We start from the raw sequence: 72089 nt of genomic DNA, 5'->3' as shown, positions 1-72089 counted from the left end.
GTTTTTGTGGGGAAAATCAGGTAAAGATTGAAGCAAAAAACAAATGATAGTAAACTCTTGGCTATCTGGTTCAACCTCTGGCCCAGGCCAGTTGGGATACTGAGGCAAGAAATGCCTCTCATGGCCGAATTTGGAGATTTTCAGTTCAGGTGCACTCTCCTCTGTTTGTCCTTGGTGGCTTTCGTTGTGGGCAGGGAATGTGTCTGCTCCCAAGTGCTTAGTACAGTGCTTTGTACACAGTAAGCGCTCAATAAATATTATTGGAATGAATCCATGAATGGCTTCCCTGAGCTGAAAATCCTCCCTGCTTTGCTGCGAGAGCTACATGGGAACTTCTTGACCCAAACAAGTCTCCTGAGCAGTGGAAACAGTGAAACCACCAAAATGAAAGCCCCCAACCTTCACCTTGAGGCTCATTGGAGTCCTTCCTCCTGAATGATTTCTTTCCTTTTAGACTGTGAGCCCACTGTTGGGTAGGGACTGTCTCTATATGTTGCCAACTTGTACTTCCCAAGCGCTTAGTCCAGTGTTCTGCACACAGTAAGCGCTCAATAAATACGATTGATTGATTGATTTTCTTGAACATGGCAGTCAAGCAGTCCAATGGAAGCAAGTACTCCCGCCTTTCCCCCTATGAGCGTGTGGGTCGGAGGAACCTCCAACCTCAGATAAAAGACTCCCAAGCCTTGTTTAGCACTGCAGTTTGCTCATTGAAGACTAGACGTATTTTGGCTTCAGAGCTTCGTCACCTTCTCTTTTTCCCTCTCTTTTGCAGTGAGTTGGGCATGGGTAGTTGCCAGCACATGTAAATCATGTCTGGGTAATCCAGCGTCATCTCTTCTAGGGGAGATGCCATTTTGTTTTCTTTTCGTTCTTCACTTCTCACCTATGTGGTAGTACAATATTCAGAACAGTGCTCAGCGCTTAGAACAGTGATTGGCACATTGTAAGCGCTTAAAAAATACCATAAAAAAGGTAACGTATGAAACCTTCAAAATGAACCAAGTTGAGCAGTCAAAATCATTCACTTGACCATTTAAAGGAAAGGTATACCAGAAAGTACTTGCGATGGTCTGTGGTATTTGTGGCCTCTGTCCCCATCTTGTTTTTTTATTGGTTTCAATAAATCAGCCAGTCAGTGGTATTTATTCATTCATTCAGTCGTATTCAGTGAATGCTTACTGTGTGCAGAGCACTGTATTAAGCGCTTGGAAAGTAGAATTTGACAGCAGAGAGAGACAATCCCTAACCAACAATGGGCTCCCTGTGTGCAAGCTCACAACACTTATGTACATAGCTTTGAATTCTATATTATAAATTATTTATTCATATCAATGTCTGTTTCCCCCTCTAGACTGTAAGCTCATTATGGGCAGGGAACATGTCTGTTAATTTTGTTGTATTCTCCCAAGTGCCCTGCACATAGTAAGTGCTCAAAAAATGCAATTGATTGGTCGATGGCAGAGTACTTTTTTATGGTATTTGGTAAGTGCTTACGATGTGCCAGGAATTGTACTAGATGCTGAGGTTGACTCAAGATAATCAGGTTGGACCCAGTCCATGTCCCACATGGAGTTCACAGTCCTAGTCCCCGTTTTACGATGAGGTAACTGAGGCACAGAGGAGTTAAACAACTTGCTCAGGGTCACAGAGCAGACAAGTGGAGGAACTGGAATTAGAACCCAGTCCTCTGACTCAGAGGCCCGTGCTGTTTCCACTAGACCATGCTGCTTCTCTGTCCCAAGAGTCTGGGAGAGTACTGTAGAGCAAATAGACATGATCTCTGCCCTCAAGGATCTTACAGTCCAACAGGGAAGACACATATTAACATAACTTACAGGTAGGGGAAGCAACTGACAATAAGGATGTATGCAAATGTTTCAGAGTTGAATGACCTCAGAGGGCCTTTTTTCCAGAAGCTTGTGGAGGACCTGCACCCTTGGGATTGTTCCAGAAAGGAGAAACATGAAGGGAACCAGGTAACAGCAGTGTATCCTTAGTGCCACATCCTAGTGATACTAGCCAGTGTGACCAATTCAATTCCCAGGAGTGGGACCCCTGAGAGTTCAGTAGCAAGGCCTACATTCTCTCATCCTGGGAACCTCCTCTGTTTGTTGACTAGAGATAGTCCAACTGGGATGTTTTGGGTTCTGGAATAGGTTCAGAAGTCTCTGTCGAGAGACAACAGAAGAGTAGAAGACCAAGAGGTCCTTCTCACTTAATCTGTAATCTCGCTTAGTTTTTCAGGACGATGTGACTAGGGATCCAGAGGGTGTGCTTTGGCGCTTTCATTTTCTAAAGCTCCCAGTATAACCGCTGACCATCGGCATTCTCCCCTCTCTCTTAAACTCAGTGACTCCCAAGTGATGATGATCTTTTTTCGGCACTGCCTGTTCTGTTTCAGAAACTTTCAGAAGTTTATAGTCTGTAAAGGAGAAAGGTTAGAGGTGCCTAGCCAGCAGTCGGATATATGGGTAACAAGAGTCAGAGATTTTCTCTGACCCACCCCACCCACTCTTTCTTGTTCTAAGCAAACTCTGTGAAAGCTAGTGTTTCCCTGAAATGAGCTCTACCAGGATGTGTACAGCCCTTAGCTGTGTATAAATAGGCTGGCTATACATCCCAGTTTCTCCAGAGCTGCATCAGATTTTTATAAACCGTTCCAAGCCAATTGAGGAAAATATACCAGGGCCAGGAATTGTAACTACCACAGGTAAACTGATCACCCGACCTGGCCCTGGTCCCCAGCCATTCTTTCTTACTTATAATGTTAGGCTACCACTTCTGCTCTGGAGCATGCTCCGTTTAGGTCCTCCAGTGTTGTTCTGGCACTGGAACTCAAGACTCCCACTGCGCTAGAGAATTGGAACAGCACTTTTTCACCCCACTTTGGCATCTCCCACGTCCATCACCAAAAGGGAAGAGAGTATGGTGTGTAAGTTTGCACTGAGATCTAGATGTTTCTGTTTTCAGCAAAAATAAGGTGGCCAACCTATGGATTAGAGCATTGGTTATTCTAGCTGCTCTTGCGGGAACATCAGTCCTGCTATGGAGAGCCTTGATGTGCTTTGATTGTCAGTTCCATCCTTGATTCTCCTAACCTAGATGTGATGAAGTCACTTTTGGTATAAGGGTTTCATGGGTACTGCCTTTTAACTTGGTGGAGCTCGTTGTGGGCAGGGAATGTGTCTGTTTATTGTTATATTGTACTCTCCCAAGTCCTTAATACAGTGCTTTGCACAGCATAAGTGCTCAATAGATATGATTAATTATTCAAACCAGTGGCCTAGGATTTTTTTTTAACACGGACATTGTTACTCTTCAGTGTTCTCATGACCTAGTGCAAAGAGCACGGACCGGAGGGTCCAAAGACCTGGGTTGTATCCTGGCTATGCCACTTGCCTGCTGTGTGACCTTAGGCAAGCCACTTAACTTTTCTGTGCCTCAGTTTCCTATCTGTAAAATGAGGATTAAGTATGTGTTCTCCCTCCTACGTCGATTTTGAGCCTGATGAGAAAATGGACTGTGTCCATCATGATTAACTTGTTTCTACTCCAGCGCTTAGTACAGTGCTTAGCATGTGGTAAGTGATTAATGAATATCACCATTATTATTGCTGTTATTGGTTTGGTTTGGTTGGTTTCTCTTTTCTTCCAAGCTCACCAGGACTTTGTAGTTTTGAGGAGGAAGCATAGAAGCCTTTTTCAGGAGTTGCCAATGTGTAGTAGGCTTTCTGATTCGGCCCTGATCTTTCCCTGGGGCTGAATAGGGAGGTGCAGAGTAAGGAGTTTGAAGTTGGTAGCCTTTGTGTAATTCCAGAAGCAGCAGCCCATGGAAGCCATTTAAATTCAGTGGGAAATGAGACAAGCCAGTTTCAGAAAGCGGCGAAGGGCCCACAGCCACTTCAGGTCTGGTAGTGTAGCTCCTTTCTGATTGATGTGGTAAGAAGAAAACCATTTTCCTGCAGTCATGGGTTCCTGACTTTGGGCATTCATTGGGCAGAATTGCCAGAATTTTATTCATGCGTTGACCAAAATGAGTTCAGTGACATGGAATCTTTCAAGAGTGACTGCAATGACAATTTCGGTCACCAAACTTTCCCAGGAATTTTCTCTGGGCCTTCTAAGGGTCTTTTCCTTTGCATATGACTTTAATAATTGTGGTATTTGTTAAGTGCTTACTATGTGCTAAGCACTGAGGTCGATACAGGATAATCAGATTGGACACAGACCCCATCCCACATGTTTTTGATTAAATGGGACTTGGAAACATAACTCTCCCAAAAGAGAAGAATGACCCCTGGTAAATAGGCTCGTAGGCACTTCCTCCTGATTTGGTTCATCATGTTCTACGTTTGTTTGGTTTTATTAAAGTTTTCAAAGTGGTCCTTCTGCTTATTCTTAATGATGTGGGTTTTTGGGCGTACGATAAGATGTCACCAGCATTGCTGTGCATTCCTGTGAGTAAATTCCAACCCTCCCTCTCCCCCAATCCCAAGTAATTGCTGGATTTAATAGTGGCTTCTTTTGTACCCATCCTGTTCTATAATGAAGAGTTTGGATTTGATTCTTCGTTCTGAACCACCCTGCCCAGCAGACTGTCGAGCTGCAGTGAGACAATAAAGAAAGCAAGGACTCTCTCCCCCTGGTCAGGTTCTCAGCTCTCAAAGGTCCAGGGCGCTCACCCGGCCTTGGAGGCTTTTTTCTCTGTTACCTTTTTATGATGCCAAATGGTTTTATGGCATCTATAATTTGCAACTTCATTCCATAGGCTCCTTTGTGGAGGGAGATGGTCAGCAGGATGCCTCCCAATTAGATGCAGTTTAGTGACCAAGGAAATGCCTGAGCAGAGCTGACCAGATGTCACAGACTCTTGTCTTTTCTAATAGCAGGATACTGCAGTTGGGTACTGCAGAAGAAGGTGTAAAACCTCAATAAAAGCTCCAGGCTCTCTATATGGCACTATGGGTGAAGGAAACTTTCATCTTGATCCCAGCTGGAACTCTGTTCTCATCCTGGAAACAACGACTGAATTCATTTTTGTCCTTGGTAGGCAGACAGGATTTTATTTCATTTTCTGGAAAGCTGTGACCCTGCCTACCCGGAAAAAAAAATGAGGCGTGTATTATCCAGTTAATTTAACCAGTGTAGAAAGCTCAACGAGAAGATGCAGCCCGTAAGGTAGAACTTTTGGCCTTAAATCATTCATGGGAACTTTTTTCAAGTGAATCCTGGGGTAAGAAACTCATTTTATATAAAATATAAAAATACATGGCCTAACTGAAAGACAGAGAACGGGAAGAGAGGGAGTGGCAAAGAGAGAAAAAGAATGAGAGAGAATTTATCAACTCTCAGTAGGCTTATTGGTTCAGTTCATCCTTCCCCATGTGTGAATTGATCAAACAGTGTTTGTCAAGTGCTTACAGTGTGTGTCACGCTGAATTTGTGTCCTATTGGACTGAGGCCAAAACCAGTGGAAGATTTGGTTTGCAAAAAATGTGAAGCCACTAGGCTTGATCCAGGGATGAAAATGCCGTATATCTTGTGATCCTCGGCCAGAGATGGCAGCTGAACTTTAGAGCCAACAATTCCAGGAAGGAAAACTGCTGACCGACTCTGAAACTGGCTACAGAGCTGATTTAAATACAGAATCGTGTTTTCTAAACTCTACACGGTAATCTTCCGTTAGACAGACAGACTTTTTTGGTAATGGCTTTTATTTTGGTAGCTGAGGAGAGTCCCATGTATGCTCTTGTTTTATTTGTCAGGAGCGGTTTGGAATGTGTCCATAAAATGAGAAACACTCTTAGAAGGGGAATCTCTATCCCTCTCTTTCTGACTATCATCTTTAGAGTTAGAAATGGCTGATTGCATTTGTGTTTGGGGTACAATAAATGCTCCAACTATTTTCCAAACACTGTAGATTTGGAAAAACTATAGCAACAATTTCATTTTCATCTTCCGTATTTGCCCCTGAGTTTCAAAAAAATATATACATTTGCTGGAGTGTGAACTCCTTAAAGGCAGGGATCACGTATTTTAATTCTGCTCTACTTTCTTAAGTGCCTAGTATAGTGCTCTGCACAGAAAAAGCACTCCATGAATGCTTTTGATTGGTTTATTTATGTTTAAGATTTGCAGTTATATAGGGGTTTTAGCCAAGTGATGTCAATTGTCCAAGAAGCTTTTTTCTTCATTCCTTTTCCTTCAAGTGAAGCCTGTTAGAGGTCATATTTTCCCAAAACTCAATTTAGAATAAGAATAATAATAATAATTGGCATTTGTTAAGCGCTTACTATGTGCAAAGCACTGTTCTAAGCGCTGGGGAGGATACAGGGTGATCAGGTTGTCCCATGTGGGGCTCACAGTCTTAATCCCCCTTTTACAGATGAGGGAACTGAGGCCCAGAGAAGTGAAGTGACTTGCCCAAGATCACACAGCAGACATGTGGTGGAGTCGGGATTCGAACCCATGACCTCGGACTCCAAAGCCCGTGCTCCTTCCACTGAGCCACGCTGAAATGCAGACTCATGTGGTCTGATTGAGTCCTGAACCTGCTATTTAAAACCTTTCCAGTAAGTTGAATGAAAAGTCATGGTTTGGGATTGTATGGGTAGACTACAAACCGCTTCAGCTCAGAAGAGAGCAATTATTTTAGAGTAACTATATTTGTAATAGAGCAATTAACTAAATCTACAGTAAAACAACAGGAGTTAGCCCGAAAATATCGTTCCAGGACTCCCAATAGAGACTCCCATCTTAATAAAGTATAGGACCTTGGAATCCATAACCTATTTCAAGAGGAAATATGCCCTGACCTAGTAAAACATTATGTTCAGCACATTTCCTGCCCCTGTGAAGGACTCAGCTAATCTTCTTAGCCTATCAGTTGTACGTCCAGGAAGTCTAGATGTAGCTTCGCCTACTGAGCCTACTCTCCGACTTACTTTAGAGCTCACGGCTCTTTGTCTAGCTCCCGGTGAGCGGTATATTCAAATATCTGTGGTCTTTTCAAGTAACCAGACATTTTTCTACTTTGAGCACCGTAGCTCTGCAAAGCCCCTTTCTCACTGGGCCTTATTTAGGGCAAAAAGCGCACTGTTTTATCCAAAGTCATTGTTTTTCTTTAAACAAATTAAATCAAATTCTTTAGATGAAATCATACTCCCAATATTTAGCTCAGAGGTAGATTCATTCAGAAAACCCAAGCAGGTTGCATTTGGGGTGAAGAACTCAGAAATTCAGAAGTTGCTAGGATGTGTGCACTCTGAACAACAACTCTGATCGGCTTCTGGACCTTTGCTTAAGCTTTGCTTAACCTTTATCCAGACATGCTGACTACTACAGGTCACAGGTTCAGGAAGAATCAGAGTTATTAGAAGGAATTTTTAATGGTAAAAATTTTAGACTGTGAGCCCACTGTTGGGTAGGGACTGTATATGTTGCCAATTTGTACTTCCCAAGCGCTTAGTACAGTGCTCTGCACATAGTAAGCGCTCAATAAATACGATTGATGATGATGATAATGATGAATGCCGGCTGTAAGCAAGAAATGATTTTTGTGAATATGGAACAGATGCTGCACTTGTTCAGGCTTTTGATGACTTCTGCCTTTGGCTGAATCGTGGCCATGTTGATCGTGGAAAGACAAAGCAGGTAGTTTTTTTGGCAGATGTGTGCTTTTATCACAACATTCAACCACATTTTAGAAAGAATGGTGTGGTACGAAGTAATACATGCTCAAACCCAAAATACCTCTTACATGAAAAAGTATTTTGTCTTGCAGAGATTATTGATTACTCAAAAGATTTGGAGAAGTTGCTGATATTGGGAAGTTTTCCCGTAAGTCTTCAGAAGATGTAATTTATAATATAGGTGATCAATATTCAATTATTGTGAGGTAATGATTGATAGCAGAGTACCGTGGATTTGATAGCACATTTAATTTTCTGACACATTTCCTTATCAGTCCTCACTTTAGCTGTACAACACTGCTGATTTAGGAAGAGGTAGCTTCATGGCCTAGTGAAAAGAGCAGAGCCCCGGGAATTAGAGGACCTGGGTTCTAATTCCGGCTTCACTACTTGTCTGCTGTGTGACCTTGGTTAAATCATTTAACTTCTCTGCAGTTACCACATCTGTCAAATGGGGATTAACACTATATGCCCCATGTAGGACATGGAATGTGTCCAACCTGATTAGCTTGCATCTCTCCCAGCACCTAGTCCAGTGCCTGGCACATAGTAAGTGCTTAACAAATACCATTAAAAAATAGAGGCATCACAGATTTACTGATAAAGGAACTGAGGCACAGAGTGGCTCAGTGATTTTTCTGAGATCACAGAGCAGGCCAGAGGTCCAGCTGGTCCAGACCCCAGGTCTCCGGGCTCCCGGCCTTGTCTCTATACCACACTGCAAATGTGAAGTCCAGTAGCTAGCACAAGCCACTGACATTTCTCTCCTCAGAATTAGGACTCTGTCTCTTGGATGCGGTTTGCACAGCACGTAGACGGATACTGTTGCACTGTACCAGGGTGAACACTGGAACAAATGCGATTAGCAGCAAGCCAGCCAGTGACAGCTACACTGATGCCTCCCTTACTTCTTTTTTAATACATTATAAAAATATAGACACCTAGGGAAGCAAACGTAGCTTTGCGTATGGGTCTGGCAGTCGAAGAACCTGGATTTTAATCTTGGCTCCACCACTTGTCTGCTGGGTGACCTTGGGAAAGTCAGTTTAACTTCTCTGTGCCTCAGTTATTTCATCTGTAAAATGGGGATTTATGGCTGTGAGCCCTATGTGGTATATGGACTGTGTCCATAATCTCAGTAGCTTGTGTCTATTCCAGTGCTTAGTACAGTTCCTGGCACATAGTAAGCACTTAACAATTGCCATAAAAAATGCTTGAAATATATACATGCAACTATAGTCAATAAATAAAATCTGTAGACCATTACAATTTCCTTTGAATTATTTAAAAAAGCAACTTTCATCTACATATATATTTAGTTAATTCACATTACCACTTAACTGCCTGGCCCTTTCAGAGCTTTTTCAATCATTCTGTGGTATTTATTGAGCACTATACTAAGTGCTTGGGAAAGTACAGTATAACAGAGTTGGTAGGCATGTGACCTGCCCACAAGGAGCTTCTGTTGTGAAGCTGGAATCCTGTAACTGATTTGAAAGCACCTCGGAAAAAATATAAAGGCTCTACAACTTTAGATATTTTTGTTATTATTATTATCCTCTCCTTAAATATAAATCTGATTAGGGAATTTTAACCAATCAGTGAATTTTGCAATCATTTAATATCTTTGTGATGTGGCTACATCATTATGATAATATTTTCAGAAAAACAATAGTCATGGCAAGTTCACAGGAAGGTAATGAAGGCTTTTTTTCTCTCTTTTTCTATTTGAACTTCAGTTAAAATTCGGAATGTTAATCTTAAATCCAAATAGTTTATGAAGTTTAACTACCCCTGCTGTTTTCTTTGGCTGCCCAGTGTTTATTTTGAAGAAACGTAAGGTCAGTAGTTGCAAGAAACAAGACATAAATATCATGCCTGTCTTGAGGTTTCTTAGATCTCAACTGAGCAGCATCTCTTAAATGAACTCGTAAATCACTAGGCAACCAGCAGTCGTTGCATGCATTCATGTGAAAGAGGATTTTTAAAATCATGAGAACAATGTTGGCATTAGCGTGGCTTGATTAAAGAGCCCATGTTCCATTTTCAAAGGGTTTAAAATGTCACCGGTGAATAGTATTTAAATAAATAGATCTCTGGAAATATTTCAGTTGGACTAAAAATTTCCCAAGATTAACAACCTTACCTCCTAAGGTATTTCTAGGCCTGTTCTTTTGGTAGAACTGGGCTCCAGTCCCTGCTGTCTGATGCCCTAAACCTTCAGTTCTAAATGAAAATCCACCTTGGTGGAGGGGATAGTTCACTGTGAAAAGAACTCCATCTGGTGAATATTAGAAAATCTTCAATTTGTGCCTCCGCTGAAAGGACATTTGGATTCTGAAGGAAGTTTAATGACTGTTCCAAACAGTAGATGTGGCCATAATTCATTGGCCTGAACTTTGCCCAAATAGATTATCTGGATTATTGGATTGGATTGGTGCTTTTCTGCTCTAAGAGATAAGGAAACTACCGCAATCAGTAGAATTCATTAAGCTCCTATGGAGAAAATATATCCATGGAGTTGCTATGAATCGGAAGTTTCTCGATGGCATTTGATAATAATAGTAATTGTGAACAGAGAATTGAACTAAATCCTTGGAGAATACAATAAGGGAAGAAATTATGATCTCTATCCACAAAGGAGCTCTCAATCAGTGGTATTGAGAGTTAACGGTATGCAGAATATTGTGCTAAGCACTGGGGAGAGTACAACGATGTCGATAGGCGTGTTCTCTGCCCACAAGAAGCTTACAGTCTAGGGCTTTCAACCTAAAGGAGGTGAAGGGCTCGCTCTCATTAGGTACTTTTACAGTGGATATTTCCCTGTTCAGAGCAGGGAAATGGGATGGGCGCACGATTGAGACAAAGCAGTGCTTTTAGAAAGTTATCCGGGACACTGGGGAGACCCTCCAAAATTTTCATTATAAAACATTTCAGGAATTCTTCCCGGGAGTGGGGAGTGGAAAGGCAGGTTGTACTGTGTGGCCCCTATATTACCTGTTTTCCTCACCACCTTCCCCATTTGAATGCAGTTCATTAATAGGAGCAAAATAAATTCTAAAACTGTACACAAAGGCTGTAGCCCCCCCTGAATCTAAAGGATTACAGTGTTCTGCTTGTTTCTGCAGTCACAGGGATCATGAGCCTGCTGGTTTTAGAAACGATAACAACTGGAAGCTGAGCTGGGGGTGTAGGGGAAGGGGTCTTCCTAGCCCAACTCTGCCTGGGCCCGTTCTGAGAGCTGCCAGCCACCTGCCCCAGCTTTCTTCACATTCCAGCCTGCTCTCTTCAAAGCCAAGTTAGGATCAGTCTAGTTGTTGCAATTGCATCTTTGTGGTCGTAAGATGCTTTGCTGGGCCTACGCAAACCTGAAACAGCACAGTGGCAGAAGACAGCTATCCTCTGCTAGTCTGGGACCAGGATTCTGGGTCCTGGAGACACTTCCTGAAAAGCTCTGGGGCTCCAAGAAACTTTGCAGTTTCTCCCAATGCCTGTCCGAGGCAACTGTTAGCTGTTTGTAAATAAATGGTTAGAGCAGGGAACTTTTCATGACTTCTGATATAAACCTGTAAGAGTCTCTCTCTAACACAGCTGGGAAAAGAAATCAATCTCAGCAGTTTTCTGGGGAATCGGAATTCAAGAGCCGAATCTTGAATGTGCTATCCTGACATAGTGTGCGCGCCCAGAGAGAGAGAGAGAGAAGAGCCTTAGCACCAAGCTGAGCAGCAGGAAGTGAGAAGTGTGAAAAAAGATGTGTGAAATAACTTTCATTGTAAAGATTCATCACGGCCCCATTAAGTAGTCAACACTGAGTGATAAAGTCCAGAACCTCTTCACTGATGCCTATTTCTCATCCTGAGCAAACAGCAGATTATTTCCAGGACTCTTGACTAGAGTAGCATGCCAAAGGAAACCATTCAGAGCTAATGGAAGTATTCCCTGGGCATCTTCGAAGTAATCTGGAATTTATTTCTTGGGTGTGGTAGATTTTTTTATTTCTTCAGAAAACCTGCTTAGGTGATCAAATCAAAAGAGAATCTTTGGAACTATATCAGTGACCTTGCAACTACACCATAAAACAAGTACTACTCTGCTTGTATAAGGCCTCAGTGCAATCAGGATTAGGGTAGGTGTAATTAAAGTCAGTCCCTGTGTAGGTTGTGTAGCGAATGTTGTACACTGGGTATTTTTCCTCTTCTTTAGATTTGGTTTTCTAGAAATCTGTGTTGGTGGAAGAATTTTGAATGTGTTGGCTGCAGAGTGATGCTGGTGAGATGGGGAGCAGTGCTAGGAGGCCAGGCTGGTATCATTAAATTAGGTAGTGCCAATGCAAATTATGTGAACAACCCAAATTTTGGGAAATTATTTACAAAGCTGAAATAATACAGTGCTCCAACTCTGCAGTTTGGGTTTTGCCTTCTCCCCCTCCACCTAGTGTCTCTTTCCCTTCCCCTTGACCTCTTCGCTGTCTCCAACCCTGAGGAGTCTCCAGACTCTCCAGTCTGGACTGGCCCCAATTTAGGGCAGGCTTCCTTGGCAGGAATGATGAGCCCTCACTACAGACTGGCCAAAGCAAACCAGACTAGTTGGTGAAGCCTGAGCAGCCCAGGCAGAGAGCTCCAAAGCTGGGGCCTTGAGAAAAGCGTGGAACGGGGCCTTGAGAAAAGTGTGGATCTCTTACTAATTCATTCATTCATTCATTCAATTGTACTTACTGAGTGCTTATTGTATTCTTGGGACAGTGTATTAGAACAATAAACAGACACATTCCCTGCCCACAAGTAGCTGACAGTCTAGAGTCCTCTGTCTCCCCCTTTTAGACTGTGAGCCCACTGTTGGGTAGGGACTGTCTCTATATGTTGCCAATTTGTACTTCCCAAGCGCTTAGTACAGTGCTCTGCACATAGTAAGCGCTCCATAAATACGATTGATGATGATGATAGAGGGGGAGACATGCATTAATATAAATAAATAAATGACTAGGTGCCGAGCACTGTATTTAGCACACAGTCTAGTGCCCAATCATATCCCCACTCATACAGAAGACAAATGGGAATTATACCTCCCACATCCACCCATTCCTCTCCACCCAGGCTACTCCCATGTTGGTTCAAGCTCAGTTCACCTCAGGGCGAGACTATTGTATCAGTCTCCTCACTGGTCTCCTTGTCTTCAGCCTCTCCCCACTCCAAGTATTACTTCATGCTGCTGCAAGAATCATCATAGAGAAACTTCTCTCATGTCAGACTATGTCTGTTGAACATGCAGCACTTTGGGGCCTTGCCATAGGAGAGAAAATCCCCTATCTCCTGAATTAAACACGGTGCAGCTGTTCTTGACATTCTAAACCTCCTGTACATTCATAACGTCAGAAATGCTTTTCCTGGAACTGTTAGTTGGAGGAAAAGTGAGAATGGATTCTAGAGAATGCATGTGCCTAGCAGAGGAGTTGGTTCTGAAATCTTCTGCAACCTCCAAACTCACTTGAGGGGTTTCACTGTCACCCGGGGTGATGTCTCACCAAATTGGCCTCCATAAAGGCATATTTAAAATCGGGGCATTTAGAGCCAAACTGCATAGCCTGGAGGCCTCTCAGGAGCTTTGATAGTTTTAGTTTTAAAACTAAAACTAAAACATAGTTTTAAAACATTAGATAGTTTTCTTCGCTGGAGTTGAACACTACTAACCTCAGTCTCCAACCCACATATCTATCTTGTACCAAAAAAATTACAAGTTATCATTGTTAGGCCCAGCTTAAGCCATATAATTTCCAAGCAGTTTGTCATCATTAATCACCTCTCACAAATGAGAGCTGGAATGACTTTTCTGCACTCCTACAAGAATTTTCTGTCAAACACAGCCCCGCTGTAGAGTCAACAAAAGTTTCTTCACATTTAAGGTCTGATTCATCACAATTAACTACATCCTCTGCCTGAACTATGTAGCACTAAACATCAGTTTGATTTTATAAGCTGTGCTGGTGAGTAGTTTAGGATACAAGGATATCCTTTTTGAAGTCAGTCGACTATATCTTTATTTTAAAATGCTGCGTTAAACCCAGTATAGGCCATTTCCGTACACAGTCTTCGGGTTGTGTGTCTCAGCATAAATACTTAAACCCACCTCTCTTGCTACATTTCTGGTGGAGCATTTCTTTGCTTTTCATGCCTCCTCTTCAAAATGTGTTTATTCAGCCCAAAGGAAGGCGAGCATGACTCAAATTGTGATCAAAATATGAAGTGGGCTGAGCTCACCAGGAGTGTGTTTGGCATATTTGCAAGTCCCATAAGTAAACATTTCATTTGATTAAGCTCTTTCAGGAAAAGCTTACCTCTATTTTCTTTTCTTTAACTAATGACCCCTAATTTAGGAATAGGTGTTGGATTTATGCAGTATCCTTGTTTGCTAATCACCGTGCATTGTTTGCAAATTTAGGAATGAATTGAATTCTAAATTTCAGAGAGACAGCTGCCAGATTGTTGGAGTGGACAATGCCTTCTGAATGTATACATACTGCCGCAGGGTGCAAACCAGACAGCTCACTGGGAAAGAGCCATGAATTCAATAGCGATCAGAAACTGAATTGAGGCATGGTAGCAATTAGCAGGGCTGGGTTTTTAAGATTAGGGATTAGGACTAAGGTCACATCTCTTCACCTTCCCCGATTAAACCCTCTTTTCCTTGGCTCCCTCTCCCTTCTGTGTGATCTGTGCACTTCGACCTGTGACCTTTGGGCATTTGATATCTGCCATACCCTCATCCCCAGCATCAACATCATTATCAGTGGTATTTATTCATTCATTCATTCAATCCTGTTTATTGTGTGCTTACTATGTGCAGAGCACTGTACTAAGCACTTGGGAGAGTACAATGCAACAGAGTTGGCAGATCCACGACGCTTATGTACAACATATCTGTAAATTAAATATTATTAATTATATTGTCTGTCCCTCAAGACTGCAAGCTCCTGTGGGCAGGGAATGTTTCTACCAACCCCTGTTGCATTGTACTCTCCCAAACACTTAGTACAGTGCTCTGAACTAGTACAGCCCGGGGTGGCCGAGTCAGCCCGGGGTGGCCGAGTGGTTAAGGCGATGGACTGCTAATCCATTGTGCTCTGCATGCGTGGCTTTGAATCTCATGTGTGGGTTTGAATCTCACCCTCGTCGTGGGTGTTTTATTTATCCCGACTGGATTAGTGCATCAGCCTCCTCTCTGATCTCCCATTCTCCTGTCTCTCCCCACTTCAATCCATACTTCACGCCGCTGCCCGGATCGTCTTTGTGCAGAAACGCTCTGGGCATGTTACTCCCCTCCTCAAAAATCTCCAGTGGTTGCCTGTCAACCTTTGAATCAAGCAAAAACTCCTCACTCTCAGCTTCAAGGTTGTCCATCACATCACCCCTTCCTACCTCACCTCCCTTCTCTCCTTCTACAGCCCAGCCCGCACCCTCTGCTCCTCTGCCGCTAACCTCCTCACTGTGCCTCGTTCTTGCCTGTCCCGCTGTCAACCCCCAGCCCACGTCCTACCTCTGGCCTGGAATGCCCTCCCTCCACATATGTGCCAAACTAGCTCTCTTCCTCCCTTCAAAGCCCTACTGAGAGCTCACCTCCTCCAGGAGGCCTTCCTAGACTGAGCCCCCCCTTTTCCCTCTCCTCCTCCTCCTCCCCATCGCTTCCCTCTGCCCTCCCCCTTCCCCTCCCCACAGCACTTGTATACATTTGTACATATTTATTACTCTATTTCATTAATTATGTGTATATAGCTATAATTCTATTTATTCTGATGGTATTGACACCTGTCTACTTGGTTTGTTGTCTGTCTCCCCCTTCTAGACGGTGAGCCTGTTCTTGGGTAGGGGCTGTCTCTATATATTGCCGATTTGTGCATCCCAAGCGCTTAGTACAGTGCTCTGCACACAGTAAGCGCTCAATAAATATGACTGAATGAATTAATTTTTGACTGTACAGGGTAAGTAAACACTGGACTAGGCTCCCATGGGAGATCGTTGAGTCACTAGAAGTGCTTGAAGAAAGAATATACCTACCATCTCTCCTGGGAAATTTAAGCATATACCTACCTTCTGTCCTGGAAACTGGGGGAAGGCCCCGAGGCAGTTTCCAAGGCTGTAAATGTACAGTAGGAGACTCCCTTCAGGTGCAGAGAGTGGGCGCTTGGCTGGAGGACCTGGATGAAGCAAAGTGGGGGTTTCCCTGTAGGAGTACAGAGGGAGACTGTAGCCCTGCCTGCTGGCCTGGTAGAGTGCTGGGACCCCAGCCAAGGGGCTGTGATCAAGTTCCCAAGTGTCTGGAGCAGTGAAGGCAAGCATGAAAAGGAAAAGGCAGGTGGTCTCTCTATAACGGCACTTGGATTTATTGAAATTGGAGCCCAGTAAATGGTCTGTCTCTTTATACTGGCTCAGATTTCCACTGTAAGTTTCTGAGGGGAACATAAGAAAAAGAGTCCTAAAAGATGCATATCTATCTATCTATCTATCATCTATCTAATCTATCTATCTATCTATATCCCCAACCAACACTAATATGTTTGAGAAAGCAATTTTTAAGTTGAGATTCTGAATAAGTGATTGTGGTAAACCGAGCACTCTGCCCAGATAGGTTAGGACTGTGACTGCTGTAAAAGATTTAACCATCTAATAATACTAGGAATGGCATTTATTAAGCACTTCCTATGTGCAAAGCACTGTTCTAAGCGCTGGGGAGGTTACAAGGTGATCAGGTTGGCCCACGGAGGGCTCACAGTCTTCAGCCCCATTTTACAGATGAGGTAACTGAGGCACAGAGAAGTTAAGTGACTTGCCCAAAGTCACACAGCTGACAATTGGATTCAGAATACAAATATCTAATCCACAATGCAATTGGAGCCTTTCCAGCAAAGGACATAGCAGCTCACAGAAACTTGCACCAATCTGACCCCTTTCCCTAACTCCCTCCATCCCCAACCCGGCAATGAAATCAGTGCAAGCAGCATGTATAACTCTACATTTAGAGTGGAACATTTGTATTGTAAGCTCTTTGAGGACAGGGACTGAGTCCTATCTAGTGCAGCATTGATGCCTCATTCAGTGCTCTGTGGATAGAAGGTCTCCATAATTACTGATGATGATGACCTAGCTTAAATTGTTACTTTCCAAAGATAAGGGACATCTGTATTTGCAAAGGTGCAATTAGAGTAAACATTTACATTTTTAAATAAGCTGTCCAATTCTTGCAAATATTACTTCTTAAACTTGACATTGTTAGCTTCTTTCTAAGAGTCGGGCAGGGACCTTTGAATGAGAAGGAAAGCAACTGGTCACTGTAGACCACACCTTGCCTCTTGCTTGAACTCTCTGACCTGATTCTTTAGGGTAGATTGCTGACATCCTAGAGCAAGGAAGTTTCTTCCCACCCACCATTTTTCTCATTTCTCACATTTGGGGAGAAAAAAACCAACTGACCTTCCAGTCCTCAAAATACTTTTTGGCATACTGGGACAGTGCACCAAAATCCCTTGGCCTCTTCAGGAGGGCTTAACGTCGTTTCATTAAATGCATTAGGAGGCAAAGGGAACAAGAGCTCAGAATGAGTGTATACGTTTACCGCTGGAAGATGAAGTAGTATCTAGCAGAGTCACCAAGGGGCTCTTGGGCAAATGTGGATAGGGCAAAATAATGAGCCATAGTCACACGGCTTCCTAATGCTGTAAGAATTATTAGCAGTTTTCCTTTTTGAGCAGAAAGCAGATCATCCTTTCCTAGGCATTGATTTTCCTTCCCCAGAAGCAGTCCCTGAAGAGCGACACATGGGAAATTCCACTCTGTTCTTGGGCTCTGTGCCGTCTGTGGGTTGAGGCTTTGCCAGCGTAGGTTGAGAGCAGTGATATCAGCTTATTGAAACAAATGAGGCAAAAATTGCTGCAGCCTCTTGGAGCTGAATCTGGCAAGTGAGGCAGATATGATTTGATGAACAAGCAGTACGGAATGGGCCAACATGGGCAGGATTCAGTTCCCACCCCCCATATTGCATTCCATCTGACCCCCTCCCCAAAAAATGAACCTCTCGAGGTCCCTGAAGAATGTGTCTGACCCATCTGCAGTCCAAGCTTTGGAAATGCAGTGGGTAACTCAAGAATTTAGTTTTCTGAACAAAAAGGATTCTGATCCATCTGGCCACCTCTGCCCATTCCCGTCCACCCTCCCAGGGTCTGCAGTTGGGGAGGGGTGAATGGTGCTAATTCCTTGTTCTCCCCACATCCCCTCTGCCACAGCTGATGAAGAGTAAAGCAAATGGGAGGCTGTCTAAATGTTGCAACTGGAGGCTGAAGATGGACTGTGAGGCAGTGAGGGTGACATGGGGCAGCAGCTTTAAAATCTAAACACTAATTGTGGCATTTGGTACCAGGTGCCAAGCACTGGACTAAGTGCTGGGGCAGGTAAACGTTGATCAGGTCAGACCCAGTCGCTGTCCACCATGGGGCTTGCAGTCTAAGTGAGAGGAAGAACTGGTATTGGATCTCCATATTGCAGCTGAGGAAACTGAGGCCCAGAAAAGTGAAGTGACTTGCCAAAGGTCACAGAGCAGGCAGGTGGCAGAGCCAGGATTATAACCCAGGTCCTCCGACTCCCAGGCTCATTTGCACTCCACTAGGCCATACTGCTGTGATTCTCAGCTTCTAGAAGGTTCTGGATAACTGCTCAAGTTGGTTCTGGTTGAAACTGCGCCCTAGTCGGCTCCATTTTTTTGAGATACCAGCCTGGGATCTCAATTGTCAGAGCTCGGAGAGCCAAAACACTGAAAGAGTCCCATGCTTTCTGTTCCCAGCTGGCTTCGAGGTACAGAGGGCGGGTGTCAGCGTGTCTCCTGCACTCCGCCAGAACCGTCGATGGAAGCCTTCCCTGCCTGACATAGGACTTGAGCAGGAGATGATTCAAAGTGGGGAGGTTGGTACTGTTCCGTTCCCACACTCCTTCTGTGCTCCCAGCTACAGACAAAGAAAGGCAGCTGTTGGGTACACGCTTGTAATAAGTGGAGAAGGTTAACTAGACAGTATTCTGCCCAAGGCAGATGTATTTTTGGAAAGGGATTTTCCATCTGAAAAGTTTCAGACCAGAGTCTGTTTGGGGGCAAACCTGCCCGTTGGCACCAAGCTAGTGTTGGAGATCGTGATGTGTGGACAGCACTAATGGGTTTGGATCCACAGACCACTTGTGCCACCCCAGAGGTCAGGCCCCACTCTTGATGTCAGCCTAACTGCCAGGCTGCTCAACAGCGGTGTTCAGTTCCCAGCTCGGCCCCGTACACAAGGCTGATTTCTCAATCATCATCAATCGTATTTATTGAGCGCTTACTATGTGCAGAGCACTGTACTAAGCGCTTGGGAAGTACAAATTGGCAACAGATAGAGACAGTCCCTACCCAACAGTGGGCTCACAGTCTAAAAGGGGGAGTAATAATGGCATTTATTAAGCGCTTACTATGTGCAAAGCACTGTCCTAAGCACTGGGGAGGTTACAAGGTGATCAGGTTGTCCCACGTGGGGCTCACAGTCTTAATCCCCATTCTACAGATGAGGTAACTGAGGCACAGAGAAGCTAAGTGACTCACCCAAATGAAGCCTCCTGGTCAGCCCCAGAGCCCAGCCAGCCTGGTTGTGGGTGGAGGAAGCAGTCCCAGTCCCCCGTCCTCCCAGGAAGCTCTGTTTTCCACTGTTTTTTCCACTGAAGCCCACTGTTGGGTAGGGACTGTCTCTATATGTTGCCAACTTGTACTTCCCAAGCGCTTAGTACAGTGCTCTGCACACAGTAAGCGCTCAATAAATATGATCGATTGATTGATTGATTTTCCCTTCCTACTGCCTCGCCTGAGCACACAGTCCCACTCCCTGAGCACTTAGGTACTCACCTGAAGCAGCGTGGCTTAGTGGAAGGAGCACGGGCTTGGGAGTCAGAGGTCCTGGGTTTAAATCCCGGCTCCTCCGCTTGTCAGCTGCGTGACTTTGGGCAAGTCACTTCACTTCTCTGGGCCTCAGTTACCTCATCTGTAAAATGGGGATTAAGATTGTGAGCCCCACATGGGACAACCTGATCACCTTGTATCCTCCCCAGCGCTTAGAACAGTGCTTTGCACATAGTAAGCATTTAACAAATGCCAAAATTATTATTATTTACATAGATAGAGTCTTCCTTTATCAGTAAATTACTTTAATGCCTGTCTCTCCAGCTAGGCTGTAGCCCCTTTAAGGGCAGCGATCAGGCCTCCCAACTCCATCGTACTTTCCCAAGCTCTTCCCCTGTGGCTCTGCCGGTGGCTCAGTGGAAAGAGCCCGGGCTTTGGAGTCAGAGGTCATGGGTTCAAATTTCAGCTCTGCCAATTGTCAGCTGTGTGACTTTGGGCAAGTCACTTAACTTCTCTGTGCCTCAGTTACCCCATCTGTAAAATGGGGATTAAGACTGTGAGCCTCACGTGGGACAACCTGATCAACTTGTATCTACCCCAGCGCTTAGACCAGTGCTTTGCACATAGTAAGCACTTAACAAATACCAACATTATTATTATTATTCTGCCTGTGGTAAGTGCTCATGGAGAAGCAGCGTGGCTCAGTGGAAAGAGCACGGGCTTTGGAGTCAGAGGTCATGAGTTCAAATCCCGGCTCTGCCAACTGTCAGCTGTGTGACTTTAACTGTCAGCTGTGTGACACTTTACTTCTCTGTGCCTCAGTTACCATATCTGTAAAATGGGGATGAAGACTGTGAGCCCCACGGAGGACAACCTGATCAGTTTGTAAACTCCCCAGCACTTAGAACAGTGCTTTGCACATAGTAAGTGCTTAACAAACACCATCATTATTATTATTATTATTGAATATCATTGATTGATTGGAAGGAGGGGGAGGGACTGGGGCTAATCAGAAGGCCTAAAGGAGCCAACATAGCCCAAATCTCTTGTCTTTCTGGTCTCTAACAGCTTTGAGCCAATCCTTAAATATTACGTTGAAACAATTGCCTACCCAAGCCCCTTTCATTGGCCCAAAAACAAATCTGGACATTTTGGTATCACTAAGAAATGAATTTTGGATTTTCCCCATGCAGACGACTCAGATGACCACAGAAAAAGGTAATGCTGCCACGTATTTGGGGAGAGGGAGAGGAAGAGGAAGGGTAAGGAGATAAGGGTAGGGAGTTGAGGAAAAGGAACCCTAGAATGGTAACAACTTCACTTCTCTTTTCCATCAACAGACATTCTTTTTAACTAGGAGAAGGGATCATCATCATCATCATCATCAATCGTATTTATTGAGCGCTTACTATGTGCAGAGCACTGTACTAAGCGCTTGGGAAGTACAAATTGGCAACATATAGAGACAGTCCTTACCCAACAGTGGGCTCACAGTCTAAAAGGGGGAGACAGAGAACAAAACCAAACATACTAACAAAATAAAATAAATAGGATAGATATGTACAAGTAAATAAATAAATAAATAGAGTAATAAATATGTACGACCATAATAAATATGTACAACCATAATAAATATGTACAACCATAATGCTGGATGGTTGGGTGTTGCTGGACTAAGTGGATGCTAAGTGGACTAAGGGGATGCTGGACTAAGTGTTTTTAGGGGTTGTCATCAATAGCAAGCACAAGGAATTAAAGAAGTTCTGGGACTCAAGCAATTATGCATTTTAAAATTTGGAACATAATGTCTCTTGGTATTATTCGGTCACCAGCTTATTTGAAAGAGCAGTGTACGTGTACCGTGCCATATGAATATTAGCTCTTTTCTAATATTCAAGCTGAAAAATAGCTCATATTCAGTCCTGTTACGTCAGTAATGGCTCAGAGGGGTGGCTGCTTGCGGATAGCTCTCTTTTCCCACGTATTGTTTAGCTGTATCCTGGGTTCATTGGCCTAGACAGAGGCGTCGTGCTCCCAGGGCCAGATTTGGTACAAGTGGTTTGATTTCCCTTTCAGCTCCTGATGTTCTCGCATCCCCTTCCCTCACAATTCAAAAGCTCTGCCAGAATTAGCTCTCTGTTGATCCAAGAAGTGAGACTCAGAAATTTCTTCAAAAGGTCTCCCCCGCTCCAGGATCTTGCATAGGGTGGAAATATCTCATTTCTTCCCAGGGCCTTCCTCCTGTACTTTGCCGCATGTTGTGAGCCCACTGTTGGGTAGGGACTGTCTCTATATGTTGCCAATTTGTACTTCCCAAGCGCTTAGTACAGTGCTCTGCACATAGTAAGCACTCAATAAATACAATTGATGATGATGATGATGACTTAGGCATTTGATTTCCCGCTGATTTCAAGGAAAGGCGTTTGAGGGAAGGAGCTATGTGTCTTCTTGGAGTTCTGGATTATCTTCCACAAAGGGTCTGGAGCTTTCGAGTTTTATTTCCCATTTTCGGTGATGATGAAAGCTTTATCGGCTTGTTTAGACCTGTCAGTAAGACAAATTGATTTAAATGGAACTGAGCCCGTCTTTGGGTAGGGACCGTCTCTATATGTTGCCGACTTGTACTTCCCTAGTGCTTAGTACAGTGCTCTGCAAACAGTAAGAGCTCAGTAAATATGATTGAATAAATGAATGAATGAACAAATAGAAGATTTTTAAGAAATATATGAAAATATAAAGCTGGACAGTCTCCCAGAAGTATAAGTGAATAGTCATTCCAATAATGTCACTGCCCTTTATCGACAATATGCCTGATCAGGAGAAGCAGTGTGGCTTCGTGGAAATAGTACGGGCGTGGGAGTCAGAGGACGTGGGTTCTAATCCCAGGTCTGCCACATGTCCGCTGTGTGACTTTGGGCAAACTGCTTAACTTCTCTGTGACTCAGTTACCTCATCTGTAAAATGGGGATTAAAAGAGTGAGCCCCACTTGGGACAACCTGATTACCCTGTATCTACCCCAGCACTTAGAACAGTGTTTGGCACATAGTAAGCGCTTAACAAATACCATAATTATTCTTACTATTGATCCAGATTTTTTTATTTTACCAGTGACTTGTGACATACTAGGGAAGTGGAACAAAAATATTTCCTTTATTTTCATCTCTTCTTAATAAATACTATGACATGTGAGTGTAGTGTGAAAGTATATTGTAAAATTGATTCTTTTTTTACTTAGATCTTCTTGGTTTTTTCCAGTTCAGTTATTCTGAACTGGAAAACGTCTTAAAAGAAAGCATGGTGCAAATTGCTTTTTACTGAGTACCTTCACTCCTCTGCCCATAAAACTGGGGATTAAAGAGTCTGTCTTTGGTCACTGGTCCAATACTCTGCATGAGATGCTCTGTTTTGGGCCAGCTGGTCACCCAGACAAACCATCCCCATAAATGACAATCTAACACTCTGGACCAGGTGCTTTCCCTTTTTCCTCCTTCCTGCAATCCATTTGCCTTGTGTTATCTGACAAAGACAATACAACTTCCTTTGGTTCTCGGTGCTTTTCCAGGTTCAGAAAGCCAAAACGGTTTACTGAGTAAATAAAGCTAACCATCAGCTAGATCGAGTGACTTCAAAATGTAAAACAACAAAAAAGTCACAAATGCAAAATAGATGATGGGAAAAACATGGATTTTTAATTAAACTTTGGAATTATCCAGTATTTTATTAAATCTATCAATGGTATTTGAGTGCCTATACAGGCAGAGTGTTGGGAGAGAAGCAAAACAGTCATTCTCTTCCCTTATGCAGATTAAATAATTCTTTCATCCTTAAAATTTGCCAAAGCCCTAATAGCAGTTGCTTTGAAATATGATTCAGTATTGTATTTTAAATAAACTACTATAGTCTTCACAAGGTTTGCTGTTTGTATTGTACCTGTGCTTTACAATACAGTTACAAAAGCTGAAGGCCCTTAGAAGACAGTTTGATATGTTAGAGTTTGGGAGCAGACAGACATGATTGATATTTTCTTTTCTTCTAAGTACAGACAGTGTGTCTAAGAGAACCATGGAAAACACAAGGAAGGGAGCTGCCAGATAGCTTGGTGTCATGAACAGACTGACTGAATCACAGGGGATTGCTACTTCAAAGTATTATTCAGTGACCTGTCTGTCTACATCCTCTTTTTGTTCTAAATGAAACTATTGTGGGCCTTCTGTGACCGAGGGGGGAAGAAAAAAACACCCAATTTAACTGGCAGTCTTACAATCAGCAGGGGAAAACCACTGGACTCAGTCACTAATGATGTGTTCCAAAGACTATTTCCTACATTTTGGAAAAAATGAAACAAAACAAAAGAGCACAAGTTGGAAAACAGTAAACAAGAAGTAATGGATGGTTACAACCTAGTACAGTCCCACTAGATTGTAAACTCCCAGAGAGCAGGGATAGTGTCTACCATCTCTAGTGTACTCCCCCAAGCAGAAAAAAGCTCAAATACCATTAATTGATTGATTGATTCAGATTTTCTTGAACCATGTGATGCCTCTAGGTTATGTGCTCTTAGGGGAGTGCCAGCAGAAAAAGTGACCTTTGGCTGCAGTGGCAGGGGATTTTTTTAAAATAACAAAGAAATTTTAAAGCCGTCTGTCAACTGGCGGTCACCTAGGGACCTTCCTAGTTGGTCTTCATTCCTCAGAACCTCAGGAGATGCCACCTACCCACCAGCTCTGCAGAATCTAGATGTAAGTGCCTGAGACAAAGAGAATTTCTGATCCCTTGCTCATGCTATGCTCCTCTGCTTGGAACTCTCACCTCCCCCAAGGAGCTTTCAGTCAATCTGTCAAGTAGTGATATTCCCTGAGAGCCTACTGTATGCAGAGTACTATTCTAAGTGCTTGGGAAAGTACTATATGACAGAGTTGAAAGTAGGCACGATCTCTGCCCATGCGTAGTTTATGGGCTATAGCAAGAGACAGGCATTAAAATACAGATAATAATAATGATGGTATTTATTAAGCGCTTACTATGTGCCTAGCACCGTTCTAAGGACTGGGGAGGTTACAAGGCGATCAGGTTGTCCCACGGGGAGCTCACAGTTTTAATCCCCATTTTACAGATGAGGTAACTGAGGCACAGAGAAGTGAAGTGACTTGCCCAAAGTCACACAGCTGACAATTGGTGGAGCTGGGATTTGAACCCATGACCCCTGACTCAAGAGCTCTTGCTCTTTCCACCGAGCCACGCCGCTTCTCAGCGGTAGAGTAAAAGGATATTTACAGAGGTGCCACAGACCCGAGGTATCAAAACGTTGAAAGGGTAAAGGACCTTTACACCATCCTACCCCTGCCCTCCTCCCCACCCCCAGGGGACGGGGTGGGGGGGAATTGTAAATTAGGGGCACCCAGAGCTTTCTCTGTCCCCTCTGCCCCTGCTGCCAGAACTGCCACATCAAGAAATGCAGGGCTGTGGGTAGTTGTGGGGTTTCTCTTCCATGGTCCCCGAGGGGTCTTGGAACCTGTTCTGGGGTGTCCGGGCGACCAGCCCATGCTTCCCTGATGGGTAGAGGCTGCCATATGGCCCAGGAAAGGAGAAGACAGTCTCAGCCCCACTGGGGGTGAGGTGGGGGAGTGAGGGGAGGGGGGAGCGTTCCCCCAATGTCATTCAGCTTATCTTTCTGCCCACAGGTGGGATCACACTAAGCCCACCCCACCACAAGGAGCTGTGTATGTGCCGGAGGGGGACCACCCCAAGGTGGGCAGCCCCATGAGGTTGTGAGGTTCCCCACCCTGACTGAGAGGCCTGTTTGAGGGGAGGGCCTGGGTGGGTAGCCAGAATCAGATAATAATAATGATAGCATTTGTTAAGCGCTTACTATGTGCAACCGCTTATCTTACCTCATCTTACCTCCTTCCCTTCCCCACAGCACCTGTATATATGTATATATGTTTGTACATATTTAATACTCTATTTTACTTGTACATATCTATTCTATTCTGTTTTATTTTGTTAGTATGTTTGGTTTTGTTCTCTGTCTCCCCCTTTTAGACTGTGAGCCCACTGTTGGGTAGGGACTGTCTCTATATGTTGCCAACTTGTACTTCCCAAGCGCTTAGTACAGTGCTCTGCACACAGTAAGTGCTCAGTAAATACGATTGATTGATTGATTTAAAGGGTCAGACATTTCACTGCCCAGAAAATGGGTTCCATACCAGAGCGGGCCTTCCCTTTTGGCCAGACTCTTTAGTGCACAGCATTAGTCGATAGCATCTTTGGGAGAGGTTTCCCTTGACCTTTGTTTAAGGGCTGTGCCCTTGGCCTGATCCTGTTTGTCAAGGGGAAGGTGACCCCTTTCAGTCCCATTAGGGTCTTGATTAATGTCTGCTTGGCAGTTACTGCGAAGATCACAGTGGGTCTGGCCCTTCCATTTCCTCTGCTTTTTACTAGAATGGTACTCTGCTGTGCTGTTAAGCTTCCAGGGTCTCCTTGAAAACACCAATGTGCAGAGATGAGAATGAGATGAGGTAGTCCATTTGCTTGAGCTGTATGAAAACAAACTTTGCCTTAAGAGGATGTTGCTAGAAGTGGGTAAGAATGACAGTTGTGAGTTGGGATTTTTTCTTGTGTGGAGGAAAGAGGTCTGTATTTCTCAGTAAAAAAACCAAACCGACCTCCGTATGTTTGTAATGAAGTTATCCATTGTTTGGGGGCTCCCCTGACAGGATTGAGAATGTTGTTATTTCCAAGTCTCCCAAATTTTGTTTCTCATAACCACCGTAGCCTTGTACACCTCTTCTCCTCCTTTTTGGCTCTTTCTCATGGTCAAAATTGGAGGTAATTTGGGATGCAGGTCTACCGTGGAAATCCAGGGGGCTCAGAGGGAAATTTCTGAGCGCAGCCAGCGGGATATGTCTTCCGGGTGTCCCCAAATAAAGGGCTCCATGGAGTCCCTGTACTCCCCCCAACCCTGCATCCCTCCCAGATTCCAGGAAAGCACTGAATGCCATGGGTTAAAAAGCCCAGGAAACTGTTGCTCATCTCACACCGGGAGGCCTGTTGGGTCCAATTAGCAACTGGGGAAATCTTCTCAAGTTCCTGTCAGAGCTGGTCTAATGATCTGGACCAATGTGAATACAGACCAGATAAGACACAATCAGGCATTATCTGCCAAAATGAATTTTTCCCTTATTGTTCAAATCACCTGATCAACAAGAGGTTCACTTAGCATTGTTAGGAGAAGATAAGTAGGTGGATTTATGTCCAACCTAGTTGTCACTTCCCACTTCCTTGTGGGAAGCCAGCCTCAGCTCTTTCTATCAAGGACAGTAACAAACTTTGAAAGGGGTGAGGCGTTGAGTTCTACGTGATCAAACTGTGATTCCTCCAGTGAGAATATGGTTTTCTGTAACTCCTAAAACAGGCCTTCCTCTCTGTAGTTTAAATGTGCCCTGGCTTGAATTTGCTCCGATCACATGCTATGATCACATGGGAGAAGCAGTATAGCTTAGTGGCAGGAGCACGGGCTTGTGAGTCAGAGGACATGGGTTCTAATTTTAGTTCCACCACTTGTCTGCTGTGTGACCTTGGGCAAGCCACTTAACTTCTCTGTGCCTCAGTTCCCTCATCTGTAAAATGGGGATGAAGGCTGTGAGCCTCATGTGGGACAACCTGATTTCCTTGTATCTACCCCAGTGCTTAGGACGGTGCTTGGCACATAGTAAGCACTTAACAAATATTATTATTATTTTGAGAAGCAGTGTGGCTTAGTGGCAAGAGCATGGGCTTGGGAGTCAGAGGACGTAGGTTCTAATCCCAGCTCCACCACTTTCTGCTTTGTGACCTTGGGCAAGTCACTTAACTTCTCTGTGTCTCAAGCTTCCTTATCTGTCAAATGAGGATTAAGACTGTGAGTCCCATGTCAACCTGATTACCTTGTATCTATCCCAGCACTTAGAACAGTGCTTGGCACATAGTAAATGCTTAACAAATACCATTATTATTATTACTTTTATTCCAGGTCTTCAGATTTGGGGAAAAAAGACATGGCTAGAACAAAGGTAACCTCTAAATGGTTGGGGCAGAGTAGGGAACTGAAGTGTAGAGTCAAGATGTGGAAAGAGCTCTGTGACGAGATGGCTCTTGCATTGATCTTTGCTTATCATTATTATTAGTAGTATTATTATGTTATTAATATAATTATGTTATAATAATATAATAATAGTGTGTGCAAGCACTATACTCAGTGCTGGGGTAGATAAAGTAGCAATGGATTGGACAATCCCCGTATCATGTGAGGTTCACAGGGTAAGAAGGAGGAAGAATATTTTTTTTGCAATCAATCAATCGTATTTATTGAGCTCTTACTATGTGCAGAACATTGTACTAAGTGCTTGGGATAGTACATTGCAGTAGAGTAAGTAGACAGATCCCTGGGCAAGGAGTGTGTAAACTAGAGGGAGATAAGGAAACAGACACAAAGAAGTAAAGTGACTTGTCCAAGGTCACAGGGCAGGCAAATGATGGAGCCAGGATTAAAATCCAGGGTTCCTGACTTTCAGACCGATGCTCTTCCTGTGAGGTCACATCGCTTCTTTGCTTGGCTCCCAAATTGCAGGTTGTCATTACCAGGCCATACTTACTGACTGCTGGGAGATTTAATTAGCAGGGGCACAAACTGCTCTGGGAATACAGGGTGAGGAATGTGGAGGGAAGCAGTTTGTAGCCCCGAATTATCAATCAGATTCTCGGGGCCTTTTAGGATTCAATGCTTTACTCCTACTTCAGATTTAAACTCCTCAATTCCAAATTAGTCTTGGATATTTCATCTCAGAGTTACAAAATAGGTACTTTTCAAGTGCAGAGAATCAAAACAAATGTTTCACTTTGTGCTGTATTTATGTTCGGTTCGTAAGAGAAGAAACAGACATGAAGAGTGTCTTGTACAGGCTCCTGGACCAAGCATGAGCCAATTCAAGGATGCAGTTACAGCGGTCCTCATTACAGCACTGCTGTATCCTTTCCCCAAAACCCCAGTGAATTTTAATTGTTTCCAGTGCTCTTACTACTTCAGGGCTAATGCTGCAAAGTTTACCTTGGCCTAAGCACTTCCCCTTTCCTCCCCTCTGAAGTATTTTGAATAGAGTGTTTAGAGCCTATTTCAAATTAGCCTAAATAATAGATCTATTTAGCATAGATAGTGACATATCTTTTGCTAAATAGGTGTGAAAGAGGACACCTTGGAAATTAACTTCATTATTAACGTAGGTACAAAAAAAAATCTAATCCCGAATTTCTCATTCTTGGTACATACTTACATTGCTATTTGAGGTGACTATATTGTGATTTTTTCCGTTTTTAAATAGAATTGTATTGTCTTGGGGGCAATTTTTGTAGCTTGGCATTAATACACTTTACACTTTCTCAGGAGAAAGTATTTGGTTTAGCTTGCTTTGCTTAAAATTTTACTTTCAGTGAACCGATTAAGAGTGTTAATAAGGACATTGCAGTGTGCAGAAAAAAACAAACTGTCTGCAGTCTCAAACAAACCACTTTGTCAGTCTTTTAAAATGATGAGAAAATTACAGTTGACCTTTAACTTCGGTAAACATAAAGTTGTTCCTATTTGTAACACTAAGAAACATGCAGATTTGGGTTTTGTTTTGTTTGATTTTAGTTTTTTGGTGGTGGGGGGTGGTGGGGTCAAGACAAAGATTGATTTTTGTCTCATGCAGACTTGGCCAAGGACTTAGAGGGGAATGCACTTAGCATGATTATCTTTAGAGTTAACTGCAACTTCACTAAGTGGTGAATGACCACAGAATGAATTTGAATTGAACAGATAGAATTGCTATAAATGGTATCATCTGTCATCGAAATGGGTCTCTAGGTGCTTCTTTCTGAAATCAATTTGAGAAAACACATCCATGTCTAAAGATAGGCCTCTCCTCAAGCTCTGCTTCAGAGTCATCCCCAGACTATAAATTGTGAATCCGCTGAGGGATGAAAGAGCTGTTGAACCTTGTTGCCAGTTCTTTTTTCTTAGTTTTTCATATATATGTTGAAAAGTATATATCAATCCATCAATGATGTTTATTGAGCGCTTATTACATGCAGAGCACTGTGTTAAGCTCTTGGATGAGTATATATGTTCATATATTATTATGAAACTCAAGTAAACACAAGAAAGATCACAGTTTACCTATTTCCCTCCTACATCCATGCATAACCCTCTGTTATGTGAACAGTTCCCAATGGGGGTGAGGTGTGGGGAATCTGAACACCAGCTAGTTGTAGAACTTCCCCAAAAGGGTTCCTTTCTGTCAGTTCCTTACCAAGCAGTGGTATTGTAATGAAGAGTTCATAGTTCAGAAAAGCTCCTGGGCCCAGCCCAAGCCTCCCTTAGTCAACCAACTGTATTTACTGAGCGCTTACTGAGTGCAGAGCACTTGGGAGAGTACTATATAACAATAAACACATTCCCTGCCCACAATGAGCTTCCCTGTAGGTTGTTAATGCTGCTTAATCTACAAATGCTTTTTAAAAGTTCTTGTATCCAAATTGTCCTTGTTCATTCTTACACAGATATAACTTGAGGAAACCTGATTCTATTCTTGCTCGAATGCATTACGTCCACTTGGACCAAAACATTCTGCTTTCTTTCTCCTGCTGCTAATCCCTCTGGCCAAAGCAGATATAGCCCTCCACTTCTTTGTTTTCATCATTTTTATGAATGGATCCTTCCTTCCGAGAATATCCACTGTGTAGCCATTTAATCTTGAAGAGATTTATCTCTAAGGTTTAGCATCTCATAGTCAAATTAAGGTCACAGCTCCTCCAAGAGGCCTTCCTTGATTAAGCCCTCTATCCCCGACTCCCTCTCTCTTCTGCATCGCCTGTGCAATTGGATCTCTACCCTTTGGGAACTTGGTATTCACCCTTCTCTCCGCCCCTCAGCACTTATGTACATCTCCAAAATGTACTATAATATCTGTCTCACCCTCTAGACTGTAAGCTCATTATTGGCAGGGAATGTGTCTACCGTCTCTGTGGTTTTGTATTCTCCCAAGTGCTTAAAACAGTACTCTGCACACAGTAAACAATAAATACCATTGATTGATTTATTAACCCAACTTGGTCCTATTATATCTTAATTCTTGCATTTTTGATTCCCATTCTGCTGCATCATTTGCAAAAATAAAGCATGTGTAAACTCCTTGAGGGGAGGGACCTTGTCTTCTTTTATTGTGTCCTGCCAATAAGGAGGATGGTGTTTGTAACTGCCTACTCTAATAATAATGATAGCATTTATTAAGTGCTTACTATGTGCAAAGCACTGTTCTAAGCGCTGGGGAGGTTACAAGGTGATCAGGTTATCCCACGGGGGGCTCACAGTCTTCATCCCCATTTTACAGATGAGGGAACTGAGGCCCAGAGAAGTTAAGTAACTTGCCCAAAGTCACACAGCTAACAAGTGGCGGAGCTGGGATTTGAACCCGTGACCTCTGACTCCAAAGCCCGGGCTCTTTCCACTGAGCCACGCTGCTACTCTGTGTCAAGCACTGTACTAAGTGCTGGGGTAAATACAAAATAATCAGGTTGAACATAGGCTGTGAGCCCAATGTGGGATAGGGACTAAGTAGGAGGGAGAATGGTTATTTAATCCCCATTTTATGGAGGAGGAAACTCCTAAATTCAGTGATCTGTAGGAGATCCATAAATGATGATAATAGGTAATGCGTCATTGCTCACCATGAATATTCTCTTTTCCCAGTTGATTTTGTTGAACAGAGACTTAAAAGACTGGAAACAGATATATGGAGATAATACTATTCATAGATTTCTGCACCATAAGCAGTTGGAACACTATGATCTACAATATGCAATTGCTACTCATTTTTTAGTACATTACAAACAGCTTTAAACTCCCTGGTATCAAATAAGCCTACAACACAAATGGAGATTTGGTAATCAACCCCCCAACCCATACTACCTAGCTTGATAGCTTCACACTTTCATTGACTTTGCATGAGCCTGCACTTAATTATGGTTCTTTGTGACTGTGCTAATCCCTCTTTTACCTAGGTAGAAAATTTAACTCTTTAGGCTAAGACTTTTTGAATTGAAACGTTCCAGTTATTGATATTGATCAGGCAGGTAAAACTGCACATTGCCTAATCCACCTGAGCTTGAACTGGGCAAGAATACTCCAGTAGCTCAAAGCAGATACCTTCGTTGGTGGGAATGGGAAAGAGAAGGAAGATATGTAATATTTAATATGTAATATAAAGGAAAAATATGAGGAACAGTATGGCCTAGAGGACAGAACATGGACCTGGGAATCAGAGGACCTGGGTTCTAACCCCAGCTCTGTCACTTACCCGCTGTGTGACCTTTGGTGTCTGTCACTTAAATTCTCAGTGCCTCCATAGTCTTATGTGTAAAAATGGGGATTAAATACCTGTCCTCCCTGTTACTTATACTAAGTCCCCTGAATTCTTTTTATTGAATTTGTTAAATGTCAAGCACTGTTCTAGGTGCTGGGGTTGATACAAGTTAATCAGGTTGGACACAGTCCCTGTCCCACTTAAGGCTCACAGTCTAAGTAAGGAGGGAGAAAAGGTATTGAATCCCCATTTTACAGTTGAGGAAATTGAGGCACAGAGAAGTTGAGTTGCCCAAGGTCGACCAGGATTAGAACCCAGGTCATGACTCCCAGTGCTGTGCTCTTTTTGCACTAGGCCATGCTGGCATAAATGCCATTGATTGATTGACTACTGAAGATGATTTGTACCTATGTCTGATGTAAGGAAAATTCGAATACAGGATCTATGAAAGAACTGACTGTAATTACTTATCAGAGAGTCCATTTTCTGGCTACTGGAGAACATAAAATTAACAAGCAAACCTCTGACAGGGAGATTTTACAAGCATTGTCCCCCAACCTAAATCTTATAAATTATGGGGAAGAAACCAATGACAGTGATCAAAGTTACTAGTTATCAGTGTTTGAGGAGAATCGACTTCCTTCCAGTTGGCTAGCAGTAACAAAAATCAAAGGCAAGTTTCCATGGCGTTGTTTTCGTAGCCAAATATTTACTTTCTGTGAAGTTAAATCCTTTAGTGAGTTATTTGTATAAAGCAAAGCAACTATAACCTAAAATGGTATCTATTCATTTTTAGGTACCTTCACAGGGCAGATGGTTTTTCTACTTTTTTGCCCAAACTCTGAAAGCCATCTACCTCTAATTTTCCCCCTTTAGTTCTCCTGCTCTATACCACAGACGTAATCACTGCGGGAATGCCTTTTTTATCCAGGATGTCTGGAGCAGCAGTCTGGGAGATTACTACTGCTGCTGGCAGGGCGATTGTTAAGGGCCCAGAAGGGAAATACCACCAGGCAGGGATGAGCTGCTCTTGAGTTGGCAGCCCCAGCACTAACTGACTCCAGGAACAAGCAACCGGTACTAGCAGTGGAATCTGATTAACCACTTTTAACACAGCACTCCATGATGCCAGCGTTTGACCCATGGAAATACATTTTAGAGTGAAAAAACCTACTTTAAATGACACATCTTTATTTTTATGACCTAGGGTTTGTACTTATATTTTACCCTTTCTGAAAATAGCGATTCTTAAGATGGCAATTTTACACAGAATAATACTAATGGGATTGTTTCTGGAAGATGGAACATCCCTCTGGGCCAATTTGGGGCTCTTGCCCCAGGTCCTGCCCCTCGCCACAGGAACATCAGCAGCTTGTGGGTGGGGAGGATTGGCTGGTGTGGGTTTTCGGGAAGGAATCAAGCACTTAGCACAGAGCTCTGACACAGTAACCGCTCAGTAATACCATCGGTTGACTGACCTCGTGGACTGTTGGACAGAAAGAGAAAGAAGGAAAAAGGAGTTTGTGTATAATTACTGTACCAGGCAGGGATCGTGACTACTAAATCTACAGTACTTTCTCTAGAGCCTGGTACTGAAGAAGCACTCAATAAATTTAATTGATTTTTGTGTCATTTGTTATTTGCCATTATGCAAGTTGGTGAACATGCACTGGCTTTAATTTTAATTTTAAGAAGGGGTAGGTAGGGGTGTTATCTCACTGCTAATTTAAGTGACTTTGAGTGGCTGTCCATGGCCAGCTATTAATGCCTGTCTCCCCCCTTCTAGACGGTGAGCCTGTTGTTGGGTAGGGATTGTCTCTATTTGCTGCTGGATTGTACTTTCCAAGTGCTTGGTACAGTGTTCTGCACACAGTAAACACTCAATAAATATGATTGAACGACTGACTGAATGAATAAATATCATCCAGGTAAAGCTATTGTGTACTAAGCTCAGTCCTATGACCAGTCTTTTTTTTATGGTATTTGTTAAGCGCTTTCTATCTGCCACGCACTGTCCGAACTACTGGGGTGGGTACAAACTAATCAGGTTGGACAGTCCCTGTCCCACACTGGGCTTACAGTTTACAGATGAGGGAACTGAGGCACAGAGAAGTTAAATGATTTGCCCAAGGTTATGCAGCACAGGTGGCAGAGGTGGGATTGGAACCCAGATCCTTTGACTCCATGGCCTGTACTCTTTCTGCTAGGCCCTACCACTTCCCTAAATGGATGGATTCCCTCCTCCCTAGCCAGGCAGCTCCTCCCTCCCCCCCTTCTCTGGACTTCAGCCTGCCTTTGGGCCTTTATGGCAACAGGGATGCCTTGAAGGGAACCAGTCCTTTTGGGGGTCTTGGGGAGGGAAGGTGTAAAGACATCCAAGACGTCCATCATAGAAGCAGCATGGTTCAGTGGCTAGAGCACGGGCCTGGAAGTAATAAGGACCTGGGTTCTAATTCCACCTTTGCTACTTGTCTGTTGTGTGACTTTGGGCAAGTCACTTAACTCCTCTGTGCCTCAGTTCCCTCAACTGTAAACTGTGAGCTCGACGACGTGGGACAGGGACTGTCTCCAACCTGATTAGTTTGTATCTACCGTAGCACTTAGTACAGTGCCTGGCACATAGAAAGCGCTTAACAAATATCGTAAAAAACCTGACTGGTCATGGGACTGAGTTTAGTACACAATGGCTTTACCTGGCTGATATGTGCTGGCCATGGACAGTCACTCCAAATCACTTAAATTAGCATAGTAAGATAACACCCTTACCTATCCCTTCTTAAAATTAAAGCCAGTACATACATACATATATAATGAACATGTAACGAAAGCCTTTCTTCATTTCCAGACCACTCTCTCCTTGGGACAGATACACTGCTGTGCTTATTCCACTAGCCAGAGGGGCTATCTCCAGTATGGAATTTTTCACATAAACAGGTTAGCAGGAGAATGGAAATGGACAGAGAGAGAAAGAAAGAAGGAAAAAGGAGTTTGTGTATAATTACTGTACCAGGCAGGGATCGTGACTACTAAATCTACAGTACTTTCTCTAGAGCCTGGTACTGAAGAAGCACTCAATACATTTTATTGATTTTTGTGTCATTTGTTATTTGCCATTATGCAAGTTGGTGAACATGCACTGGCTTTAATTTTAATTTTAAAACCCAACAATGAGGTGCAAAATGGTATGTTATTTGCTATTAGAGTGGGGTCATTCTACTTTTAACACTGGACAGTATGGTGTTTTGTGGTTTGTTTTTTTTTTCCAGTGGGTCTGCCCAGCACATCCATTTAAACCAAACCAGGCACTTTGATGTCTGATTTTTCATTTATGTCCCAGGCCTCCCTCTGCTGCAGTTCCTGCTGCCGTTCCCTGTAGCTCAAGCCCTTTGGCAGACTTCACACTCACCTAGGAGGGAAATGCAAAGACTCTTATCAATAATAATAATAATAATTGTGGTATTTGCTAAGTGCTTACTATGTGCCAGGCACTGTATTAAACATTGGGGTACACACAAGCAAACAAGGGGCTGAGAGATCCCCTGGAAAAACCCTCTAGGATAACAAGGAATCCACATATCTCCAGATATGGCCATAACAACGGCACTTTATGCCGCATGCCTATGCCACCACACCACCTTGTCTGATATACACCCTATTTGGTGTTAGCTTTCGCCTTTCTGTATAAAGGATAACTGGGTTGCCTTCTAGATCCCTCCGTTGGAGCTTTCTGCTTAACACACAGGCTTTCCGGTGGCTTCACGACCATGAATTTACTGTAGCCTCCTTGCGTAGTGGTTGCACATGGACCGGACATTCGCTGTGACTTAAGGAGAAGGACCCCAAAGCTGAATAGGGCACGAAGGTGGGAGATGATGGGGAGGGCAGGGAGGAGCAAGGTGTGGGGGAAACGGGGACAGGGGAGAAGGGACTGGGTGGTCTTCAGTCTGTAAGCTAGTGAATAGTGAAGCATTTGCCTCAGGTCAACACCCCTGGCCACCAGGAAGCAGTGGTTAAAAATATGGAAGGCCCCAACCTCCCTCTGCCAAAAGTCAGAAGTAGCAAGCACCTATGTTGTGAGACCTGGGACGGGAACATAATGGCTTTGGAACAAGGGTTTGTCCGGACTCACCCCAGAAAACTCTAGGTTTGGGGGTTCAGACGGACTTCCAAATGGAATTATTATGGTAGATCACGCTGCCATGTGGCCGCAAAAAAGAGGTGTCAACCAAAGGGAAGAGGACAGCAAATTTCTTCTTACCTCAGGGCAGCTAAGTTCTGAAATTGGCCCTGGACAAGGGAGAGCAAAATCTGATCCTGAGTCATATCAGCGTGGCTGAGTTGAAAGAGCACAGGCTTTAGAGTTAGAGGTCATGGGTTCAAATCCCAGCTCCACCAGTTGTCAGCTGTATGACTCTGGGCAAGTCACTTAAACTTTATTTTATTTTGTTAATATGTTTGGTTTTGTTCTCTGTCTCCCCCTTCTAGACTGTGAGCCCACTGTTGGGTAGGGACTGTCTCTATATGTTGCCAACTTGTACTTCCCAAGCGCTTAGTACAGTGCTCTGCACACAGTAAGCGCTCAATAAATACGATTGATGATGATGGGTTCAAATCCCAGCTCCACCAGTTGTCAGCTGTATGACTCTGGGCAAGTCACTTAAACTTTATTTTATTTTGTTAATATGTTCGGTTTTGTTCTCTGTCTCCCCCTTCTAGACTGTGAGCCCACTGTTGGGTAGGGACTGTCTCTATGTTGCCAACGTGTACTTCCCAAGCGCTTAGTACAGTGCTCTGCACACAGTAAGTGCTCAATATGATTGATTGATTCTCTATGCCTCAATTACCTCATCTGTCAAATGGGGATTAAGACTGTGAGCCCCACGTGGGACAACCTGATCACCTTTTAACCTTCCCAGCGCTTAGAACAGTGCTTTGCACATAGTAAGCGCTTAATAAATGCCATTATTATTATTATCTGATCCACCAGTTGAATTGTTCTGCCCCACAGGATGGGTCAAAGCTAGGCAGGAAAGAGAAAGCTGATCAAAAATGGATTTAGCGTGAAGCCCTTTGGCTGGAATATCAGAATATGGTGGCAGAGTCTGCCAATTGACTGGTAAGAATAGAAAAGAAACAGCCAGACGTCTTTTTTTAAAAAAAGAAAAACTTTACAAAGTTTTATGTTTGTGCGTTCACATTTATGAAATTTGCATTCTAATGTTTACAAAGGCCAGCATTTCACAGGACATTCCCCATCACTCCAGACACAGTAATCATGAGACACATCACTTATGCAAGTCAGTCAGGCATAAACAGCCAGGATCCTGTGGGGCTGCTGTTCTCTCATCCCTTGTCCATGTTTCCAAGCAGAGGTACTGAGCATAAAGGACAGGGATAACAACCTCTACTTTATAACAGACAATCAATAGTTCTCAAATGTTAGGCTTCACAGAAAAATAAAGGGACACTGTCAACAAAACTCATTTAGATTTTTAGCTTTCCTCTACAGGAAATTAAAATTACCTGAAACTTTTCAGCATTAACACCAATTTAATCCTCACCTCTTAGATCCGGTCATAATATTTTCGTCTAATTTCCCTTTAGTCTGTAGGATCCTTGTGGGCAGGGATCATTTCTACCTATGCTGTGGTATTGTACTCTCCCAAGCACTTAGTACAGTGCTCTGCACACAGTAAGCGCTCAATAGATACCATCGATTGATTTCACTTAATGAAGACAACATATGTAAACAGCATAAAGTTTACCTCCTGGTCCCCATCATATCATTAGGGTGGACTCAGGACTCTGCAGGGGAAATAATCTCCTACAGTAATCTCAATTTTAATCACCCAGGCTTCAAAAAGAAATCTGACCAACAGCAATGGAAATGTTATGTCACTCTAAATTTAGAGCCTGAAAGTGTCCCTTTAAGGCAAAGACGACAGTAAAGTGAATATGGATTAACATTCTGTTACGTTAAAACAATCTAATAATCATTATTGTACAGGCAGAAATCTTAAATAGCATAATTCATATACAAATAAAATGAATACATTGAATACTGTAGAGCTCATTCTTTTAAAAATGGTACACTACGGGACTATATTTTACAATATACACATTTGAGGTGGGGAAACTATCGACTCCACAGGTGAAAATAACACATAACAAAGCCACTATTGGCTATTCTTATACTTATCCAATTTAAAATAAACACAAAATAAGATGCTAAAACAGGACTACTGCAACCTTCATTAAGTCCCTATTATAAGTGAAAAGAACTAACGTTCTTCCTTCCCCCTTTAGCCATACAGTATTGCCAGAGTCTGTGCTTATCAGAGCACGTAATCTTTCTTTAAAATTCAGTGCTATTTTCTTTTAAACACACAAAGTTGTACTTTTAGACAAAATTCATTTTTTCTTACAATCATTCAAAAAATGGAAGCTTATGATTCTGGCAGGCAATGTTGCATATTAAATACAGACAAGCCAGCAATTATTAATGAACATAAACATTTTTTCAATCATAAAAAAATACTATAAGTCATCACCACAGACTTTTTTTACATAGTTATAAATAATAAATAGCATTACACACAGTAGATTACAACTGATGGATTTTTTTTTTTAGCCCGGTTAAGTTTTTTTTTCTCTTTTAAAAAGGAAAATAGCCATCGTGTACCTCAGACCGACTGAAGTACCAGCTCAAGTGAACTCCCCCTAGTTCATACCCAGCTCCTTAGAAATCAGAACACAGCTTAATACCCAATTATCAGATCTTAGAGACTTGCCCTGGAAATTAAAGTGTCTGATCTTCCTGCCCTAAGGCAGCACGAATGAATACTTAAAGGCTGCACCTTTGCTGTGGTCTCAAAACCAATTGTGACCCACAGTAAACGGGGCAGTAAGTGGCACCAACCACCGCACTCTCCAACAAACTGACTACGCTGAGAAGCAATGAGGAAAAAGCAGCACTAAAGACAGTGTCTGGGAATCACTAAAAACGATCCCTCTCCCACCCGCCCCTATGGTTTACATTCCTTAAATATTGTAACAATGTCCCCTAAGGCACAAAAATACCTATGGCCTCAATGCCACAGGAGACATTGATGGCCCCATATGCACTCTCCTACACAGTAGTTTTTGTGTAAATGACACTAGCCAGTCATTTGTAGATGCACCACACATCTTCGATCAAGGCAAGAATTTCCTCTTCTTGACAAAATGCTTAGAAATCTTAACAATATTTTATACATTTCTTTCCTTTTTTCAGGGCAACAGGTTTGGGGAGAAAAATAGCAACTGTTTGCCCTGGTCTATATGGATCTAAAATTTACCGCTAGTCTGAGCCCCCTACGAATCCATTTAAATGCCAAAAAAAACCACTTTTCCCACCACTATGATAGTCCAATTGCAAAGGAGCAAGCAGCATTTGCAGTAGTGGAGGCAGCCAGGTATTTCTCCTCGGTGAGAGGGGGGCAGGTCGTGGCTCAGACAGGAAATGGGGGAAAACGATACACTTTAACCTGATGTGGCGAGAAAAAGAACTTAAGTGTAATCAGACACAAAACTACTTTCAAGAAAAAGGTCTAGAATGTACAGATAATAGTAAAAAAAAAAAATCTCTGTAACAAGAGAATGCCTAAGGGACTTTGCCAGTGTTTCCGGGGGGCAATAATTACTATGATAGAAGAATATAAACGTACTTTCCTTGAACATATGGGTAGGAGCCTCTAAAGGAATCCAGAGGAAATTATATTGTAAACAATTGGAAGTAGATCTATATAGGTGGTTTGAACAATTACTAATGCAAAATGAGATTAGCAAAATCAAACGTAAGTTTACCCTATCTATGACTCTAAACCTTTAAGAAAAAGATGCCAAGGAACTACTACATTAATTATATAATTCTGTGCTATTTGTACTCCTCATTAAGGATCGTGGTTCTCAGTGTTGTCTCAGTTATATACAGTGAGGAAAACAGCACAGCCACATCGCTACTCAGAAATGGTTAAGTCACTTGGGTGAGAGATCATCCATTAAGATGAATGAAGAGCATGAGTTGGTACATGTTACTGGAGAGTCTGTGGTGTTGCTCCCTTTAGCCAGCGAATCGGACGATGAGCCAACACTGCTACTACTACCATCCAAAATATCTGAAGACAGACTGAGGACAAAGCAGAGAGTTAAGAGTGAGTTTAGATCGCAGAGTAAAATAGAAATAACAGCGGCACAACTTTATAACAATATAGAAACTGGACAGAGTTAAAGCCAGTCAGAAATGCAATAAAAAATATATTATAAAACAGAGATCACAGATGAGACGGTTGTAATTCTGGAATTTGTAAGGTACTTGCTAAGTGTCAAGCACTATACTATGCGCTGGGGTAGATACACGATAATCAGGTAAGACAGTCTCTGTCCGTCATCGGGCTCACAGACTAAGTAAGAGGGAGAACAGATACTGACTTCCCACTTTACCACTGAGGTCCAGTCGCAGCAGTGGAACCGGGATTAAACTGTAGGTCCTCCCTCCTCGGCCTGTGCTCTGTCTGTTACCCCACAATTTCCACTCCGCATGTTGTGATGTGAAGAGTGCTATAACACTTCAGTACTCTAACCTGGTGCTAACCTTCTCACTGCACCTCGTTTTCACCTGTCCCCATCGTACCACTGGCCAAACCATTTCCCTCCTCAAATCCGTCAATCACACTTCCCCCCTTCAAAGCCCTACAGAAGGCTCACCTCCTCCAAGAGGCTTTCCCAGACTAAGCCCCCCTTTACCTCAACTCCCCCCATCGCCCCAAATCACATCCTTTGCTCAACGCCCCCGCCCCACGACACCTGTACATATCTATAATTCCATTTGTATTAACGCCTGTTTACTTGTTTTGATGTGTACATATCTATCACTTTATATTGATGCTATTGTTGCCTGTTTACTTGCTTTGATGTCGGTCTCCCCCCTTCTAGACTGTAAGCCCATTGTGGGCAGGGACTGTCTCTATTGCAGCAGCGTGGCTCAGTGGAAAGAGCCCAGGCTTTGGAGTCAGAGGTCATGGGTTCAAATCCCAGCTCCGCCAATTGTCAGCTGTGTGACTTTGGGCAAGTCACTTCACTTCTCTGTGCCTCAGTTACCTCATCTGTAAAATGGGGATTAAGACTGTGAGCCCCCAGTGGGGCAACCTGCTCACCTTGTAACCTCCCCAGTGCTTAGAACAGTGCTTTGCACATAGTAAGCGCTTAATAAATGCCATTATTATTACTATAGCTCAATTGTACTTCCCAAGCACTTAGCACAGTGCTCTGCATACAGCAAGCGCTCAATAAATACGACTGAATACATGAATGAATGAATACTCTAGAACATGTGGAATATAAATTGCTCAACCCAAACTGGGACATGTTGGATTTTGGGGGTGGGAGGGCTCCTGACTTGCTCGACAGGTTGATTTGAGATTCCCCAGGGACCCTCCAGGGCAATGCATTAGTTCTAGGGCCATTCTGAGGTTTTAAATCAGCTTGAGTGGGGCAGGACCATGAAGTAGTCTAGGGTTTCAAAGAGCACAAGCCGTACCAAAAAGTAGGCATTAAATTTGTGTTTCCATGTCCGCTGGTGAGTGCCACCTTCAGACATGGCTTTTAAAATATAATTCAAAGTCAATTCAATAATCTGTCTATCATCATGAAGGCTTACTATCCGAACTCTTCCCTTTAGGGAGATGGTTTTAATCATTATAATTAAAAGACTCAGTTGCCTGAGGATGAGCATCCCGCTAATTACTTCGAGGTACAATTTATTTTAAATGGTATTTGTTTAGCGCTTACTATATGCTAGGCACTGTGATAAGCACTGCGGTAGATACAAGCTAATCAAGTTGTACACGGTTCACATCCCACTTGGGGCTCAGTCTTAATCCCCATTTTACAGATGAGGCAAATGGGCACAGAGAAGTTAAGTTACTCGCCCAAGTTCACAAGACATCCTCCCTCATCCTTGTGCATATATCTATAATTCTGTTGATCTATTTTGATGCTATTGATGCCTGTCTACTTGTTTTGTTGTCTGTCTCCCCCTTCTAGATGTGAGCCCGTTGTTGGGTAGGGACTGTCTCTGTTGCCGGACTGTACTTTCCAAGCGCTTAGTACAGTGCTCTGCACACAGTAAGCGCTCAATAAATACAATTGAATGAATGAGTGAATATGTGGCGGAGCCAGGATTACAGGTCTTCTGACTCCCCAAGACCGTGCTTTTTCCTCTAGGCCATGCCACTTCCCTGGCTACTGCAAGGTCAGTAAATTATTCTACAACTCCTTAACATAGGCTGTGTAGTATAAAATCCAGAAATAGCCTTTTTTCTTTTTAAAGTGCTTTATCTGTGTATAAATGTAGTTGGAAGTGTTTTCAAGGTGTAGTATTATAGCAGGTCTGAAGATTGTGATCATATCTACAGCTTTGGTTTAGGAATCTTAATCTAGTTTACTTCATCTTAATCTAGCTCAAGCACATTCTGTACAAGCACTACACTACAAGATACTATTTAAACATCATTCACTTAGATAAATCCAAAACCGAAAACCCAACAGTAACTGCTCAGCGAAAGTGAGCCAATGGACATGTTTCCCTTAACTAGGAAAGTAGTGGTTGAGTGCCCATTTGGTGTAGTCCATTAAGGGTTGGCGAATGCAGTGCAGAGAAGTGCCACATTCCCTCCCCATAAAGAGATTATGCTCTAATAGGAGAGGCAGACATAAAAATATTTACAGAGTAATCAAAATATGTAAACTTTGCTCTGCACACTTCGCTCCTCTAGTGCCAGTTTGCTCACTGTGCCCCAGTTTCATCTATCTCACCACCAACCCCTTTCGCATGTCCTCCCTCTGGTCTCTAACTCCCACCTCCTCTATATAGGCAGACAACCACTTTCCCCACTTTTAAAGCCTTGCTAATGTCACTTCTCGGAAAGGCTCCCTCACCCTTCTGTGTCATCTTTGCACTTTAATCTGTGATCTTTGGGCATTTGATATACACCCCACCCTCAGCCTACAGCACTTATGAACATATTTATAAATTATATATTACGTATTATTTATGTTAAATTCCCCCCCACCTAAACTGTGGTCAGGGAACATGTCGACCAACTCTATTGCGTTGAACTCTTCCAAGAGATTAGTAAAGTGTTCTGTACACGGTAAACACTCCAATACTATGATGATGTACAGTTGAATAGGATTGTGACTAACTCTGTTGCATTCCCACAAGCACTTAATACAGAGCTCTGCCCAGATTAAGCACTCAATAGATACTATTACTACACAGCCACAAATGCTCCGGATGGGTATAAAACCGTTGCATAAATTCTGTAGGCTGGTGAGTTTGTAGAACTCAAGGTGCTGGAAACTAACTGGGGAAGGCTTTGAAGAGGTGGGATTTTAAGAGGGTGTATAGATAGGGTTTTAGGGGAGTACTGTCTGTTGGATTTACAGGGAGGGAGTTTCCTGCCAGAAGATCAGTGTGGGAGAGGGTATGAAGGCAGGAGTGACAAGAGCAAGATATGTGAGCTCGTTGCGTGCAGGGATTGCCACTATTTATTGTTGCATTGTACTTTCCCAAGCGCTTAATACAGTGCTCTGCACACAGTAAGTGCTTAATAAATACGATTGAATGAATGTTGATAGAGCTTGAGAGAAGCTGAGAGAGTGAGCTGATAGTAGGTGAAGAGAGTGAGCTGGGCAGTTGCGGGTGAACAGAGCAATTCTCTGCGATGGGAAAAACTAGTTGAGAGCCTTGAAGCTGAGTAGTAAGTGTTTTTTCTTGATGCAGAGGAACAAGAGAGGCTAGTGGAAGGTTTTGAGGAGAGGAGGGATGACTGTCAAGGGATGAATCCAGGCAGCACCACAGACTGGAGGAGCAGGGAGACCAGTGAGAAGGATGTTGCAACAGTCTAATCATGGCATGACTACTGGGGTAGTAGCTGTTTCAGTGGAGATGAAGGGGCAGGTCGAGGAGATACCATATAGGACAGATCAGTAGGATCTTGCAGAAGAAAGTTTATGAGAAAGAGAGCGAGGAGTCCAGGACATAATGGAGACTGTGGGCTTTGGAGACAGGGTAGATGATGTCGTTGGACAGAACTACAAAAGTTAGGAGTATGTTTGTAGTGGATAATATGATAAGTGGATGAATACTTCCGCTTCAGACATATTGAGTTGGAGGTGCTGGCAGGGTATCCAAATGGAGAGGTCCTGAAGACGAGACGATGTGGGATTGTAGGTTAGTTGAGAAGTCTGGGCTGAATAGTAGATTTAGGAGACTTCTGCATAGAGGTGGCACCTGAAGCCATAAGAGCTGATGAGCTCCCAGAGATATTTGAGGGTAGAGCGAGAAGGAAACTATAAGGAGGTCACTGGTGACTTCAGAGAGTAGTCTTGGGAGAGAAGAGAAGTCAAAAACCTATATGGTAGTGGGTCGAAAAGAGAGCTGGTAGAGAGGAAACAAAGGAGGTGGGTGGATATAAGCCGTTCCAAAAGTCTGAATCAAAAATGAGAGCAAGGAGAATGGGGTGATAACTGGAGGGGACTGCAGGATTGGGATAGCTCAGGCAGGAGAGCAGCACGATGGCCTTGGGGCCCTTCCTTTCAGTTCTAAACATCGAAAACGTTCCTTAGCAAAAGTGCCGTCATGTTATATCCAGGACACGACTGTCTACACAACCCAGACCCTCAAAATAAAGTCAGCCATTGAGTCTAAGCCCTGGTCCAAGGGCCTGGAGACTATAATACATCAAGGCAGACTGAAGGGAAATGAAATCTACTCCACTCACCTTTCTCATCCCTTTGTATAAGATTAAGGGAAAATATATTTGTGTAGGAACTGAGGTATTTGCTGCAGGAAGATAGTTGTGTCCTTTTAGCTTATTGGTATAAGGAAACAGAAGAAGGAAGTGAAAATAGGGAGACAGTGGGATTGGTAAATGTGAGGAGGGTCAGAGAAAAATCTGTGGGTCAAAAGAAATTTTAAAAGACCATTTTCAAAGCATTACTTTAGAGTAAAATGACAAGTTATCTATTACAAAGCACAATGAATGAGCAATCCATACAGATGAATCCATTTTATAAGTATCTTATAAAAAAAAAACATTTCAATTCCACTCATGGTCTAAATAACTAAAATTAAGATGACCTATTAAATGAAACCGGGAAGTTACCGTCCCCAACAATCTCTATTGAAAATAGGTTTTCACAGTTACTTTTGATTTTAGATAACATATCAATAAAAAAAATAAAGAAAACTTGCTTTGGCAAAGATTAGTGTTACAATTTTAAAAAGATTAAAATTAAACCAAAATATAATGAAATTCAATTAACAAGTGCATCAAGAGGAAGGCAAGGGGAAATAAATATTTCTTCAATGTAGGAGAAATATACTACCTCTCAACCTTTACTACAAGGCTGGAGGCCCTGAAAACTCCTTTTTTCTTTTTTAATGTAGCATGTTATGGGTGTATTCATGCTCCAAGGGGAAAAGGAGCCGAAAAAGAGTTTATAACATGCAGAGAGACTCAAAGTATAGCTTTAAGTTTGAGATAACACCAATAAATCCTGAGCTGACTAGAGTGAGTAGTTGCTAGGGATGTAAAAGTAAATGTGGCCTTTATCTTGTGATTTTAGGAGGACGCCTGGATATTGCAGGTAGGAATCTATTTTTATATGTAAAGTACTAGCTGGGTCTTCTGACATTCTCCTGGAAAAAAGAAAATGAATTGTCTGATGGGTGAATTTAGACCAGACACAGAAACAGGATAGCTCTGATATTTCAATCACTTGGTCTCTGCTAAAAGTCCCTAGAGATTTTACTATATGGACTCATAACCAGCCAGATAGATATCCCTTGAGAGATTAAAGCCTTGCTTTGAGATATTAAAGCCTTACCTTGAGATGGCTATAGGATTTAAAAGAACATATATTTGCAGACAGAACATTTAAATCAGACTAAAGCCAAGACAACAGTCCAAAAGATCCATCACCCTACAACTAAAACTTTACTGTAATGATTTGGGGGGCACCTACTTTGAAATAAAATTTTCACAAGTCTCTTTTGCCGTCTGGCAAAAAGATAACTTGCCCGGGTGAATGGTCAAGTAACCATGCTTGAGAGTAGAAGCTGCCTGGTTGCTTCTGCTACAAGCAGCCTCTAAGCTAGTGTTTCTAAAATCCAGCTACCAGGGAATTTCTGTGCAGCAGTGGCTGCCACCACTTTAATTAGGAAGTTAGTTTTGCATTATAGACATTTTAACCTGGATAATTTTGAAGGTGCTAAAGGATCTCAGCTACTGTGAGGTTTACCCAGATCTAGAGTGAGGAAAGGTGCAGCATTATACCTGAGGGGAGAGAGAAGAGGTGGGTAAAGTGAGGAGAAAGACAGGCCAGTTTGGAGGAAGGGTCCGATAATAATCCGGTCTGATAATAACAATGGATGAGCCTCATTTCTGGGATTTCAGGACCAAGATCTTGCACAGAGGAGCTGATTAGATAATGGTTTGGGTACACTCTCTTATTGCTACCAGGCATGTTCTCGCCCCAAGTGCAGTGAGTGAAAAGGTGGGGAGGAGTGCGAAAAGCTTATAAAAAATACTCTAAAAAATGTTGGATAATGTTCTCGCTGGGGCCCCAAGTGCAGTGAGTGAAAAGGTGGGGAGGAGTGTGAAAAGCTTATAAAAATACTCTATGAGCAGAACTCTTTTACAGCTGAAGAGGCCACAGCATGGTGCTGACGCTGTACCTTAGTACCATGACCTGGCAGATGGTTGCCTTGGTAGCCACTGTGGCCTTCACCATCATCATCATCATCAATCGTATTTATTGAGCGCTTACTGTGTGCAGAGCACTGTACTAAGCGCTTGGGAAGTGCAAGTTGGCAACATATAGAGACAGTCCCTACCCAACAGTGGGCTCACAGTCTAAAAGACTCAGCTCTAAAAGACCACCCACATTAGTCAGTTATTTTTCAGAATTCCTGCCGGGTCGGTCCATCTTACGGAGTGTCTCTAAGTTGTTTCTTTCGTCAGAAACCTCCAACACTAATGGCTTAGTCTCTGGAGGCAGAACCGAGACTAGAAATCGGGCCTTCTGACTCCCAGAACGGTGCTCTGTCCACTGGACCAACAGCAGGGCCAAAGAGATTGAGGGGTTTTGTGATGAGGGAAGCGGGAGACTTAGAAGGGAGGATGAAGTGAGGTTAAGAGGGGCAGGTAAACGGTGATCCTGGGGAAGCAAGAAACAGACCACCATCTCTCCTTTGGTGTTTATTTCCATTTCTAGTTTCTCTGCCTTTTCTCTTCACCCCCTGCTTGTACCCACTTGGACCACTGGAAAAGAGTGGTCCCAAACACCAGACTGAGACTAGGTGGATGGGCAGAAAGTGTAGGGTACATTTTGGCATCCAACAAAATGTTGTGTTGGCCACAACAGTACTGCCACAGAATTCCATTTGAGAATCACTGCTCTAGGAGGAGGTAAATGCCTCTCAGACTTTAGTGACACAGGGTCAACCCTAGACTACACACTTCCTCCATTACCACAGGGGACGATCTCACGATAGACCTTTCAGAGTCAGCCCCAAGACCTGGAAGATATTGGCTGTGGAAATTAAAAAGATAAACAAATAAATAAAACCCAACCAACAAAAATCTAACCACAAACTGCTTCCCGGACATCCGCCAAAGAATCGGAGAGTCATCGACAACCAGTTCAGTGGCAAGAATGGGAGTGGCTAACAAAAGCAGTCCCACAATAATAATGATAGCATTTGTTAAGCGCTTTCTATGTGCAGAGCACTGTTCTAAGCGCTGGGGGGGGGGGGGATACAAGGTGATCAAATTGTCCCACGTGGGGCTCACAGTCTTAATCCCCATTTTACAGATGAGGTAACTGAGGCTCAGAGAAGTTAAGTGACTTGCCCAAGGTCACGCAGCAGACGTGGCGGAGCCGGGATTCGAACCCATGACCTCTGACTCCAAAGCCTGGGCTCTTTCCACTGAGCCACGCTGCTTCTCAATCCACCACAGGACCAGACAGGGGCAAAACCCTACACAGGAAATGAGGGGTCCCTAGGCCTGGGTAAATAGTGTACCAGCTGCCTCAGTTCCCCTCCACATCCTTCAGTTTGTTCTATTTTATTGTTTCCCTTCCTCTCCCACCTCAACTCACAACCAGTTTCCTGCAATGGGAACAGTAGAAAAAAACCAAAAAACCCCCCAAAAACCCCCAAAACGCCCAAATCCAGCCTGCTCCCTATTTCTCCCAACCACATTCTAAGCCCCTTAAACATCAGCTCCTTCTAGCTAGGTTAGCGTGGCACACCAGAGGCTCAAAGGCTTTAAACACATTATATAGTAAAAATGTCAACAATAATAGACCCAAGTGTCCCATTTCACCAACCAGTTCTTTTGGCAAATTACAAAAAAGTCTTCCCTCCCAATCATTTATCCATCCAGGAAGTCAGAAGCTCAGGTGCTACATAGCTCAGTTAGTACACTAAGCTACCAAGGAAGGCCAGAAAGGAGACTCAGGAAGGCTGGTATGACTACAAAAGTAATTTCTTACACTACTAATTCCACCCCAATATTAATCCTTCAGTATTGATTGTAGAGGCAACCAAGGAAGGCCAGAAAGGAGACTTAGGAAGGCTGGTATGACTACAAAAGGAATTTCTTACACTCCTAATTCCACCCCAATATTAATCTTCAGTATTGACTGTAGAGGTAAAAGTCAGCATAACTCCTCAGATGGTCTTCTGAACGATCTTATGTATAACAAAAAATAAGTGGTCGATCAACTGAAGGCATTACTGAGAAGAACTGAGCATTCCTAACAATCCCTACGGGTTTGCTGGGACACCAATTCCAGCTAGCTGCAGCGAAAGTCAGGCCAGAGCTCACTTGGGTCTTGAGCTAGCTGAGTTTGGGCCTAAATTCTGTCAGGCCAGGCCCCAGATTTGAGGCCATTTACCCCTTTCCACTACCATCCTAGACACATATGTTACAAATCATTTGTTTGTTTGTTTTTTACCATGAGCTGAGATCTGTCAAATGTGTAATATCAGGAGATAGCATGGTGGTAGTGCCTTGGAAAAGTCTCTTTGGCTGACTTTCAGTATCCATTTCACCTAGAACAGAAGGAAAGTTATTATAAACAACAGGTGTAAGCCTGAGGCTAAAATATACTATATACTTCTTAGAATAGAACTGAGCCTTGTGGTATGAGAAATATCTTTCTATGGTGCTTTTCAATGTCAGAGAAATATACTACCACACAGCCTTAACTAAAAGGCTGGCAGCCCTGACGGCTCCTCATTTATGTAGCATGTTATGGATATATTCACGCTCCTAAAAAGAATAAAGAGCTGAAAATGGGTTTCCATCATGCAGAATGAGGCCTACAGCATATAGATTGTAAACTCCCTGTAGGCAGGTATCATGTCTATTAAGTCTGTTGCACTTGCTCTGCACACAGTTGTCACTCGAATATAACTGATTGAGATGAAATACCTGTGAATAGTCAGAGATCTACAGTACATAGATCTAGGGTGGCCCAATGAAAAAAGCACATCATGAAGAGTCAGGAGATGTGGGCTCTAGTCCTAGCTCTGCCACTTGCATGTCTTGTGACTTTGGAAAAGTCCCAACCTACTCAGACCTCAGTTTCTGCATCTGAGACATGGGGATAAAATACCTATTCTCCCTCCCACTTAGACTGTGAGTCTCGTATGGGTCGGAGGTTGTGTCCAATCTGATTATATCAACCCCGGTGTTTAAAACAGTGCCTGGCACGTACTCTCTTCTTTTGAGGGATGGTCACCTACATTTCTGCTTTTGGGGATGCTACTCCCTAAATATCTGGCTTTAGGGTGACAGCCACCTGTCTTCCTTCTCTAGAATGTAAGCTCACTGTGGGCAGGGAACATGTCTACCGACTCTGTTGCATTGTACTCTCCCAAGCACTTAGTACACTAAGCACTCAATAAATACGATCAATTGATTGATTTTTAGAGTGGTAGCCTTCCAACTATCTTATGGGAAGGCGCTGCCCAACTTTATATTGAGGGGTGGCCTCATGAATATCAGTTTTTGAATGGCAACTGCCCAAATCTCTGCTTTTGAGTAGGGCGACTATCACCCCGCTCACCCAAGCCCCACAGCACTTATGTAAACACTCCAATAGTCTATTATTTCCCATATCCACAATCTATTTTAATGTCTGATTCCCCCTGCAGACTCTAAGCTTCTTGCGGGGAGGGCTCACATCTACCAGATCTATTGTATTGTACTTTCCCAAGCACTTAGTACAGTGCTCTGCTCACAGGAAGGGCTCAATTAATACTACTGATTGACAATATATGCTTAATAAATAACTTCATTATTATTAGAAGTAGCAATTTACTATAATGGAGTAGTAAAAGAAGCTAGATTTATTTTACTCTCTGGGTACCTCCTATGGGTGGATTGAGAAAAAGGTTGTATAGGCTGAGGTATTTTTTGTATTCATTTAATGACGGTTTGAAAATAATGAATAAAAATAAACAAGACAGTAAAAAAAGTGGTTTAGAAGTACAATCACATCTTCAAAGTCCACTACTAAGCAATTTTTAAAAGTTGAGAAATACACTATTAAGGAAGTACCTTTATTGGAAACACCAAAATTTCTAAATTTTTAAATTTCTCAGGAGTGATCAAATAGCCTGTGCACACCTGACAGACTGTGATTGACTGCACAATAAAAAATTTAGAAAACTTTAGTGAGAAATGAAGAGACTGAACAAGTGTCCAGACTCTGTCTGACTTGATTATCTTGAATCTACTCCACCACTTGATACAGTGCTTGGCACATAGTAAGGGCTTAGCAAACAACAACAATCATTACTAAGTCAAAACCTTAACATTTTCATCAAAGTGGAAGACACCCGCACATGAATCAATTCAATTTTCATCTTTACAAAAACTTTTTAGGAATAAAAGTAAATGCTCCTCCATCTGGTGTCTTTTGGAATGGCTTAGGGCAAATAAATCAGTGGGGAACAAAACCAAAAATGCAATCCACCCATTTCTGGAAAAATTCCATTTAAAAATGAAATTTACACTTATGAAATTAACTGCTCCTCTGCAGAACATTTGGGGACTCAGGTTTCTGTCTCTAGATAGCAAGCACCTTAACCTACGGAAAATAAAACCAATAATTTGAGTACTTTTTAAGCATTTACTCTGTACTAAGCACTTGAATAATAATTATGGTAAACAGCATGAGTCTGCTCTCCTCATTTGTGGATTTTTCCTTTGCTGTTTAGTTTTTCTGCTGTGATCTTTCGGGCATACCAACTCATGACACGCAGCCCATCTCACTCTCTCCCCCTCTTCCCCCGCCCAGTCACCGTTCAGTTTTTCAATCTTCAAAACTAGCTCCTTCACACACATTAGGTCAAATTACATGAGAGCCCTCCAAAATTCATTTCACACACAATATTTTGAAGAGTCTCCTTTAGATCCTACCTTTCCTTTCCCCATTGAGTTTAATGATTTGCCAGATGCATCTTTTGGCTGAATGTTCCCCTCAAGACTTTCAGAAGGTCCCTATTCCAGGATTCTCTTCTGCAGCACATACAAGCTGCAAACTTTTTTTTATTAGAATGCTTAAAAAATAACACTCTTAAGCTTATCAAGAATATTACAATGAATTAGAAAGTATTAGAAGTTAGTAGAGGAAAAATGCTACTGAAAAGTAAAGAGTGCTAAATGAAGGCATTTACAATCAGTAGCAGTAAACGATCAGTGGGAATGAAAATGCACTACAGTTAGGGCTTGTGTGTGATTTTCAGACAAGAAATCTAATTCCTAGCTGATCCTAAACTCGTATTCATAACATGAGAAACGTCCTGCCTACCTTTTCTTTTAAGAGGACCAAGAACACTGGGCCTAATGCAGTTGATTGGACTCTGACTTCTTCTGCTAAAAAAATAAAGTTAAAATACTGGCATCAGAAAGGTTTGAAGTACTTCCAAGTTACCAGCTAAACAGTATGGACAGCTCAAAAGCTCAGACCCCATTTTAAGTATTCTGGAATAACAATTCTGTGCAATTCAAATAACACCTGCATAACTGAGGTCTGACTATGTAGAGACAGGACAGAATGGAAAAATGGAATACATTACACTCCGCTTTAGTGGTATTAGGAGGGGAGGAAACCCTAAACTTTAAAAGAACAAAGAAACCGGAATGTTGTCTTGACTATACTAAAAATTCACTTTACTCCATTTTCTATTCCCTCCCAGAAGACAGAACTAGTAGTTTAAAAAAACAAATAGTGAACATTTAAAAAAAACTGCCATCATGTACCAAAAATGCAACTCTGTAAATAAGCCTACCTCCACACTACGCGATAAGCATTCAGTAAATACCACTGATAGATAAGGGTTGCCTGTCTCAAATCAAGAGGGTCTTGTGTGGCCAAGTAAAAAAACACCCAAAACACACGAGGCTCTTCTGTCACATATAAGGTAGATACACTTACTTAGAAAATCGTCTTGTCGGACTGGGGATGGGACTTGGAGGTAACCCATTGCTACTCACAAACATTTGTAAGGAAGGTGAAAAACATTGCTGAAGAAAAAAAAGTACTGATTAAAACATTTCTAGAACATTTAAAAACTAAATCTCAAGCCCTTATGGGGGTCTGTCTTCTGTCTCCCTCTTTCACATTCACATCTGCAGAAATGTAAGCATATAGCTAAAATGCAATTATCAAAATTCTACTTAGTCTGCAATGTCATAAAACAAGATTGTTTGAAAAGTGCTCACATGAAGTGCATGGCCCCATCCGGCTGGACAGACAATTTATCCTAAGAAATTTTAAGGAATCTTCCTATCTTAGTTAATCTAAACTTTAGTTATATATAACTAAATTAGTCATCAGGGATTCGCTTAAGTTCCTCTATAAAGCACCCTTTTTTCTTACCTTTCCTATGCCTCTAGTGGGTGACGGGGCTGGAGAGACTGGAATGAAGTCAATTCGTTTCGGAGATGAAGATTTGTCAGATTTGTCAAAGTCATTATCACTCTGAAAACAGAAAATGTTAACTATATATAACAGAAGCATTAACACAGCTGTAGAATCTAAGCCATATGCCATATTTTTTGGAAAAACAATCAACATTTAGATTTTTAGAATGAAAACTCCTGCTCCAAGTACCTCAATTTATATAATGCAACCATATTTTCTGCTTGAAAAATGGAGGCAAAACTGCAGCACTTTGATAAGAGTTCAGTATGTAGGTGAATGGCTCAATGAGTGGAACTACAGAACAGTTTAGGAAGCTCAGTACTTAAAAATAAATCTGAAGAGGGAACACCTTTAAATGACGTGCAAAAAAATTACCAGACTCAGGCTCTCCTCCCATGACTGACTAATCTGCATTGCTGTTTGCACTTCCCTAAAACAGAAAAAAGTCTCAGTGCCAGACAGGACACACTTTAGACTCATCTCCCCTTCTTATCGAACACTCACCTTTCATGTGCAGTTTCTCTGTTCATCAAATCCACCCCTTCCTCCTGCAAAGGTAGTCAGCAGTTAGAACATTATCTAATATTTCTCTATAATTAAGTTTCGCTACCTTGACTTAGTTGGCGATCAAATTTCCGGTACATTTAAGAAGAGATAGCATTCAGAGGTCAGAGGTTCAGAGGTCTCGAGAGTCATCGTTCTCTTCACTCATTAGCTACGGTGATTGTGTAGGGCAAGGCTGAAAAGGTAAAATGAGGCTCTTCCAGAGACACTTTTGCCCTAAAATTGTGTTCTTCCTGGTTGGCTAGGGAATCCACAACAGCTACTCGGGAACTCAGACAGCTCATGGCTTCTTCCTCACTGCCACCTGCTTGTCTGCAGGCCTTCCCATGGTGGCAACAGGGTGGGCCGGTAAGGGCTCGGGGCTAGGAAACTCTGAGGTTCTAGCTGTCACCCAGGCAAATATACTGATCAATCAATCAATCAATCGTATTTATTGAGCGCTTACTGTGTGCAGAGCACTGTACTAAGCGCTTGGGAAGTCCAAGTTGGCAACATATAGAGACAGTCCCTACCCAACAGTGGGCTCACAGTCTAAAAGGGGGAGACAGAGAACAAAACCAAACATACTAACAAAAATTAATAGAATAGATATGTACAAGTAAAATAAATAGAGTAATAAATACGTACTAACATATATACAGGTGCTGTGGGGAAGGGAAGGAGATTTTTGAGGAGGGGAGTAACATGCCCATCCCAGTAACATGTAATGGGGACGGCAGGCTTCCGAAGGTGGGGAGGAGTGTCAGAGACAGAGCTTGTGGCTCCAAAAACATTAAATCTTATCTGCCAACAGAAGATTCAGGCTAATGTTTGCTAGCAGTTATTATAAGGTTTGCCAGGCAGATTTTTCAAACAAAAAGTTACGTCAAAAAACAAATCATCAGTGGTATCTGAGCGCTTACTGTGTGCGGAGCGTTGTACTAAGCCCTTCGGAGAGTATAATGCAATGGAGTTGGTAGACACATTCCCTGCCCATGACAAGCTTACAGAGACCCTATCCTCCCACCGCACATACTTGCTTGATCTACAAACTCAGAGAAAATACAATCTAACAACTGAACATACCTGGGAAAAGTTATAATAATAATTTTTTAAATAATAATAATTGTGGTATTTGTTAAGTCCAAGGACTGCACTCAGGACTGGGGTATATTTTATGTAATTCTGAAGGAGAATTCCATAGGAAAAATAATTTTATAATAATTTTATTTAATTATTATATTATATATTATAATAATAGTATATATTAGTATATATTAATATCATATATTATTATAATTATAATGTATTATATTATAATAATATATTGAATGATATTATTTGTTAAGCACTTACTATGTGCCAAGCACTGCTCTAAGCACTGGGGGAGATAAAAGGTAATCAGGTTGTCCCACATGGGGCTCACAGTCTTCATCCCCATTTTCCAGATGAGGTAACAGGCACAGACAAGTTAAGTGACTTGCCCAAAGTCACACAGCTGATAAATGGCGGAGGCGGGATTAGAACCCATGCCCTCTGACTCCCAAGCCCAAGGTCTTTCCACTGAGCCACGTTGCTTCTCTATATGAGCTGCAAACCTGGAGAATAAAATTTCTAGCAGGGAAGGTGAAGAACATCTTTAAAAACCAACCTGAGCTTCTTGGTGTTATTTTTGCATGCTATCGTGCAAAATTAAAATTAAATGAAAATGTAGTAGTCTTCATTTTTTTTTTAATCCCTGAAGTAGTAAATGAAACTTACTCTTTTGATTTGATGAAGTCTACTACTAGGAATACGGATAGGAGAGGATGACAGCAACTGGGGAAAAGAAAAAAGTAAACATGCTTTATTTTCTGTGTCATAAAGCAGCAGTCTGCAGTCCGAAGTGTTCTACAATCTCTATCCAGTAACCTACTCATATTTCTCTTTTCAGTTCTTACAGATGCCCTTAGAAGGGTGTCATAGGAATGCACAACTTGTTTTTAAATAACTAAAAAGTAACGCACGGGGGGGACAATACGGAATTTGCAAAGTCTGTTGCTACTCTACCTCAGAGTATCATCAGCCTTGGTATTTATTGAGCACTTACTGTGCACATACTACTATACTGTCCTTGGGAAAGTACACTACAACAGTTGGTAGACACATTCCCTGTTCACAATGAGCTATCATCCCGCTGTAGATCCACAGGAGATTCATTTCTATTAGAATAACAACTGTGGTATTTGTTAAGTGCTGACTACGTGCCAGGCATCTACTAAGTGCTGGGGTAGGTACAAGGTGAGTGGGTTGGATACGGTCTCTGACCCATGCAGGGCTCCCAGTCTCGATCCCCATTTTACAGATGAGGTAACTGATGCACAGAGAAATTATGTGATTTGCCCAAGGTCACACAACAGAAAAGTGGCAGAGCCAGGCTTGGAACCCAGGTCCTTCTGATCCCAGGCCCATACTCTATCCACTAGGCCACACTGCTTCAGCACTGTAAGGCACTAATTTTCCCAAATACATATCCCGTTGCAGCTGAAAAAATTCTAGGCAAGCTCTATACCATGCCACTGCACCCAGTTGCATCTTCGACTTGGGGCTAGAACAGGTACGCTGGGAATTTACTACTACTCCTAAAACATTCACTACAAATCCCAGCCCTGGAAATCCAGACACTTTCTGAGCAACGTTGGACACATTCTTTGCCCAGTCTACATTACTTTGGAAGACAAAGTCCCTGATTTAACCCGAGACGCTTTAAGGCAGTCATCCCTGCTGCTCAAAGGTAGATTTTTAAAGTCGGCTACTGTAATCCAGTCTTGGAAAAGTTGCTCATCACTTGCGTGCAGTGAGAAGCTACTTAAAAATTGATAAATAGAAATGATTGGGGACAATATTAACTACACATTTCTCTTCAAGGGAGAATACAATCTAGGAAAAAAATTACTGAAGGCTATAAAAGAAACTGTACATTTCATTAACCCTAGTTGGCAACAGACATTAAGATTCACACAGATTCTGGAAGAAAAATGTGTCCTAATTTTTTCCTTTCAGGGACTGGATCCGTTTTACGCAGTTACAAGGTTATGGCCCTGTTTCTCTCTTGTCTGATGAATACTTCCACATCCTGGACACTGTAAGTACCCTCTTTAATGGCAGTATCAGAGAGAAGTGATAATGATATTTATTAAATTCTTACTAGGCGCTAACTACTGTGCTAATCACTGAATTAGACAATTATCAGACAGTCCCTTAGGGCTCCCATTCTAAAAGACAGGGAGTGCTCCAGTCTACAAACGAGGAAATGCAGGCACAGAAATGTTAGGTGAAGTGCCCAAATTTTCAGAGTAGACCATTAGCAGAGCTGTCACTATAACCTGAGCCTCTTAATTTTCAGCCCCATGCTCTTTCTACTTGGCCACTTTAGAGTGAGCTTTCAGAACTTTTTTTTTTTAAAGAGTATGTGTTAAGTGTCTTTTTAAGGGTATGTGCCAGGCACTGTGGTAGATACAGGCTAATCAGGTTGGACATGGTCCATGTCCCACGTGGGGCTCAGCCTTAATCCCCATTTTACAGATGAGGTGACAGGCATAGTGAAGTTAAGTGACTTGCCCAAGATCACACAGCAGACACGTGGCAGAACAGGGATTATAACTCAGTTCCTCTGACTCCCAGTCATGGGCTGGGAAAGAACTGCTTCTTTTTCTAAATAAAAATGTTTTATACTCCAGAATGAATGCTGAAAATGAAATACAGTAAAAACCGCATGGGCCAAAAATCTAGGGTCCAGCTCAGAATCACACTTTTATCCAGCCAGACCTAAATTTCCACGAGGGAAGGAAATAATATAACAAAGTTAACAATAAGGCAATAGAAAAGAGCAGGAGGGATATGACTAGGAAACCAAAGGAAACTATGTATTAGTTAAATGTGACTGTAAGCTCACTGTGGGCAGGGAATAACAATAATAACAACAAGTGTCTAACAACTCTTGTACTCTCCCAAGAACCCAGTACAAGTGTTCTGCACAGAGTAAGCACTCAAAAAATACCACTGATTAGGATAATAATTAAATGTGGCATGGCAGAAAGAGCTTGAGCCTATAAATCAACAGACCTGGGTTCTAATCCAGTCCCTGCCACTCACCTGCTATGACCCTGGGCAAGTCACTTTACTTCCCTGTGCCTCAGTTTCCTCATCTGTAAAATGAGTATTAAGTGCCCATTCTGCCTCCCCTTTAAGACTGTGCACCCATACGGGAGGGGGCTGTGTTGATCAGGTTGTCTTGTATCTACTCCAGCACTGAGTAAAGTGCTTGACACATAGTTAGCGCTTAAATACTACAGATATTATTAAGTGCTTACTATGAGCCATGCACTGTGCTAAGTGCTGGGGGAGATACAAAATAATCCATCGGACACAGTCCCTGCCCCATATGGGGCTCACAGTCTTACCTTTCTTCTAGCCACTCCTCAATAGGGACAATAGCTAACCTACTCTCCACAAAACCTTATACTGCACATTTCAGGAACTTGCACCTAATGAGACTCTATGAAATCCAATTAAGCACTTAACATAAATCACTCTGAAAAACCATGGGAGAGAGTCACATGGCTGCAAACTGGTATTCATTTCCTTAAAAAACCCCAACAACCAGGCAAGGAAAAACCTTTGCTGGAATAACAAAACTAAAAGCACAAAGGAAATACGACATCTGAAAATGACTTTTAAAAAAAACAAATGCATGAGGCAGTAACCTATTATTCAACCCATTGTTTTATCTCTACTACTATAAACCAAACTACATCAGTATTTGAGGAATGGCTGTGATGGGATAGGATATAAAAATAAGTAAGCTTAGTAAGATCACCAAGTGAATAAAACCACATCCTATCTTCTGAAAGGATTTTTATTTTGGAAAAATAGCCATCTTCCAAACTAAAGTAAGGAACAAATAGCCATCTTCCAAACTAAAGTAAGGAACTAACACAAGCTCCACCACTGTTGAAGTGATTTTCCATTCTCACCTAACTCAACACAGATATTCAGACAGAAACTGAAATAAATAAATATGTACCTCACAGCAATAATGCAAAGAGTGATAAATAAGTAAGCAGATATTAAAATGTATAGCAAATAAGAAAATACGATAATTGATGGTACCTGAGCACTTGCTGCGTGCAGATTACTGTACTCGCATTGTACATGAAATCAAGACTCGTTTTTGCACCTATCGGCAGCAGATGACCAACTAGTTTCAGCAGGCCAATTACATGAAAAACTATAAACATATCAGTTGAGTTTTTTCCTTAAAATTGGATGGCTTTCCCTAGACTTCTTGGTTCTGACCGAAAATGATTGTGAAAAAGGTAGGTTATAGGTTACCAGGCTGTGACGGTTCATAACTGTTGTGCTGTTCCTCCGGGTTCTTAATACATATGGTTGAAAAACCTGTGAATTATCACTGGAAGAAAAAAAGGTACAATATTATTAAGTCTCTTCAATTAGACATGTCAGCACAGTGTCAACCTCTTTAAGGTCAACTGCTTTATGGTCACTTTGTTACCTAACACTCAGAGAGAATATGGTTTGAGGAAGCAGTAGAGGCTTAGGAAAAAAAATCCGATCAATTTAATGACTCTGCCAATTTCACAGATCGATACAATTATAGGAGACAGATTTCACTTGCAGTAACTAAACAATTCAAGGCCCAAGACCGCTCCGATTTAACCTTTGAAAGGCAAACGTTAAATGCCAAACAGATTTTTTCCCTGGAGTTATCAATTTACTTTGTTTCAGGAATGGCAAATCGTTTTCGCTTGGCTAAATGGATCTGTAGAGTTAAATCTTAATATAAATGTTCTACTCAATTGATATTTTTTCTTTTCCATTTGTTCCACCCTGTGCTTTGGACATTTTTGGCTGATCCCAGTTCCTCAAGGCTTCACCAAATGACTATTTACTAGAATAAACCCACCAAACTTTGCATTTCTATCTACTCAAAATGGGAAAAACCCACTGAGTCCCCCAGTTGATTCTTCTCAGCCTAATTTTCTTTCCTTTAACCCCGCCTCTCCCTCACTGACTGCCCTCCACACTCCAGAGAGCCCAGACAGTACTCATTCAATATAATTGTCTTTATTGAGCGCTTACTGTGTGCACAGCACTGTGTTAAGTGCTTGGAAGAGTACAATAGAACAACATTATTCCAACTCCCACTAACATTTGAAGCGACATGCTGGGAAGCAGCACGGCATAGTGGACATTGCACAGGCCTGGGCGTCAGAAAGTCATGGATTCGGATCCCGGCTCTGCCCCTTGCCTGCCGTGTGACCTTGGGCAAGTCACTTAAGTTCTCTGTGCCTCAGTTACCTCATCTGTAAAATGGGGATTGCGACCGTGAGCCCCAAGTGGGATAGAGATTTGTTGCATTCATTCATTCAATCAACCGTATTTCTTGAACGCTTACGAGAAGCAGCGTGGCTCAGTGGAAAGAGCACGGGCTTGGGAGTCAGAGGTCATGGGTTCAAATCCCAGCTCCCCCACATGTCTGCTGTGTGACCTTGGGCAAGTCAATTTCTCTCAGCCTCAGTTCCCTCATCTGTAAAATGGGAATTAAGACTGTGAGCCCCACGTGGGACAACATGATCACTTTGTATCCTCCCCAGCGCTTAGAACAGTGCTTCGCATATAGTAAGCGCTTAAATGCCATCATTATTATTATTATTATTACTGTGTGCACAGCGCTGTACTACGCACTTGGAATGCTTAGTACAGTGCTCTGCACAGTAAGCGCTCAATAAATACGATTGATGATGAATGTACAATACAGCCATTAAACACAGTATGCACCTCAGCAATTAGTACAGTGCCTGGCATATAGTAAGTGCTTAATACCATAATTACTATTATAATTTCCCGAGTCTTTTCGAACCATCGTTGCTCCTATCACGTTTACAACTCCATCACAATTTATTTTTTTCCCTAGGGTTAAATGATGTACATTTAAGGCAGCTTGAGAGGCCAAAAAATGCCTCAGGAGGTCAACCACCCTTACTCTAATGTGCAGGGCATTTTTTTTGTTCATTCATTCAGTCGTATTTATCGAGCGTTTACTGTGTGCAGAGCACTGTACTAAGCGCTTGGGAAGTACAGGTCGGCAACATTCATTCATTCAATCGTATTTATTGAGCACTTACTGTGTGCAGAGGACTGTACTAAGCAATTGGGAAGTACAAGTTGGCAACATTCATTCATTAAATCGTATTTATTAATAATAATGATGGTAATTGTTAAGCGCTTACTATGTGCAAAGCACTGTTCTAAGCGCTGAAGCTAATAATGGCATTTATTAAGCACTTACTATGTGTAAAGCACCGTTCTAGGCGCTGAGGAGGATACAAGGTGCTCAGGTTGTCCCACGGGGGGCTCACAGTCTTCATCCCCATTTTACAGATGAGGAAACTGAGGCCCAGAGAAGTTAAGTGACTTGGCCAAAGTCACCCAGCTGACAATTATTCTGAACCCATGACCTCTGACTCCAAAGCCCGGGCTCTTTCCATTGAGCCACGCTGCTTCTCTATTTATTGAGCGCTTACGGTGTGCAGAGCACTGTACTAAGCGCTTGGGAAGTACAAGTCGGCAACAGAGACGGTCCCGTTGTTGTTGTTGCTATTTTTCCTAATGTTACAAGACAAATGGGCATCCAAAGCAGGGCTCGGGGAGGGGGTGAGTTAGGGCGGGTGCTGGGGGTCCAGGGGTGGGGGGCGTGCAGGGCAGTGCCCCAGGGGCTGCCCAGCCAAGGATTTGGGGCCGGCATCATTCATTCAATTGTATTTATTGAGCGCCTACTGTGTGCAGAGCACTGTACTAGGCGCTTGGGAAGTACAAGTTGGCAACATCTAGAGACGGTCTCTACCCAACAACGGGCAGACAACAAAACAAAACATGTGGACAGGTGTCAAGTCATTAGAATAAACAGAAGTAAAGCTAGATGCACATCATTAACAAAATAAACAGAATAGTAAATATGTGCAAATAAAATAGGGTGAAAAATCTGTACAAACATATATACAAGTGCTGTGGGGAGGGGAATGAAGTAGGGCGGGGGGAATGAGGAGGGGGAGAGGAAGGAGGGGGCGCAGTCTGGGAAGGCCTCCTGGAGGAGGGGAGCTCTCAGTAGGGCTTTGAAGGGAGGAAGAGAGCGAGTTTGGCGGAAATCTCCTCACCGTGCCTCGTTGTCACTTGTCCCACATCCTCCCCCTGGCCTGGAATGCCCTCCCTCCCCACATCCACCAAGCTAGCTCTCTTCCTCCCTTCAAAGCCCTACTGAGAGCTCACCTCCTCCAGGAGGCCTTCCCACACTGAGCCCCCTCAATCAATCGTATTTACTGAGCGCTTACTGTGTGCAGAGCACTGTACTAAGCGCTTGGGAAGCCCAAGTTGGCAACATATAGAGACAGTCCCTACCCAACAGTGGGCTCACAGTCTAGAAGTCCTTCCCTTCTCCATCCCCCCCGCCTTACCTCCTTCCCCTCCCCACAGCACCTGTATATATGTTTGTACGTATTTATTATTCTATTTATTTTACTTGTACATATCTATTCATTTTATTTTGTTAATAGGTTTGAGTTTTGTTCTCTGTCTCCCCCTTCTAGACTGTGAGCCCACTGTTGGGTAGGGACTGTCTCTATGTGTTGCCAATTTGTACTTCCCAAGCGCTTAGTACAGTGCTCTGCACACAGTAAGCGCTCAATACGATTGACTGATTGATTGATGTGCGGAGGGAGGGCATTCCAGGCCAGGGGGAGGACGCGGGCCGGGGGTCGATGGCGGGACAGGTGAGAATGAGGCCCAGTGAGGAGGTACCTGTATATATGTATATACGTTTGTACATATTTATTACTGTTTTTTGCTTGTGCATATCTATTCTGTTTATTTTATTTTGTTAGTATGTTTGGTTTTGTTCTGTCTCCCCCTTTTAGACTGTGAGCCCACTGTTGGGTAGGGACTGTCTATGTTGCCAACTTGTACTTCCCAAGCGCTTAGCACAGTGCTCTGCCCACAGTAAGCGCTCAATAAATACGATTGATTCCCCTCTCCATCCCCCCCGCCTTACCTCCTTCCCCTCCCCACAGCACCTGTATATATGTGTATATATATTTGTACGTATTCATTACTCTATTTTACTTGTACATATCAATTCTATTTATTTTATTTTGTTAATATGTTTTGCTCTCTGTCTCCCCCTTCTAGACTGTGAGCCCACTGTTGGGTAGGGACCGCCTCTATATGTTGCCGACTTGGACTTCCCAAGCACTTAGTACAGTGCCCTGCACACAGCAAGCGCTCAATAAATACGATTGATTGATGGATTGATTCCAGGCCAGGGGGAGGATGTGGGCCGGGGGTCGACGGGTAGGGGCTGTCTCTATATGTTGCCAATTTGTACTTCCCAAGCACTTAGTACAGTGCTCTGCACACAGTAAGCGCTCAATAAATACGATTGATGATGATGACAGGTGAGAACGAGGCCCAGTGAGGAGATTAGCGGTGGCAGAGGAGCGGAGGGTGCGGGCTGGGCTGGAGAAGGACAGAAGGGAGGGGAGGTAGGAGGGGGCGAGGGGATGGACAGCCTTGAGGCCGAGATATATTTACAATGTATGTATATAATATGTATGTATATAATAAATATATACATATTTATTACTCTATTTATTTATTTTACGTGTACATACCTATTCTCCCGGGACTCCGTTCCCGAGAGGCCCGCCCGCCCTCCATCACACCTCGTGGCCCCCGCTGCTCCCGAAAGGCTCCCCTCCTCAGAGCTCCCCCATAGACGCCCCCTGCTTCCCCCCCCCCCCCTTAAGGTGCCCCCCAACCCCCCTTCCCGGTCCGGTCCTGACTGACTCTCCCCCCCCCAACCCCGGGAAAAAGGCCCTTGTTATCACCAAGTTACATTAACCTCATTCGCACCTACTCAGCCATCAACCCCCGGCCCTGGAATCATCATCATCAATCGTATTTATTGAGCGCTTACTATGTGCAGAGCACTGTACTAAGCGCTTGGGAAGTACAAATTGGCAACACATAGAGACACTCCCTACCCAACAGTGGGCTCACAGTCTAAAAGAATGCCCTCCCTCTGCCCATCCGCCAAGCTCGCTCTCTTCCTCCCTTCAAGGCCCTACTGAGAGCTCACCTCCTCCAGGAGGCCTGCCCAGACTGAGCCCCTTCCTTCCTCTCCCCCTCCTCCCCCTCTCCATCCCCCGCATCTTACCTCCTTCCCTTCCCCTCAGCACCTGCATATATGTTTGTACATATTTATTACTCTATTTATTTCACTTGTACCTATCTATTCTATTGATTTTATTTTGTTAGTATGTTTGGTTTTGTTCTCTGTCTCCCCCTTCTAGACTGTGAGCCCACTATTGGGTAGGGACTACCTCTATATGTTGCCAGCTTGTACTTCCCAAGCGCTTAGTACAGTGCTCTGCACACAGTCAGCGCTCAATAAATACGATTGATTATTATGTTGCCAATATGAAATTATGTTGCCAATTTGTACTTCCCAAGCGCTTAGTACAGTGCTCTGCACATAGTAAGCGCTCAATAAATCCGATTGATGATGATGATGATGATTTTGTTAGTATGTTTGGTTTTGTTCTGTCTCCCCCTTTTGGACTGTGAGCCCAATGTTGGGTACGGACTGTCTCTAGATGTTGCCAACTTGTACTTCCCAAGCGCTTAGTCCAGTGCTCCGCACACAGTAAGCGCTCAATAAATACGATTGATTGATTGATTGTTGGGTAGGGACCGTCTATGTTGCCAACTTGGACTTCCCAAGCGCTTAGCCCAGTGCTCTGCACACAGCAGGCGCTCAATAAATACGATTGATTGATTGTTGGGTAGGGACCGTCTCTCGATGTTGCCAACTTGGACTTCCCAAGCGCTTAGCCCAGTGCTCTGCACACAGTCAGCGCTCAATAAATACGACTGAATGAATGAAAGGAGGAGGAGGAGAGGAAGGAGGGAGCCCAGTCTGGGAAGGCCTCGATAATGCGATGGAATGAATGAGGGAAGGAGGGAGGGAGGGAAGGAGGGAGGGAAGGAAGGAGGGAGGGAGGGAGGGAGGGAATCAATCAATCAATCAATCGTATTTATTGAGCGCTTACTATGTGCAGAGCACTGAACTAAGCGCTTGGGAAGTACAAATTGGCAACACATAGAGACAGACCCTACCCAACAGTGAGCTCACAGTCTATAAGGGGGAGACAGAGAACAGAACCAAACATACCATAGGGAGGGAGGGAGGGAAGGACGGAAGGAGGGAGGGAAGGACGGAAGGAAGGAGGGAGGGAAGGAAGGAAGGAGGGAGGGAGGAGGGAAGGAAGGAAGGAGGGAAGGAAGGAAGGAGGGAAGGAGGGAGGGAAGGAGGGAGGGAGGGAGGGAAGGAGGGAGGGAAGGAAGGAGGGAGGGAAGGAGGGAAGGAGGGAGGGAGGGAAGGAGGGAGGGAGGGAGGGAAGGAAGGAGGGAGGGAAGGAAGGAGGGAGGGAGGGAAGGAAGGAAGGAGGGAGGGAGGGAGAGAAGGAGGGAAGGAGGGAAGGAAGGAGGGAGGGAAGGAGGGAAGGAGGGAGGGAAGGAAGGAGGGAGGGAAGGAAGGAGGGAGGGAAGGAGGGAGGGAGGGAAGGAGGGAGGGAAGGAGGGAGGGAGGGAGGGAAGGAGGGAGGGAAGGAGGGAAGGAGGGAAGGAAGGAGGGAGGGAAGGAGGGAAGGAGGGAGGGAGGGAAGGAGGGAGGGAAGGAAGGAAGGAGGGAGGGAAGGAAGGAGGGAGGGAGGGAGGGAAGGAGGGAGGGAGGGAAGGAGGGAGGGAGGGAAGGAGGGAAGGAGGGAGGGAGGGAGGGAAGGAAGGAGGGAAGGAGGGAGGGAGGGAGGGAAGGAGGGAGGGAAGGAGGGAAGGAGGGAGGGAGGGAAGGAAGGAGGGAGGGAGGGAAGGCCCGGTCTGACCTGAGTCCGTGGATGAGCGGGGCGCTGTTGGATCTGCGGAGGCCGCCCCCGTCGGCGGGGGCCGCGGCCGGGCCGCTCGGACCCTCCAGGTCCAGCTCCATTTTCTCCTGAGCCATCGACGGACGGACGGGCGGGCGGGCGGAGGGAAGGAGGGACGGAGCTGGGCAAGGACAGGCTCTACGCGGCGGCGGCCCCGGGGACCATGCTGCTGCTGCTGCTGCTAGTGCCGCTGCTGTGGTCCCGGCTCCAGGCTGGGCAGCGGGCCGGGCAGCCCCAGCCGCAGCCCCGGCCCCGGCCCCCCATGCTACGCGCCCCGGCCCCGGCCCCGGCCCCGGCCCGGTGGAGGAGCAGGCCTGGGGGGGCTAGCGCTCGCCCACTCGCCCCAGGCCCACTACGGTAGCCACGGCCCGAGCGTCGGCCGGCGCATGCGCCCCGCAGCCGCCCCGCCCCGGCGCCTGCGCGGAAGCCCACCCGGCGGGGGAGGAGGTGCGCCTCCGGCGGGCGGGGCGTGCCCTCTGCGCCCATTGGCTGGCGCCGACTGGCGCTGGAATTTGAAAAGGACCAATAGGGTGGAGGAGAGAAAGGCCCTGGGACCAATGGGGAGCGAGGAAGACCGCCCCCCCCCCCCCCCCCCCCCCCACCGCGAGGGCCGGAGCGCCCTGCCGGCATTCATTCATTCAGTCGTATTTATTGAGCGCTCACTGGGTGACAATAATAACAATAATGATGGCATTTAGTAAGCGCTTACTATGTGCAAAGCACCGTTATTTATTTATTTGACTTGTACATATCTATTCTATTTATTTTATTTTGTTAATATTATAATTATAATATATAATATATAATATGATTATATAATATAATATATTCTATGATATGATTATAATGTTATAATATAATAATGGCATTTATTAAGTGCTTACTATGTGCGAAGCACTGTTATTTATTCATTTGGCTTGTACATATCATCAGCATCATCAATCGTATTTATTGAGCGCTTACTATGTGCAGAGCACTGTACTAAGCGCTTGGGAAGTACAAATTGGCAACCTATAGAGACAGTCCCTACCCAACAGTGGGCTCACAGTCTAAAAGGGGGAGACAGAGAACAAAACCGAACATACTAACAAAATAAAATAAATAATATTAGAATTATAACATATAATATATAATATAATAATACAATAATATAATATATTCTATGATATGATTATAATGTTATAATATATTAATGGCATTTATTAAGTGCTTACTATGTGCAAAGCACTGTTATTTACTTGGCTTGTACATATCTATTCTATTTTATTTTGTATATATAATAGTAATTATTATTATTAATGCATACAATATATAATATATTATATAAATATATTAACATATATTAATTAATAATATATTATATAATATGATTATGATATAAGAATGGCATTTATTAAGTGCTTACTATGTGCAAAGCACTGTTATTTGTTTATTTGACTTGTACATATCTATTCTATTTATTTTATTTTGTTAATTTTAAAATTATTAAATATAATATATAATTATATAGTATGATTATATAATATATTATATAATATGATTATAATATTATATATATAATAATGGCATTTATTAAGTGCTTACTATGTGCAAAGCACTGTTATTTATTTATTGTACTTGTACATATCTATTCTATTTATTTTATTTTGTTAATATAATAATAATAATAATAATATATAATATAACACCTGGTCACCTTGTGGCCTCCCCAGCGCTTGGAACAGTGCTTTGCACATGGTAAGTGCTTTCCCCCTTCTAGACTATGAGCCCACTGTTGGTTAGGGACCGTTTCTGTATGTTGCCAACTTGTACTTCCCAAGCGCTTAGTACAGTGCTCTGCACACAGTAAGCGCTTAATAAATACGATTGAATGAATAAATAATAATAATAATAATAATAATGGCATTTATTAAGTGCTTACTATGTGCAAAGCACTGTTATTTATTTATTGTACTTGTACATATCTATTCTATTTATTTTATTTTGTTAATATAATAATAATAATGGCATTTATTAAGTGCTTACTATGTGCAAAGCACTGTTATTTATTTATTGTACTTGTACATATCTATTCTATTTATTTTATTTTGTTAATATAATAATAATAATAATGGCATTTATTAAGTGCTTACTATGTGCAAAGCACTGTTATTTATTTTACTTGTACATATCTATTCTATTTAGTTTATTTTGTTAATATAATAATAATAATGGCATTTATTGAGCGCTTACTATGTGCAAAGCACTGTTATTTATCTATTTTTCTTGTACATATCTATTCTATTTATTTTATTTTGTTAATATGTTTGGTTTTGTTCTCTGTCTCCCCTTTCTAGACTCTGAGCCCACTGTTGGGTAGGGCCCGTCTCTATACGTTGCCAACTTGGACTTCCCAAGCGCTTAGTACAGTGCTCTGAACGCGGTAAGCGCTCAATAAATGCAATTGATTGATTGATTGGGGAGGTTACAAGATGATCAGGTTGTCCCACGGGGGGCTCACAGTCTTAATCCCCATTTTGCAGATCAATCAATCAATCAAGCAGCGTGGCTCAGTGGAAAGAGCCCGGGCTTTGGAGTCAGAGGTCAGGGGTTCAAATCCCGGCTCTGCCACTTGTCAGCTGTGTGACTTTGGGCAAGTCACTTAACTTCTCTGTGCCTCAGTTCCCTCATCTGTAAAATGGGGATTAAGACTGTGAGCCCCCCGAGACAACTTGATCACCTTGTAACCTCCCCAGCGCTTAGAACAGTGCTTTGCACATAGTAAGCGCTTAATAAATGCTATAATAATATTTATTATTATTATAATAATATAATATAATATAATAATATATATTATTATTATTATTATTGTAGGTCAGTGTTAGCTGAGGGAAAGGTGAGGGCTGGGCTGCTGTCGGGGAAGAGTGCGGATAGGTAAGAGTGAGGAAGTTCGGCTGATTGTGAGGAATTTGTTTAATGCAAAGAGGGTTGGGAAACCTTTGGAAGTTTTTCAAGAGTGCGGAGATGTGAACGGAACAATTTTTTTAGAAAAATATTACCAGTAGCAGAGAGAAAAATCAATCGGATAATAATAGTAATCGTTTAACAAATTGTAATACTTCTTAAGCACTTGCTATATACCAAGCACCGAGAAGCCAAGTGGCCTACTGGATAGAGTACGGACCTGGGACTCTGAGGATCTGGGTTCTAATCCTGCCTTCGCCACTCATCTGCTGTGTGAATTTGGGCAAGTACTTAACTACTCTGTGCCTCAGTTCCCTCGTCTGTCAAAGGGGATTAAGAGGCAGAGCACTGGACTAAGCGCTTGGGAAGTACAAGGTTCTAATCCCGACTCCGCCACTGGTCAGCTGTGTGAATTTGGGCAAGTACTTAACTTCTCTGTGCCTCAGTTCCCTCATCTGTCAAAGGGGATTAAGATGCAGAGCACTGGACTAAGCGCTTGGGAAGTACAAGGTTCTAATCCCGACTCCGCCACTGGTCAGCTGTGTGACCGTGGGCAAGTCACCTCACTTCTCAGGGAATCAGTTCCCTCACCTGGAAAATGGGGATGAAGGCTGTGAGCGCCCCGTGGGACAACCTGATTACCTTGTATCTACCCCAGTGCTTAGAACAGTGCTTGGCACATAGTGAGCGCTTAACAAATACCAACATTATTATTATTATTATTATTATTATTATTATTACAAGTCGGCAACATATAGAGACGTTCCCTACCCAACAACTAGAAGTGGTATCTTCCCCTAATCCCTCGGTTCCTTCGGTCTTAGTACATTCATTCAATCGTATTTATTGAGCGCTTACTGTGTGCAGAGCACTGTACTAAGCGCTTGGGAAGTACAAGTCGGCAACATATAGAGATGGTCCCTACCCAACAACGGGCTTACAGTCTAGAAGGGAGAGACAGACAACAAAACATTTATTGAGCGCTTACTGTGTGCGGAGCACTGTACTAAGCGCTTGGGAAGTACAAGTCGGCAACATATAGAGACGGTCCCTACCCAACAGCAGGCTCACAGTCTAGGAGAGACAGACAACAAAACATTTATTGAGTGCTGTGTGCAGGGTACTGTACTAAGCACTTGGGAAGTACAAGTCAGCAACATATAGAGACGGCCCCTACCCAACAACGGGTTTACAGTCTAGAAGGGAGAGACAGACAACAAAACATTTATTGAGCACTGTACTAAGCGCTTGGGAAGTACAAGTCGGCAACATATAGAGACGGTTCCTACCCAACAACGGGCTCACAGTCTCGAAGGTGCATCTTCCCCTAACCCCTCGGTTCCTTCGGTCTTCGTCTGGAGGAGGTCTTTCTTGCCTTTCGTTAAATTAACGTTGACACAGCTTTTTCAGGCCTTCGCCCCAAATGCAGCAAGCAGGCACAAAGTACCGCCGATCACCTCTGAATGCGGCTAGGAATCTTATTTAAGAAAAAGTGAGCAGGCACGCTGTATAATGCTCAATAAAAATATAACTAGGACACCAAATCAGAGCAATAAATCATCGGAATAAAACCAGAGTCCTCATGAACGCCCATTGTTGGGTAGTAAGTTGGGAAAAACAAGGCTTCTGGGAGCGTTTTTACAGGTTCGTTTATTTCATAGTTTGCATGGAATATGAGAAGCAGCTTGACTCAGTGGAAAGAGCACGAGCTTTGGAGTCAGAGGTCATGGGTTCAAATTCCGGCTCCACCAATTGTCAGGAGTGTGACTTTGGGCAAGTCACCTAACTTCTTTGGGCCTCAGTTACCTGATCTGTAAAATGGGGATTAAGACTGTGAGCCCCCCGTGGGACAACCTGATCCCCTCGTAACCTCCCCAGCACTTAGAACAGTGCTTTGCACATAGTAAGTGCTTAATAAATGCCATCATTATTATTATTAGGGACCGTCTCTATATGTTGCCAACTTGTACTTCCCAAGTGCTTAGTACAGTGCTCTGCACACAGTAAGTGCTCAATAAATACGATTGACTGCATCAATGAATGAACTGTTAACTTCAGGCAATAGTTTACCTAAGGATCTTAAAGTGGAGTTGTCCACACCCTTAGAAGAGTAGGCAGAAATATTACTGGCTGTTTTTTAGAGAGAGGAAAGCAGTGGTTTAAAAAAAATAGCATAAATGATTTGGCCAGAAGGTTAGTAGAAAACGTAATTAAAATCAAGGGTAAACATTTTCCATGGCCCTGGCATCCATTGTTCAGATTCTTAACAACTCTGCTTCCATTTCGAAGAGAGTGACCAGACAAAAGGATTGCCATTGGTGTGACGGCTGATTCACTGAAGGCTGAAGTGTAAAAAAACCAAAATCCCATAAATGTATTTATTTGTTTCCAGATTTTCCTTGCCCTTTTTCTACACATTCCAGGGGCATAGTCGTGTTGCACATGGTGTCAGTGAATACTGGTAGTTTGGAAAGCCCAATGATTCATCTCTATATGTTGCCAACTTGTACTTCCCAAGCGCTTAGTACAGTGCTCTGCACACAGTAAGCGCTCAATAAATACGATTGATGGTGATATCTTCAATTTTCATTAAAATTCTTACTTGCGTGGTTTTCTCTAAGCAGAGCCTATTGCCAACCTATAGGGCTGTTGTATACAAAGTCTGGGAAAGTAAGAGAGGAATTAATCTTGATTCAATAAGAAGGACCTTAAGAAAAGAATAAGAAAAGAGGAGGAGTGTGGCCTACTGGATAAAGCACAGACCCAACAACCAGAAGGACCTGCGTTCTAATGCCGGCTCTGCCGCTTTTCTGCTGTGTGATGTTGGGCAAGTTACTTAACTTCTCTTTACCTCTATTACCTCATCTGTAAAATGGGGATAAAGACTGTGAGCCCCACGTAGGATGTGGACTTTTGTCCAACCTGATTAGCTTGAATCTACCCCAGTGCCGGGCACATAGTAAGTGCTTAACAAAAGACATTTAAAAAAAGGGACCTGATTGTGACATGCTGGAGAGAGAATTATTTCTTGGAGAGAGAATTATTTCTAGGTAAGAGAAAAATGATAATGCCAGCTGGGAAGTTGCCAGGGAATAGACTGTGACATACCAGGCAGTGATGTACCAAAGAATGTATAGGGAGCAGATCTTGGCATAACAGGGAATTTACAGAGAACTTTTATCATAACCTTTTGAGGTGAGGTGGATTTGCATGGGGCTATTGGAAGGCCAAAGGCGAGAAAGTAGAAAAAATCATTTTTTAAAGTTTAATTTCATTTACTAAATGTATTTCTGCTTTTGCTGTTTTTTATTTCCATGTCACAGTCTGCATAAGTTTACAGTCTCCCTCCACAGATATTCTGTTTACCTCAAACTTGCCCGAGAATAATTCCATGGTATTCTTTTTATCTAAAAGCTGACACTGAGTTGCCATTCTCTGTTCCTTTATGTCTTTATGCCTTCTCAGAAACATCATGTGTGGTTTGTGCTATAGTACTTTGATCGTTTTATAAAATCCAACCTCGTAATTCTCAGATTATTTACCGTCTC

At 43.0% G+C, this 72089-nt stretch overlaps 1 protein-coding gene and 2 non-coding genes across 5 annotated transcripts; all 3 read right to left on the bottom strand.

The window, feature by feature from the left end:
* Positions 1-35292: 35292 nt before the first annotated feature.
* Positions 35293-65775, bottom strand: PABIR2 (PABIR family member 2). Of its 3 annotated transcripts, none has more exons than XM_038747849.1 (10): positions 65560-65771; positions 58937-59015; positions 55325-55381; positions 53525-53568; positions 53396-53450; positions 52976-53077; positions 52532-52620; positions 51905-51969; positions 49040-49136; positions 35293-35375 (listed from the first exon to the last, which is right to left on the bottom strand). In XM_038747849.1, exons 1-10 carry the CDS (start codon positions 65673-65675, stop codon positions 35372-35374), a joined length of 708 nt encoding a protein of 235 aa, XP_038603777.1. In that variant the 5' UTR covers positions 65676-65771; the 3' UTR covers positions 35293-35371. The 3 variants fall into 3 exon arrangements, with proteins under 3 accessions (XP_038603777.1, XP_038603775.1, XP_038603776.1); XM_038747847.1 differs by lacking the exon at positions 35293-35375 and adding an exon at positions 37124-40136 and having other exon boundaries at positions 65560-65765; XM_038747848.1 differs by lacking the exon at positions 35293-35375 and adding an exon at positions 47424-47608 and having other exon boundaries at positions 65560-65775.
* On the bottom strand, positions 45379-45525 carry LOC119930311. The gene has a single exon (XR_005451791.1). It is a non-coding gene; the product is annotated as a small nucleolar RNA U109 (small nucleolar RNA).
* LOC119930312 lies at positions 49258-49398 on the bottom strand. Its single transcript, XR_005451792.1, has one exon. It is a non-coding gene; the product is annotated as a small nucleolar RNA U109 (small nucleolar RNA).
* Positions 65776-72089: the final 6314 nt, after the last annotated feature.

The sequence above is a fragment of the Tachyglossus aculeatus genome, chromosome 6 (genome assembly GCF_015852505.1).
Source record: "Tachyglossus aculeatus isolate mTacAcu1 chromosome 6, mTacAcu1.pri, whole genome shotgun sequence".
Lineage (NCBI taxonomy): Eukaryota > Metazoa > Chordata > Mammalia > Monotremata > Tachyglossidae > Tachyglossus > Tachyglossus aculeatus.
The sequence above is the reverse complement of the archived record's forward strand: the minus strand, read 5'-3'. Positions and strand labels throughout refer to the sequence as shown.

Bases quoted from the DNA above. Each gene is read 5' to 3' on its own strand.
- PABIR2 (XM_038747847.1), bottom strand. From the start codon at position 65,675: ATGGCTCAGGAGAAAATGGAGCTGGACCTGGAGGGTCCGAGCGGCCCG. The intron at 55,382-58,936 runs GTAACCTATAAC...TCTTTTCCCCAG, and splicing joins TTATGAACCGTCACAGCCTG to TTGCTGTCATCCTCTCCTAT. The intron at 52,621-52,975 runs GTAAGAAAAAAG...TTTTTTCTTCAG, and splicing joins CCACTAGAGGCATAGGAAAG to CAATGTTTTTCACCTTCCTT.